This window comes from Mytilus trossulus, chromosome 3, assembly GCF_036588685.1.
Source record: "Mytilus trossulus isolate FHL-02 chromosome 3, PNRI_Mtr1.1.1.hap1, whole genome shotgun sequence".
NCBI classification, from domain to species: Eukaryota; Metazoa; Mollusca; class Bivalvia; order Mytilida; family Mytilidae; genus Mytilus; species Mytilus trossulus.
Window position 1 is genome coordinate 50,033,063 of NC_086375.1, and position 71,765 is coordinate 50,104,827.

The window sequence follows — 71,765 nt, forward strand, 5'->3', positions numbered from 1 at the left end:
TTAGCCATGGTGTTGTCAGTTTATTTTCTATCTATGAGTTTCATTCTCCCTCTGGTATATTTCGTCCCTCTTTTGAAACATTATATGTCGAAAGTAGTAAATAAAAAAGGGTAAACTCACCTTGAACTTACATATATTGCATTCAGTTAAGGATACAAGGCTTTAAACTTGTCAAAACGTGCATTTTGTCTATCTCAGACTCGTCAGGGGCCATAGAATCAACACAAATGGGTGACCAAATGAAATATTTAGAACCAAATAGGAAGCCAAATGCAACTTATATAAGCACCGGGTAGAAAAATACGTTTCCAGTTCTTCAATTTTTATAAACAGTTTATTTACAGAGGATTACTAGATATCTACCAAGAATATTTAATCTCTACAAAACAACACTATTGGGCCGTAAAACTATCAGGAATAACACAAGGAGAAGTTCAGCTTGCTAGGAAACCAAATTTAGTCAAATATTTTCTTTATAAGGATATGCCTTAATCAAGGAATATGACAGCATTTTTTTTCAAAATGTTTGATGTGTTTGACACTTTGATTTTGCCATTTCCTAAGGTACTTTCCGTTTTGACTTTTCCATGTTTTTTTTTTTATTTTACATGTTAAAAGGTAACACGATTGCACTTTATATATAACAAATGTAGTTGGTTTAAAACAATTGAAGGGATAACACGACTACATAACATATCAATGTAAATAGCTTGCGACATTGATAACTGACTTAATTAATAAAAACTTATTTTCAATTATACTTTGGAATTCTGATAAAATTAATAAACCCAGTAAATACTAAATGAATGTGGCAAAGAACTTTATTTTTAACAGTGTCGATTTCAGTTATAAGGTTGACCATCCTACTCTTTGTAAGTGTTTGTTTTGTTAATATAGACTATCTGGCTAGATATAAGACCGATGATTGTGTATCAAAGTTATCAAATTTAAAGTCTCAGCTATTTGTTTTAAGTCACTTTTATTTCATGTAGGGGATACCACAAAGTCGTGCCATGTCTGAGAGAACATACAAGGGACCAGTTCATATTTTTAACAGAACAGTTCCTTACTACAGCTGTAACTTTACGATAATTAAAATATTTTAGAAATTTTTGTATCAACGAAGGCTTAAGAACTTATAATTAATGTAGAAAGTTTGTAAAAAATATTTTGGAAAAAAGGAAAATAAAGAAGAAGGGCATATTTGCACTGTTATTCAAATCAAAAACACCTTTTATAACAATAAAAGCAATTTAAGGTATGTAAAATTTGTCAGCTCAGTTCAGAATGAGGTGTAGTTTGGACATAAAAAGAACGATATTCCATTTGAACCTAGGACAAAAGAACTACGAATTCTTTTAATTGCAAAATTTAATAAAACAAACACGGAGCCTATGATTTATGGGTTTTATCCCTCCAAATGTATTTCATAGTGGTTCTAAAACCAGATATATGAGTTTACTGCTTAAGAACGATAAATTATTTGAATCTTTGGGTTTTTGTTTTGTTTATGTACACTACTAATACAGATAGCTTTATAATCCATCGGACCTTTTAAATCAACATAAAGCCGTTCCAAGAATTGCTATTGTGTATGATATTTTTCAAAGTGTTTGTTTTACACATTCATTACAGGTTATCAACCACAAAATTGATATTAGACAAAATATTTTTGAAATGTTCATAGTCAGCTTGTTGTTTATCGTTAATAATCGAGTATTAGTCATTACTCAGTAAGTTGGTTTGATCAACATGCGTATTGAAAACTATTTTCTCAATTTGTTGACAGCTAAATGTTTAAGATAACCTTGAAGTGTGGTATTTGTCATGAAGCATGTTTATTTTTCATTAACATCTATACAGGAAGGACATTTAGTGTATTGTTAACTATTATTTGCGTGACAATAAGTGATAAAACGTCCCTTCGTTAATGAATGCTTCATGAGCATACGAGGTATGATTGCCTGTGAGATAACACTCCACTAGAGACTAAATGAAGTATAAGGTTACGAACTATAGGTCACAAACCGCTTAAAACAATGAGAAAACCACAGACCACGTCCATTTCAAATCAGGAAAAGTCGAAAATGGCATTTATCTGTACTCGACTGCACTAATTACTACTCGACCAGTCCGAATTAGTCTGCATTTTGCTTTGATATCACTCAACCCAAATCCTAAGCATACCCGACTGCACTGATTAGTACTTGAACCTTATTTTTGCCATTAAAGTCTGAACTAGTACTCGAACAGTCTGATACAGTCTTAACCCACTTACGACCAGTCCGAATTAGTCTGCATTTTGCTTTGATATCACTCAACCCAAATCCTAAGCATACCCGACTGCACTGATTAGTACTTGAACCTTATTTTTGCCATTAAAGTCTGAACTAGTACTCGAACAGTCTGATACAGTCTTAACCCACTTACTTACTGTACTCTTCAAGCCTGAACCATACTTGCCCAATATCTTCTACTTTTGTTTTTATTTTAACTGTCTGTATAAACATAGTTTCAACTGATATGACAATAGACACATTAAAGTAAAGATATAGTCATAGTTTTTTGCATCCTTACATGATTATTAGATTTATGAAGTATAGATTGGTAGATTATATTATTTTTATGTCTCAGGTTGCGTTATTATTTTTGAAATTTATAAACGGACAATTTTAGAAAAAATTGTTACTTATCATGTTTATACTGAAGTACTGACTTTTGAGCTGATGATACCCTCATAATAACGAAATGAAAAAATTATAAAATATATCATAATATTCTGATTGATATATTTGATATATATGATATTTTACAGTAGTAATAGGAATTTGTAAAAACCTGAATTTCTTTTAGTTTCCGATTTCGTGTTTAAACAAATTTAATTTATTGCTTATATCAGTTGTTTATATTGTTATTTGAAGTATAAAAATCGATTGAAAAGGCGAACAAATTGGAATTGATAAATACATCGAAAGTATTTCTGTGACAAACATCAGTTTCAAATACTGTATGTTTCGCTGTTTGCTTTATCTTAAATCATGATGTAAGTGCTGTTGTCCTTATTGTTATGAAAACTTTATGTAGGTTTAATTTTAGTTTTCAATTCAAAAATAACAGAATAATCTTATGAAATAAAACTGATTTAACTGGCAAAGTGTGGCTGTTTCATAATCGAAATATAATTGTGATGAAGGTACATTATATTCAGAACATTTTTATACATTCTTGAGATAAGATGATCAACTTAGAATACTCATATATTTGAAACTACGGGAAAACGAAATTAATAATTTGTTATACGCATTTACTATATGTGATTAGGGTTCAATGCCGCTGCTGATGGAATAATATTCACACAGCTTATCATCATTTAAGTAATAAGTGTTTCGCTCCTTTAAGGTTTTTTGAAAACTTTTCTGAAACTTATTGCTCATATATTTATAAATTATCAATAAACTATATAGTTCTAACTGCCTAAAACGAAATCGATCATAGATGCATTTGGTTATCTTTAAGTCTATTTTTATCATTTTCCTCGTCATATGTATATTTCTTAAAATTTTTGGCTTTCAATGTTTAGGATTGAGCGACAAAGGCTAATCGAAAAAGGTGTTGTATGTTACAAGGACTTAAATAGAGGGTTCAAAATCGTCTTTTTAAACACATATGAATGTTTAATTTCTACATATGTCCTGTATATGATTGCCCTAGCTGTCCAGGTTACTGTGTAAGGGTGAAAAATGAGCCATCTATCCAAGGACAATAGAAGGCTAGAAATGTTGTCCACTTTTCGATTACTTTGGATTAACAAGTAGTTCCATGATTTAAGACGCATCTAACAATGAACATTATCGATTTGCTTTGTCTGCAACACACATCATAATAGGCTAAAACTTTTATAAATTGAAATATAAAGTAATACTTTATAGCTACATGTAATCATATTAAATAAAATGTAAGAAAAAATTACTTCGTTTTAAGTTATATTTTAACTAAATTTTCATGATCACCAACTTCAATGTTATCTTAACAAAGATGTCTAGTATGTTTTTTATTTAAACAAATGTTATGTGAATTTTATAGTTATATTTCCAGATATCATAATAGTTTGTTATATCTAATACATATGATATATCTTCCAGTTGAAATTGTAGATCGCTTTTCTCAAAAACCTGAATTTCTTTAAAGTTGAAGATTTGTCTTTAACAAATTTAATTTATTGCTTATATTAGTTGTTTATATTGTTATTGAAAGTATAAAAAACATTTGGAAAGTTGAACAACCATAATTGATAAATACACCAACATTGTTTTTGTGATAAACAGATGCTTTAAATATTGTATGTTTCTCTGCTTGCTTCATCTTAAAGCATGATGTTAGTGCTGTTGTCCTTATTGTTATGAAAACTTTATGTATGTTTGATTTTAGTTTCCAATCAAAATATTACAAAATAAACTTATCAAACAAGCTAATTTTACGCCGAGCGTTTCGTTATCAACATATAATTGTGATAAAGACACAATTTATACATACCTGAATTCGTGATACCAAAAATCTAATCCCTAAAAATTTGATAAATGGACATTGTATCCAAACAATGTATGGATGCATTTTTTTAAACACAATATAACAATGCTGTTAATTGTTTTATACATTCTCGAAAAACTTTCAACCTAGAATACTCATCTATCTGATGCTTCAGAAGAACTATATCGATAGATTGTTATTTTCACTGATAATGGTTTGATGTTACTATCTGATGATGGTAACATAACTGAGTGGACAGTGCTTCGGTATTGGTATGATATTTGAAAAAAATCTTTAATTCATCATTGATTAATCGTTAAATTAACAATGAAAGGTTATTGTCAGCCTATAAGCGCAGGTAAACTTCAAAATATCGAGATACCGTTCCCCATTTTGAAAGTTCATTCTTTCATATAACTTCTGTGGACAGGGTACGAACAAAATTTAAATCTGAGCAATGGTGTACCAATATAATAATCTTCAAATTCGTATGGGACGTCTTTCAGGGAAATATGTTTTGTCCTACATCATAAAATTATATAAACTCTTACTTTTACACTATTTACTTCCAACATACCTTTGGAATCAAAATCTTTCAGAAACACAATTTTCTGTAAATTTTAAAGATATAACCTTCTTTAAACCAATTTGACTACTTAATTAAGTTAAAATGTTATGTTATCATTTTTATTCACGATGAAACGTTTGGTATAAAGAACGTATGGATAATTGTAACTTGATATATTTCAGTAAGTTTAACTCAGAATCTCAAATACGACACACAATCAATATCTAGTATGCCTATACTCCACAAAATATCCTTGGATTGTTCAACATCCAACACTTAGCATTTAAGTAAATTTCTGCTGCTAAAAAACCTCTCAGACCATTCATAAAGGGATATCACTCTTTTAATACCATTCCAAATGGATCTGTTAAGGGACGACATCAAAAGATCGATGTAGGATAAAAAAAACTTAAATCAAATAGTTTGGGGATTTGGTGTTGAACTGCTGCAATTTTACATTATCCTACATTGAGTTTTACATATATCCATATTGGACAATCAATTTTTCCAAAATTAAGTTAAGAAGGGGGTGGCGGGTCAGTGAAAAAACTATGTGAATAAAGTTTTTAATCCTTCATTGAACTTTTGATGTGGTCCCTAAGTTAAACGTAAATAATAATCGTCCCTGCAACAAAACAAAATCGGAACTGCATATATGATAACCGTGTTGTATTCCTTTTTAAAAAAAATCAAATATGTTTTGTATGAACAGAATTGTATTACAGCGATGTTACTACATTTACGATCAATCCTGCACTGAATTTGAAGAGACGTAATAAGAAATTTTATTTTCAAACTTGCAAACGTTATGTATTCGGGTTTAGTTTTCTGTAATTAGTTAATACTTCAGTTTCATTATGTATATCTCTTTCATATTCATTTGATAAAATTTACTGTTTGCAATAGCATAAATTGTTCTATATAATAAGAATATTTTTATCCCGGGCATAAAAACAATGCCGTATTTGGCATTGCCTTTTCAACTTTTGATCTTCAGTGCTGACTTTGTACTTTTTTCACTTTCGATCTTTTATATCTGGGCTTCACTGGTGAGTCTTGTGTGGTCAAGGCGCGTTTTTGGAGTATTAAATGTTAAACCTAATGCTTTTTGTTATCTATTTATCATGTTTTTCTTTGTCTAATATGTTCTCCTATTTATTTGTATTGTAGTCCTGTAATATTATGTTGTCATTTCAATGTTACATTTAACTTTGCCATTAAAGTGCGAGGTTTGGCATGCCACACAACCAGGTTCAATCCACCACTTTTATTCCCCTTTAAAAGTGTCCTGTACCAAGTCAGGAAGATGGCCATTGTTATATTATTGTTCGTTTCTGTGTGTGTTGCATTTTAACGTTGAGTCGTTTGTGTTTTCTCTTATTTTTGAGATATTGAGATAAGACGTGGCACGGTACCTGTCTATCCCAAATTCATGTATTTGGTTTTGATGTTGTATTTGTTATTCTCGTGATGTTTTGTCTGATGCTTGGTCCGTTTCTGTGTGTGTTGCGTTTCGGTGTTGTGTCGTTGTTCTCCTCTTATATTTAATGCGTTTCCCTCGGTTTTAGTTTGTTACCCCGATTTTGTTTTTTGTCCATGGATTTATGAGTTTTGAATAGCGGTATACTTCTGTTGCCTTTATTTGCATATAGTGGACAGTTTGTTTTGTACAATAATACAAAAGGGACGTTTTAAAAGGGCTGTGAACTCGATAGTATAATTTAGACTCATCACATATGTAAGGTTACTTTGGTACTTCAATGGCGCTCAAATGAAAACAGTTAAAGGGTAAAAGACAAAAAAATAAATCAAGCTAAATACGCAAGGGGCAAGATATATGGATGAGGAATAGAATACTTCTAGGGTCAACATGATATACAAAATAAATTTTTAGTATAACACAAAAACGCTCATGGTCCTCAGGGAAACCTCGGCTTTTATATTATTATAAAATACATAAATTCATCGGGCTTTAAAAAAATATTTCTTTTTATGACACTATCTCTTGTCATTTAACATTATTTTAACTTACACGTTTTTCATATTTGTTTGTAGCTATACATTTGAGTGTATTTGTTATTTTTGTTTTGGTAAATAATTCCATTCCATAATGCTATAGAACCATCGCACCTGTTTAAATAAACAAAATAACGCTTCGTTCGTACAAACAAATGCAATGCAATTGTATAGATAATTGTGAATGTCATTTTCACTTTGTTTGTTGGTTTTGCACATTGCACATTTCAAATTCTCTTACAATCCCATACGATACCATTGTTTTTTAATCATCATAGTCAGCAAGCTTTTGGTTTTAAGTAATCGTGCATTAATTATGGTTCATTTTTGATGTCTTAACGGCTCATTAGTAAAGAAGTTGGCAAAAAATCTCTTTTGATGAGGGGAAAGGGGGGGGGGGGCTTCATGCGTCTAAAATATTTGAAATCCAAAGCTTATATAAAAGATAAAGAGTTATAATCCAAAGGGGCCAAAAAGTAAAGCCAAATCCGTGAAAGGAATCAGAGCTTTGCACGAGGGAGATACATTCCTTATTTTATAATAATTTTTACATTTTGTAACGGCAAATTTTAATAACACAAAAACAAATCCGTATTTTCATGCCAATACCGAAGTAATAGCTACTGGGCTGGTGATACCCTCGGGTACTTACAGTCCACCAGCAGAGGCATCGACCCAGTGGTAGTAATAACATTAACGGTACCAATTTTCCTGCAGCAGATGCGCATTTCAACAATACATGTCTCTTCAGTGATGCTCGTGGCCAAAATATTTGAAATCCAAAGCTTATATAAAAGATAAAGAGCTATAATCCAAAGGGTCTAAAAAGTATAGCCAAATCCGTGAAAGGAATCAGAGCTTTGCATGAGGGAGATACATTCCTTATTTTATAATAATTTTTACATTTTGTAACAGCAAATTTTAATAACACAAAAAAAAATCAAGAGTGTTACGATTTTTTTAAGGTTTATGTTACTTTGGCATCATCTTACTGTATTTATGTTTCACGACTTGTTCTCCTTGACCGTGTCTTTCGTGACATTTTGGATTTCAATGAACGTAATCTATAATACAGGTAATTAGGAAGCAGGGATTTCTTAAACCCTTTACTAGATATTTCAATAAGTTCAAATATTGGGTTTGGAAGCTTGGTTGCAGCTGCAATAAATTATCTCAAACAGGATAGCACATTCTTATTTTTACCTAGACCAGAAATTATGAACTGATCCTGGTAAGCGTATAGATCATTTAGATAAACTTATTTTAAAAAATTCATCTCCGTAATTAAATCCTTGAATATTGATTTTATTTGTATACACATTGATTTTGTTTTCAGTTAATAAAAACCAAACTAAATATATATGTGTTATATAAATATGCAATTTGTCGATACATGCAGTTTGGCATTACTCAAGGTCATGTTTGTTTTTGACTATCTATCGTTTTACACTAAATCCATTGAATGTTAGACTGATCGACATTCAAGAATTAAATGCATGATTTCATTTGAGTTGTTATTGGCATTGAAACACCTGCCAGTAGTCCGAGTACTCTTAGACGTTTACTTAGTGTCTTATTTGATGTATAAATAACGTGCCATGTCCGGTTTGTGTTTGTTTCAGTTGGTTATCCTATTTGTAACAATGTGATGAGTTTATCTTTTTTGAACTGATTTTGATAGTTTGTTTTTTATCTTTTACATTTAAACCACTGTCAAAGGTTAGGGGATTGCTTTTGGTGCGCCACTAAACATGTATAACACAGCAACATTATGTATATGTCTGTCTCAAGTCAGTGCCTATAATTCGGTGGTTGCCGTTTGTTGTGGTGTTTCAAATTAGTTGACTATGCGATATTGATTTTGCTTATTATTGAAGGCTGTACGGTGACCTATAGCTGATGAGTCATATTTTATTTGGTCCCTTGTGGAAAGTTGACCATTGACAATCAACCATATTTGTGGATATAGGAAACAACTTTCATCATACGATTGTATGTGCTTGTATTGTAATGTGAAATTATAATTGTTTTAAATAGAGATTGAACAACAATATTTCTTTATATGTGACGTGTGACGTTTACATTTTTATGACGTCAGACACGCGAAGCAATGAATGTGTTTTTTTTAATTTGATAGATGCTTTTGTGTTGTTTGTTTTGGTAAATATCTGTTTGTTTTGAGATAGTAACACAGGGATGACTGCTGTACCCATATTTTGACTATTTTATCTATTGTGTTTGTTTTGTTCACGCATTGTTGTATATATTACGGAATTTGATGCGACTAGCATACGTGTGAAAAGATTAGCGTTACAAAACTAGTCTCAGTCCACCATTTTCTACATTTGAAAATACCTGTCAGGTTCGTATGCGCTTCGAAATTCTTCGGAGATCGGGAACTTAGATGGTGTTCATTCCGATATACACACGAAATGTTTTTACATTATCACAAGTTCATACATTGTAAATTGTTTCTTTTGTAATTTTTGTTATTAAGATTGACGTTTAAGTACTTGTTATAATTTAAATGTAAAATGTTGAGGAGTCGAATTGTAAAACCATATGCCCCTACTTTTCATCAACATTAGTATTAAAGGCTATATTCGCAATCTGTTGACAACATAGTATTGAAGATAACCTTGAATCAAGTTGTTTTGCAATATTTGAGTGTATATTTACCTTTAACATATGTACACGAAGGACACGCTGCACAACATATTACCATTATGTGTGAGAAACTTAGGTTATATCACTTTCGTTTCTTATGGTCGTAAAAATGTGTGTTTGTTTGATTGTTTTCAAATAAAATTCTGGAATATATACTAATGTAGGCCGAAGGTAGTATTATATCTTATAATATAGATTATTTTCTTTTAAACAACTCAAGAAAAACAAACCAACTTGTAAAACATTCAAAACATTTTGGACAGTACAATAAAACATATCAACCAATAACACTCAACTCCTCCAAATAAACGGACACACAAAGACAAACAACGATAACCAACACATTATAAAGAAGCTTGTTCAGGGACAAACAATGAAAAAATTGTGATTTAAACGATATTAAGTTAACCTGCTCTGAAAGTAAAATACACAAAAATAACTTGCAAATATCAACTACCAATAGGATGAACAGTTACTTTTTAAAAAAAGGAATTACAAAAATGAATTACCTGCGTAGCGGGTTATTTTAGTGTGTGCATTACATTTTTTTATGTTCTTTCGAATTGATAGAAAAATCATTATAGTTATTCCTTTTAAATCTAATTTTAAATTCCATTTAAAGCCGAAGTAAATCATGAAAAAAAGTTGATGACGTCACGCTCACATGGCAAAATTATGTATTTTAGGTTGTTAACAAACCTTGAAGTAACTTATGCGGTTTGTCTTCAATTTTATTTGCAATTGTTGAATACATGTAAAAGGAAATGATATCATTTATTCAATGTTATGATCCTACGTAGATCTGTTTATTGTTAGATTATCATTTTTTTTCTCAAACTGCTGGTGTCGTATTTACATTTATTGCGTAAGGAGTGAACAAAGAAGGAGGAATTAAGCATTCAAGAAAATACAGTATGGCAAATGCAATTATTAAAGTAAGCATTCGATATTGATTTTTGTGCGTAGCACCAATTACTCTTTCATTGATATTTTGATATTTGTTTTTGAGGACGTATTTTTTTAACAGACTGTCGGCATTCTAATGGGAAACAATTGATCCCTTCGTCTTACCGACTTGTGTCTTTATTATCATGAGGCTGACTTCATACAGTAACTTTTCAGAAAGAAAGATAAAAGTTAGCAATATCCTATAACTTTACTGTCCGCTATATAGATGATGGTTTCTCGATAAATAAAGAATGGTGACTATGTTGAACGCATATATCCCATCGAGTTACAAACAAAGAATACAAGTCTCATATCTTGACTTACATCTAAAAAGTGACAATGAGGGTGTGTGGAAAACAAAACTTTACGACAAAGGAGATGATTTCAACTTCCGAATTGTGAACTTTCCATTTCTATGAATCAATATTCTAGCAGTGCCTGCATACGAAGTATTTATTTCCCAATTGATACTGAAATTGCAATTATTACAATTTCCAATTCATATAATATTCCCGGGCTTGTATTTCCTTTTATTTTCTCCTTGATAGAGAGTTCCAAATGGCGAAGTTGAAATCATTCCTTCTTAAATTTTACGGACGCCATCACGAGTTGGTTAACCGTTTCACAGACAGATGATATCGGATATGTTCCTTATGTCGTAACTACAACCCCCTCCACATTTAACCACGAATGTGACCTACGGTATAAGACTATTTACCGGGTTTGTTATAACACGTGCATCACGACGGGCGCCACATGTAAAACATGATCTGCTTACCCTTCTGGAAATCCTGAGATCCCCCAGTTTTTTGTGGGGTTCGTGTTGCTTTGTCTTTAGTGATATATGTTGCGTGTTTCGTTTGATTATTTATGCGACTTTTTAAGTTTTAGGAATTTTTTTTAACAAACTGTTTTACTGTTTTCGATAAAAACATTTTCTGCAAATCTGATTGAGAACTCAAGATTTCTCTCAATTTATTCAATGAATGGTAATGAACTTTTTATAGGAATTTAAAAATGAGAGTAGGCAGTTTATTTTTTTCCCGTCAGTCAACAGTCTAGACATATCTCTTGCGTACACATTTTATTATGTGATACATTGAAGTCTTAGAACCTCCAATCAGAACTTATTATTTATTTTTCTATTTGTGAACTTAAGTGTGTCATAGAATTTGCATAAATAAAAATTGAGTGAATTTTTCTTGTATTTTATTAACGGAGTAGGCAATTTGTCAAGTCCTGCCTGCAGTGATATTAATGTAATGAGTTTATTTAACACTACTTTACGACAACAACAACTTAGTCATGGGAAAACATTACCATCGGCCTAATGTAAAAAAGTCTAATCTAGATCACCCTCTGGGAGCTTTGATTACCTTCTTTCACATCTTCATCATCCACTAGGGTTACATTACATAAGAACTGTTCTCTTTTCACTGCCAGTTAATTTTCTAAAACGTTTGAGAGATTATGCACCTGAAAAAGGAGACACTAATATATTTTCTGCAATATACAGACTAGTAAGTATTATTTGTGATGTAGCTCTTTTTCTTCTTTTCAAACCAGTAAGATCAGAACCTTTACATGAGAAAAAAAGGAAGTTCCTCCTGTTGATTTTGCCAATAGAGGAATTGATGCAATCAATATCTGCAACGTTCTTCATCACAAGGAGGTAACATCTTAAATTCCTATTTTTTTTCAAAATCAGTCTGTTCCTATTGTATCCTTCAGTTACACGAAGACCATTTCACCTAAAATATTTAACTATAAGCAAGCATTGCAGGACCTTGACTTAGAACAATACATAAAAAAAACCTCCGACATGTGAATAAACTCATCATAGATACCAGGACTAAATTTAGTATATACGCCAGACGCGCATTTCGTCTACTAAAGACTCATCAGTGACGCTCGAATCCCAAAAAGTTTAAAAGGCCAAATAAAGTACGAAGTTGAAGAGCATTGAGAACTGTTGACGGTTCCCACTCGCCTTATAATTACAGCTCTTTTAGTCATTTTATAACTGGGGATCTAAACATAATTCAACATGAAAATCTCCGAAAGGTGATTTCTCATGGTCCTAACCCCAACACATCAATTGGAACCATAACTTCACTATAATTATGGATTCCATTGATGACTACGCCAGAGCATGGGCTAAGCGAGAAGAAGTTGAACTGGACACTTTGTCAAAATGGGTTAAAACTATCAGCTTTGATAAAACGTCGCATTCACAAGTTGAAAAACTGTGTGATCGATCGAACAAAGTCCGTTTTCAGAAACTAAGAGACCATGAAATGTCTATCATCTCTTCATGATAAATATGCAGTTGTTCCTGCGGACAAAGCGTCAAATAATATTGTCTTTGTATGTAAATTGTATTACTACGAATGTCTTGTAAAAGAATTGGGTATAAAGGAGCACTCAGGTAATCCCACATACAAAGACATATCATTTGACAAGGATGAGATTTTAGAAAATCATTTATATAAGTCCTTCATGGCTTCAATAAATATTACATTGAACACCGAATCGGAGGACTTACCTTATATGTATTGGATACCAAAGCTTCATAAAATTCCGTACAAACAACGGTATATTGCTGGCTTGTCTTCATGTTCCACTAAAGAATTGTCCATTAGATTGAGTAAAATTCTGTCCGCAGTGAAAGAGGGTTTTCAGAAATACTGTGAAACTGTTTACTCGCGTAGTGGTATTAACTATATGTGGATTCTTAAAAATTCTAAAGAACTTCTAGACAATTTTACATTTCGGTCTTTTTCTGAAATTAGTTCTATCAAAATTTTTGATTTTTCAACCCTGTTCACCACCATTCCCCATATGAAATTGAAAAGTCGCCTAAAAGAAATACTCCACAACATAAAAATGGTAGCATACGCTATAAATTTATTACTTTGGGTTTTCATAAGGCATATTTCGTTAATAGTGACATACAAAAATGTAAAACATGCTACACAGAAGAACAAGTGGTCAGTATGCTGGAGTTTCTTATCGACAACATATTTGTTGAGTTTGGAGGCATTCTTATGGGAACAAACTGTACGCCTCTTCTTACCGACCTCTTCATATTTTCATATGAATCGGAGTTCCTTCAGACACTTGTCAAAAACAAGAGGATCAAAGAAGCCAGATTATTTAATTTCACTTTCAGATAAATTGATTATGTTCTTTCCATAAACAATCGGAACTTTTCTGATTGGGTTCCATTAATAAATCCCCCAGAACTAGAGATTAAAGAAACAACAGACACGACTTCCTCCGCCTCATTTTTAGACTTATATCTCAAATTTGACTTACACAGTCATCTCAGTACCAGAATCTATGACAAACGAAACGAATTTATTTTTGAAAATATAAACTACCCCCACCTTAGTAATAATATACCAACTTCACCTGCATATGGGATATATATTTCCCCAACTTATTCGATATTCAAGAGATTGCAGCTCCTACTCAAACTTTGTAAAACGTCATCAGTGTCTGAGTAGAAAGTTGATGAACCAGGGGTATGTCAAAGAACGTCTCGTCCTTTTTCTGAAAAAAAATCTTCGGAAGGTACCAAGACCTTGTTGATAAATATTCCGTACCAACCTCACAAATACACGATGGTCTTGATGTATAGGTTCTGCGTACTGATGTTGTTTATCATCTTAACAATTTGTTTTATAGTTCTTTCATTTGTCTTTGTTCTATTATTAATATTACACTCTGTTCGAATGGTTTTTTTGTGATATCCGTTTGACGTGGCTCGGTACTTATACATCTCGTCAATGTGTTTGTATTGTCTTTCATTTTTATGGTGGTGTGTTTTGTTTATGCGACTTTTTGTATTTCTTTAGTTCTTATAACGTGACTCTGTACTTTAAAAGATCCCGTCAGTATGATATTGTTCTATTTTATGTCATTATGATATATTTCTATTATGAATTACAAAATACGTTGAACCACACACGTCAAAATGATTCAATCGCGTAGTGGAATTAACTATTTGTGGATTCTTATAAAAAAATCATATAACTTTTGGACTATTTTAAATCTCGGTCTATTTCTGAAATTCATTCTTACATACTTTTGATTTTTAACCCTGTTTGCTTACATTGCCCATGTGAAATGTTAAAATTATTTTGTATGTACATTGAACGACAAATTTATGTGACGTATACAAAATTTCTGACGTCAGACACACAAATAAATGATTGTGTTTATAGATAGATGTTTTTTGTGTTCTGTTAAATTGTTCCTTTTAAAATTGTTATACGATGATGACTGCTGTACCCATATTTTGACTATTTTCTTTGTTGTGTCTATTAGTTAACGCATCAATGTAAATATAACGTTATTTGATGAAACTGTTTTCAAAGTGAGAGGGTTAGCGCTATAAAACCAGGTTTAATCCACCTTTTTCTACATTTGAAAATGCCTGTACCAAGTCAAGAATATGACAGTTCTTGTCCATTTGTTTTTGAATCGTTTTGTTATTTGATATTGCCATGTGATTATGGACTTTCCGAATTGATTTTCCTCTAAGTTCAGTATTTTTGTGATTTTACTTTTTTTTGTATCTACCCCTTATACTCAGTTGTATCTCTTTCACTGGAAACATTCATTAAAAAAAAAGATGTGGCTATCAATATGATTAAAAGATTGTACAAATACATGATACTTTCTGCGAATCCGGAAATACGACACCAATGACTATGCCTATGTATCCAGCTGACCTTCATGGGATGTGATACCCTACAGACCGTAGAACTCTTGTAACATTTTCTTAACTTTAAAGATGTATTAATGTAAGAATATATCATTTTAATGACTTAATGAGTCACCAAGTAACCTTTGCAATCTTTTGGAAAATGGTTGTTAATTTCTTCCATGCATGAAGTGCTGTTGATATATTTTCTTTTTGAAATATCTCAACAGATGACATAATCATTAACATTTCTACCTGTATAAACAAGTTTTTTATGCCTTGTTTATAAAGTTATTGAAAGTAAAGAGGTGTCGAACGAAAAGTGTGAACAACGATATAATAATATTGTTTGTGTTAGTAACATCGGTTGCATACATATTTTTTACAATGGAATTTTACCTAAAGGCACGATAAAGTGTTGTTTTTGTTTTTGTCAGTTTGATTTCCCGCCAAATAAATAGCAAAATAAGCTTGAAAATAACACTGATTTCAAAAACAAAGTGTTGCTGTTGCCCGAAAAAATGTAACTGTGATAGTGTTATTTTATTCTTAGATATTTTCTTTCTTCTTAAAACAAAACACGTTTTTTTATTTGCAATATGTACATAGTGTCACAATATTTGAAAATTAGTGTCAAGCACCCTCACATTGTAATGCTACCTGTCTACAGTGGTCAATGTTTCACATTTTCTGTGAATTATGCTTTGTTTTGTTGGTAAAACACGAACAGTGAGTTAGCAAAGGGTAAAAATTTGAAACAAAAACTTTAGAAACGATGTTTAACCTAGTAGTAACATCTATCTTATGCTTATATCACTAGGTCCATTTTGTAATGATAGGTCCTAATGCTATCATGAACTAGGAAGTCAACGCTTTGGTACTCACATGATTTTTTACAATATTTTATGTTGATAAACTTAGAAACAATCAATACACTGAGCAATATTATTAAAATAAGTTCTCATCACTTGCTCCTCGATTTTTCATATGTCGCCGTGTGCAACATATAAAACATCGAGGAGCAATTAAGTGATGAGAACTTATTTAAATATGATTGTACACTAAGTGTCCAACTCACTCATGCAGTTTTGACCTTATGCGAATTTAAGGAAATTGTATGTCCCTTCTGGTCATAGATTTTTTACAGCAAGGTGGACATACGATAGGACGGTAAAATCTTGTTTTACTTTCAAACTTTCCCGACATCTCTTCATGATTTATTTTAACCATTCAAAGAAAAAAACATTCTATATATTTACATAAATGTGTCTTATTTTCAGCTGTGACAATTTAATTAATGATCAGTACACTCCTAATTCGTCGCTATCTTATTGAAGAAAACAGCACGAATAAAAAGAGTATAGTTTTTGAGGGTTTGTCAGTGTTCATTTTTATGAAGTGAATAGTGATACAAATACTTGGTTCAGAGAAGATAAATTTCAAATTTGACCAATTATATAAACTCTTAAAAGTTCCAACCATAAATGATATAGATTAATCCTCAACAAAATTATATGTTTTTAATGTTTAATCCGTCCATGTATTTTACACTAAGGTACGTCATGTGTGGCTTTTTTTAAATTTTGGAATAATTTCAAGTTTAATTAAGCATCTATGAAACATTCAATTAGTAGAAGATTTTCTACCTACCACATTACATAGAGTGTTATGTAGGCCTTTATATTTCTATCATTCATAGAACTATTTAAACGCTATTTCATGAAATATAAAATACACAGTTGGCAAAATTTAAAATATCAGTGATAAAAATTTTAAAACCCCGATTGTATGATCGATTAAAATTAGATTAGAGAATGGCACGTTTAATAATAGTCGATATTGAATGGAGTTTTAAGAATATGTCAAATTGAACAGATTTGTCAGATTGACACATCTTGATTTAAAACGATCCAATGGTCTTTAAAGGTTTATCGACAATCAGACTCAAGACATTATGACAAGATTATTCAACAATATGCATTTGATAGATTGAATTTAAATCATCATAATGCAATATGTATTTACAAGGCAAACTGCATATTCTTGTGTATAAGCACATACACAAGTAAATATCCATAAATAAGAACGATCGTTCTCATCCAACTTAAACATTATTAACAGAAAGAAAACGCATCATAATTGATAAGTTTCAAATCTTAAAAGATTATGATAATGGAAATTGTTCTTTGTCAAGGTTTTACTTTAGCCGTATATGGCACATTTTTTTGAAATTTTGAATTCTCAATGCTCTTCAACTTTGTACTTGTTTGGCTTTATAAATGTTTTGTAATGAGCGTCATTGATAAGTCTTCTGTAGACGAAACGCGCGTCTGGCGTACAAAATTATAATCCTGGTACCTTTGATATCTATTTACAGGGTTTAATAATATCTTGCAAATCTCAGTTTACTTTTCATCCAATTCATATAAACCAATTTAGACGAAAAGGCGGACTTAAAAGCAGCATGCCACAAAACGAAAAAAATCTATATAAATTGAATGTCCCAAAAGCTAAACATGTGAACATCTTAATGACCAAAAGGGACTTAAACATAACAACCCAATTCATTAAAGGTCAACTTTACATGAGGACATTGGAACCTTTGTTTCATAATAATTTCTAAAATTTCAAACAACAAAATGACATCAGGTTCATGAATATTATAACTCATTTCAGTAATTCACAACTTGGTCAACGACCGAGTGCTAGAAAATGAAGTTTACACTTTTTAAAGTTCTGCATCATGAGCAGTTTATTGTAATTAAAAACCAGAACATCAAAAGTCTAATTAATGTATAAAAAATACACGACACAGTGGTACAATAGTTCTTAAGAAAAATATTATACGCCCTTTATGGACATAATAAATTTATGAATTTTCCAACAAAAAATGACATCAGGTTATAACTAACTTGATTACCTGACCGCGTTGTCAATGACCCAGTGTCAGAAATTAAATTAAAACTTTTAGAAATCTGCATCCTTAGCAGTTTATTTTAAAGAAAGCCCAGAACATCAAAGGTATACCTCATGTATAAAACAATAACTGAAAAAACACACGACAGACAGACAGACAGAAAACACTCAAAGTGTGGCCGGACCAAACATGACTACAAGTATTCAAAACCTCAGCAAATATTACACAGTGGTGCATCAGTCCTCTGGGAACAAATATAATACGACTTTTATGGAAAAGTGCACATGGAGAAATTACCAATGTTTATCTTTCTCGAGCTTATGTCCCATTTTGCATGTGCACTCATAAAGAACATCCTTCTTTTCCTATGCATCTGATTCCGCAATATCTGTAAAAGTTGGAAATTTTACTTTAACTTTTTTGTTTCTAATATTTGTTCGTAGTTCCTAATTTTCAAGTCTTGTATAAAATGTTATTTAAATCCGTAAGATCGAATCCTTTGTGTACCTTTAACATAAAAAATTTAAGAACACGCCTTATGGAATTGGTGCATATCTGTCAATTACAAGGAATAACAAATGCCAACCTCCGAAATAAGTGATTGATTGTTTCTGATTATTCTATTTATATATCTATAACAGGAATTAATTGCATCACCCTTGAGTGGTAACGTTGTATATTCCACTCCATCAAACAAGTACACATATACCTATGAAATTACATGCTTGATTACGTTATTTTTAAAATGCTTTGTTTATCTTATCTAAAATTTAAGACGAGCGATTGAGAACAATATGGCATTTCCGTGTATTGCATAAATTCAACTGAATCTCAAAAAATTATCGGTAATTGGGTTTTAAGAAAAATATAAGCATAAATAATCATTTTTTGAAATTTATTGCAATAAGACACATGGATGTTTTTCATTTTCACGTATTGATGTTTATCTTTTTCAATGTATTAATAGCAGTGCCTTGCAAGTGTAAGTTATTTATATATATCTTTTTAATTATTTTTGCACAATTTCAGTTATTGAAATATTTCACTTTTTTCTTTGCTGTCGAAAATTGATATTTTATTTGAAATTGTTTGAGGGGAATTAGGGTTATACTCCTTGAGTTTATCTTGCCTTACTTAATTAGTTTTAACTCATTGTTTTTTAATTGAAAATGGAAATCGGGAATATGTCAAAGAGACAACAATCTTTTTATTAACTTTCATGGGCCTTGGTGACCAAGTGGTCTAAGTAGTTTTACTACTGTAATTGACTAGCCCGAATTTTCATTTTCCTTTTCCACGTTGCTGGTCCTCTACATCTTCCTGCGCGAAAACAAAATGAAACGAAATAGCACAAAAGTGATAATGTGGTGTTAGAACACCAATCAATCACCTTTCATATTCATTTTATTTAACGTATCCTGACAGCATTTTGAAATAAAAGATCGGGAGATCAATGTGTGGATGTGCATGAAATAAATGAGATTGTTAGTTTGCACATTTTTTAGTTCGGTACACTTCACATTTTTCCACTTAAAGGACAAATATAAACACAAAGAAGAGCGAGATCATACGGTTTGTGCAACGATGATAATATAAAATGGTTAAATACGAAATTGATATATCAATTTTCAGGTGAACAAATAGCCTTTGACATTCTATTGTTTTTTTTCAAAAGCCTTTTTTTACAAATAAGGTGTTTATGTTTGACTAACAAAAACAACTATTCTATATATATATGATTGTAACACTGTTGGGTGTCATTTTCTTATGTGTATAAATAGATATAGGAAGATGTGGTGTGAGTGCCAATGAGACAACTCTCCATCCATAAATGTATATATACTTTTTCACTTTTTGTCTTTTGAAAAAAGTTCTTTGTGCTGTATTAAGTTCCATTTTCCTAGAGGTTTGTTTTGCATGCGAACATTAATTGCGGTTTTTATCCAACATAATCATAGATTTGAACGTTGTTTTCAATTTAGACTTGTTAACAATTTTTCGTTTTGGCTTACGTTTTATTTGCCTTCGGGTTTATATGATTCGTTCATCCTATTACGATTCTTTCAAAATTTAACAGTCTATCATTAATTGAAGTAAATTATGTATGGTCTTCCAAATGCCGTTTCGATTCCTAACTTCACTGAAGAAAAATTAATTGTTGAAATCCGGATACGGTGTACACATTTTTGCACCTAATGTTTTCCGTATACCATCTTTCTGTAAGTTTATTGTTTTCTGTTCGATTTTAAATTATAAATAAGATCCATATTATTACATCTGGTGCTCCGTTTATTTTGGCAATCGCCTATGGCAGTCATCAGGATTTAAGAGCATCAGTGTTCGACCTGCTAGTCAAATGCGATTTGTTAAAATATACTTTTTAACTTTTTCGGTCTTTTGAAAAATGTTGTTTGCTTTGTTTTAAGACCTTCTACCAAGACATTTGCTTTACATGCACACGTATTGAAATTGCGTTAATAGGTTTGAATGTTATTTTCAATTTAGATTTGTAAATATATGTCATATCCGTTGTTAATCTTTATAAACATAACTTGAAAAAATTATCGTCAGTGGTATACAATAGGCGACACTGTGGTAAGACAAACTCAAGACCCAGCACAGAAAACAAAATAAAAACTACAAATATATCCCGTAAAAGCCTGGAGGAAAGAGATGGTGATAACGCACCATTATTCTTTTAACTCCTACGACATGAGCAAAGTAACATGACGCCATTTTAAAACAAATTAAACTGATTGCATCCCAATCTGTAAATTGTCTGTCTGTTTCCGCACACAATTCGTTGATGTATTTAAGCTTTTCATTTGCCATTTGACGAAAGCCTTTCTGTTTTGAATTTCCATTGGAGTTCTGTATGTTTTGCTTCTTTTATTTTTAAATACACATCTAAGCAAAATATAAAGGTTTACGTTATTTTCATTCATTTATAAATGTGTTATTTTAGCTGAAGAAAAAGAATGCCCAGCAACTTATCATCAATGCACGGGACGTAATTGGTGTTGTCCGGAAGGTCTTTATTGCACAGGAACGTCTCTTTGTTTATCAATTAAGTAAGTAACATTTTCCCTCTTATGGGAGGGGGTGTATTTTATATCTTGTATTTGTGTAAATCTACTTTATTTTAATTATGAACTTGTTTTCCAATATTTAAAATAATCTAACCTTTATATCATAGAAATCCAAGGAAACCACGAAAAATCTTACAACATCTGTTTTAAGAGTATTTTTTTTTATTATTACTGTTCCTTCAATAACTACTACAGGAATTTTGTAAGTCATAATAAAATATTGAAATGTGGTATGTTTTCAGTGGATAACAATATTAAACTGAATTCATAGATAATAATAAGTAACTATTTCTAGTTTTGATTTCTTGTTATCGGATTATTTTAGGTTAGTGTCTTATTATAGGTTAGACAATACTTGGTCATGTTTTATGAAGATTTAAGTCCAAGGCGAAGCCGAGGGCTTAAATCTTCATAAAACATGACCAAGTATTGTCTGACCAATTTAGAACATATTCACACTTTCGAGTGACCTTACAAAATTAGCCTTTCCCATTGTAATATTCAAACCTTGAAAAGAGTTCACATTTTATAATGAACCAAATGTAAAAGATAGGTAATCATTTCAATGGATGGAATGAAATAGCACTGACATAGTTTGTGAGGACCGAATGGATAAATTGTGTTTCTTCTGCTTCAGGTAAAATTTAATACTAATAAAGTTTGAGATTTTTTTTATTTTAAAAAAGCCACACAATGTAAATCCCCTTTTTCAAATTTTTTTTTTATAATTATAAATCTCCGTATAAGCATTTAAATTCAGACCATTCAATGTTAAATGTTTACTCTTTTATTGATAACTTAATATGTATTGAGTTTCTCCTTAAAAAAATCCTTTGCTTTATATATCAGCAGTCTGAAATTGTTTTCTTGAAAGAAAAAAAATCCCTCAAATGCACGGTTTATAACAAATTAATATTATTTTACCTACATCCTTACTCCCATTGTTTTTGTTTATTCTATATTATGTTTACCATTAGAAAATTTATGAAAATTTGCAAAATTCAAAATAATTTGTTTTAGTGTTTGCTCTTTCATCTTTAATCAGTAGGCTGTTTTCCAAGGAAAATGCCTCAGGTGGATGTACACTTCATTAGTGCAGTTATTAAGAGTTCACTTTCATAATTAACTGACAATGAAAAGTCATTCATGTATAGCATTTCATAGTGCATGGAAAACCATGTACTATGAAAATTAGAGGGCAAAAAACTGACTTTTCATTGGACGAGAAGGGGTGAGTATGTTCTAAGAAATGTTTAGACTATAATTAATTAGGAGTAATGTGATAGTTGTTTCTTATATAATTAAAATACACAATCATAGGTTTGAACTTAGTTTTCAATTTATACTTGTTTATATTTTTTTCGTTTGGGCTTGTATCATATTTTCCCACCGGTTTATATGATCCGTTCATCCTATATTGACTCTTAAAATTCAAGAGTCTATCTAAAATTGAGAGTAAATTATATGGCCTTCCAAATTCCGTTTCGATCCCTATCATCATTGAAGAGACATTTTCTGTCGACATCCGGATCTGGTGTACTACAAAAATATTGACACCTTAAGTTTGTGGCATAACATCTTGGCCACAAGTTTATTGCTGTCTGTTTAGTATTAAAGTTAAATTGAGATCCATCTTGTTACATCTTGTGATCAATTTTTTTTGGCAATAGCCAGTGGAAGTCAGCAGGGTTAAAGAACATAAGTAGTTCGACCTGTTAGTCAAATGTGTTTTGTTGAAATATACTTTTTGACTTTTTTGTTCTTTTTGAAAATGTTGTTTGTGCTTTATTTAGATCCTTCTACGACGAAATTTGTTTTACAAGCAAACGTATAAAAATTGCGGTTTTTATATATATATTTCTTTTTTTTATCGAAAGGTGAAATGGATCAATGTTTTATGTTGAGCAGTAAATATTTTCTTTGTATTGCAGTGGTATTATAGTTTTGGTGATATTGTCTTCCGTTGGACTCGGGATATTACTTGCAATTTTGTGTGTCGTTTATTCAAAATGTACAAGTAAGTAAAAGTTGTGTATTGCCTAGAATTACTCTTCATGTTATAATACCAAGACTGTTCATTTTCCTTAGAAAAAAAATGAATTTAAGTAACTTAAAATACGTTACTGTCTCTTTGGAACAGGCATTATTTTATTCAAAGGATTTTGTAATAAGTTTTATTTAAGAAAACCAACCTAACTATGATTTTTATGCAAAAACATCAATAACTCTCAAATTCTTTTTCATGCATAGTAGAATAGAGCGCAAATGAAAAAAACAATTAAAGCTATATTAACACTAAATTTTATATCTTTACATTTATTTGTAACATTTAAACTCTTTATTGTAGATAATACGAACACAACAAATCCTGTGATACAAGCAAGACATCGTGTTTTCATTCCAATAAGTGATGATCATCATTTGCCACCATATTCTATTGTTTAACGTATATATTCATTGTTCCTTGCAACATTATGCAGATTCACAGAGGATTTTGATCCGAAATCGTCCGTAAATGTGGAATTTTGTTGTACAATTTAACGCTTATAAAGACGTTACCAACGATTATCTTCGTGAATACTAAGAATTGCAGTACCAGCTAGAAAATTGATTTACATACAACAAAAAGAATACAGCTTTGTGGATATACATGATTTCTTATGTGTATGTTAAAAGATGGTAATTGAACATATAAAAATATGTAAATACTCTTTGAGTAAGCTTTTTACAGAAATCCATCACTACATTCAATGAGTATTAAACCACAGGATGTTGTTCAGTACTGCACCTTTTTTTTCACAGCAATCTTTTATTCTAACTTTCATCCATATAACAGGCATTTCAATATTGTTATAATACCAAACATATAATATAAAAAACATACATTTCCGATTCATTGCTTGTTCAAATGAATAATGTGTTGTTCTTATAAATGTAATAAAGAGGTGGCACATATTCTATGGGTCAACATAATGTGTGTGTTGTTCTCGGCAGGGGACGGTTGCGCTTTTTCGTAGGACATTTGCGCTTTTATTTTTGGACACTTGCGCTTCAAATCATACGATATTTGGGTTTTAAAAAAAGGAGATTTGCGTTTTTGTTAAAAAGTACATTTGCGCTTTTGCAATATTTGTTTATATGACAATCCACCTCTTTTATCCGGGCTTGGGACAGGCAGAATTGACCTGGTAGAGTTAAAAGATTACAAAAAAATCATTGCATAGCACATTTTTTAAACAATGATATATGTTAAAAAGTTTAAATACAGCTAAAACTAGTAAAAGAAAATATTCTATAGACATGAAAACACATACAGTCATCACAGGTCAGTTTTTGCTTGATATCAAAGACTGAAAAAAAATAGCTCATGTTATCTGTTCTGACTTGTATTTCGCCCTTATTTCAAATAAATAATCATGTTTCTCAATTCTGCCATATAAAAAAGAAGATGCGGTATGATTGTCAATGAGACAACTATCCACAAAAGACCAAAATGACACAAACATTAACAATTATAGGTCATCGTACGGCCTTCAACAATGCCTATTCATACATACAATAGAATCGTAATATAATTCACCGACTGTTGTTATATGATACCCTTTAAAAAATAAAAAAAAACAATAATAGCAGAATGAGTGGGTAGCACTGTTCATAAATCTGGGCATGGACGGATTCTGGACCATTTGTCACAATAATGACAAATATAAGTTAAATTCATCTATGTCCGGTCATTTTACGATCATTTAATTCAGGTGAATCAAAATTTAAAGCGCAAATGTATGGTGGCATACAGCTGCCATCGAAATTACCAGTTTCCCAGGTAATTATTTCGGCAAATTGATATATTATTACAACAAGTCGACATATCATCTCGATATGTCGACTTTATTTTCTCATCAAGTCGACATTATGGAAGTATTAAATCGACTTGTCTAGATAGATAACACAACATGTCGACGCGACAAGTCGACAAAAGATATCTAGGCAACTCGTCTTGAGGTCGAGATGAATGCCCGTAACTGCCCTTGTCTTGTTGAGTTGTCGAATTAATAATCACAAAATATGGAAGACCTATTCCTTCTAGTTCTGAGGTATGGACGTAACCGTGTTCACAGGTCTATGAAATCAGGTCGAGGTCAAGTGAAAACATATCGAGCTAACATGTCGACTTATCGTGATAATATATAAATTTGCCGGAATAAATATATGGGCAACTGGTCATTTCGATGGCAGCCGTACCCACCATACAAATGTCCATAGTATTTGAAGCGCAAATGTCCTACCGATTTACAGGTAAAAAAGAGCAAACGTCCGTTATTCTTTATCGGAAACAAATCGATATAATTGAGGCTGTTAACAATTCATTCCACTAGTTTAATTTATCTCTATTTATAAATCCCTTTTAATATTCGAATCGTTTGCTGTGTGTTATCATTTGATTAGGAACTTTCCGTTTTTAATTATCCTCGGAGCTAATTTTTTTGTAATTTTTCTTTTACAGTCCAAACTTACTCTTTAGTGTATTGATTGATTAAAATGATTGTGTATGTAAGATTTGTTTACCATAGTATTTGTGTTTTAACAGTCAGGAACATAGCCATTGTAATATTATAGTTATATCTGTGTGTTTTTAAAGTGTTTATTTGAAGTCGTTGTTCTCCTCTTAAATTTGATGTGTTTCTCTCAGTTTTAGTTTGTTTCCGGTTTTGTTTTTTTCTCAATCGATTTATGAATTTCGAACAGCGGTATACTGCTGTTGCCTTTATTTGCAAAGAAGTGCAATACAGTAAAGCAAACTGTTCTTTGAATTCACGCTTCTTTTGCATTTAAAAATCCATAAAACATGTCAAACACAACAAATATTTAGCTAGAAGAAACTTTTAAGGACACCACATCACTTTTATATCTTTCTCAGTTACGTTATCGTTAAAAAAAAATTGATGCTAATTTCACACAGTTGGATTCAATGTTTTTTTTTTTAATATAATCGGTATTTGTAATTTAATAATGCAATTTATGTAATTCATTTATTATATTTGTATATATGATGTAAGGTTGAATGACGTCCCTTCAAGTACGTGTATATTTAACAAAGTCATGATGAAATAGTCAACAGAAAGTCACATTAAAAAAAGAAACAATGAAAGTATGAACGGAAAAGTTATTGTGCCTATGGTTCATTGGATATGAAGATTACCATGAATCATTCTATAATAGATTAAATACAAAACAGGACTAAGCTTAAAATGAATGCAGCAAACCAGATGTAAAACAATATACAAAACAATATACAGGCAACTACAGAGAACAGAATGAAGTATATGTAAAACATGGAATACTAAAATTTTAAATCGGATGTAAATAGAATAATTATCTATATGAAAAGCAAGGTGTAACGTGAATATATTTCTTAAAACATCAAAGCTGACAAAAAAAATACATCAAGCCAGAAGATATATTCTTCTGTTTCCACAAACCAGTATTTTCATTTTCATGTGAATATGGGAACGGAGAATGTGTCTAACAACATGTTGCCGAATACGTCTTTTTTTTTTAAATCAACGTTTAAGCTCAAACGTTATTAGTCCAGGTAACACACAGACATTAAAGGTATACAAAAACTACAAAATGAGCAAGACCGATTATGTCGACAAGGTAAGCACCTCCTTATATGCATGCATCATCGCATACGAATTCACAATCAGTAAAAATTGTGGTTCGGGAAGAGTCCAGACGAATATACTGCTATCTTGATATCTAATATCGCAAAACAAATGTAACTAGTGACTTAAGAAACTGATACATAGTATTGGACATCTTATTCGAGATGGCATAACATCTCAATTGAGACATGTTAGCATAATTCAATAGAAGGTGTTTTACTAATACTATTGAGAAATGGATAAATGGGACAATTCTAATAAGACGTCCTTATAACGCTTGGTAAACAAAGCTGTGTTCTAATGAGCACAAAATATGTTTGACACCTGTGCAAGTGTATCAGTGTCAATATTAACGTTATTTCCATCGTTTTCTTTTAAAATTTATACATTTATGCAGCTAACATCAACTTTTATTACATATTTTTTTCAAACTACATATACTTATTTACCCTGCTCGTAGTTTTTAAACTTATCAAATATGAAGTGTAATGTACAGACTCCTCGGGGAGGAAACGGAACAGCAAATAATATATACGGTATTTTCGTACGCTTCGACCCACAAAAATACTGAATTAGTCCCATTAGAATCGAAATAATTCCTTCATGTCATGTTCTATGCTCATTTTAACATAGGTTGGCATTATATTTGACCACATTGTACACCTCGCTAACGCTCAGTGTAAAATATCGACAAATATAATGCCTACCCATGTTAAAATGAGAATAGAGCATGTCATGAAGGGATTATTTCTTACTTAGAAAGTAACATCTGCCGTCAATCTGTATTGTTATAAGGTGAAAAGATCCAGCTGCAAAGCCGACCTTCTACTTTCGGTAGTAATCTCAATTTCTTGTTTAGTTGAAATTATGAGATTAAGATACTCTTTAAATGTGTAAAACAAATGTTATCCAACTTCTTTTGAATGATGGGATTAAGACTAATGCAGGAAATTATCCTATTCCATACTAAATCTGAATACGTCAACCCTGGAATGCCTCATTTCACAACTCGGTGGGTTTCTGGTTTTTGGGGGGTTTTTTTTGGTCCCCAAACAATAAACTATTTCAAAAGACACTAAATGCCATTAAGTTAAACTGGACTTTTGTCCTAGATACTACTAACTTCAGGCGAACAGGAAATAAGCAGGCAGTATATAAGATGGAATTAACCCGAATATATACACGTTTACTGGCATTTTTGTATTTATCAACAACAGGCGTCGCTGTGAAAACTTCATTAGAAATTTCAATCCGATCAGATTCATCAACTGTGTAGGCTAATTTTGACATTTGATATTTCTAAAAATAAGTATTTGATTTTAATTATACTTATCATATATACATTACTGTTTTTGCAGCACTCATGTCGAAAAATATTTCTGACTCTTTCAAAAGTAATCATTATTTATTTAAATAGATTGTACTTTCAATAAAAGATATATTGCTTACGTCAGAACCAACACTTGTAAACTAAAATAAAAACGACACTCTTTATATCTGTCAGTGATAAAAATATTCACATTTATAAGTTGTTTGCGTTTCAAAATAAAACACCTCATTTCAAATTATTCGAAGGTAAATTTACGTTAATCTTTAAATAGAGAAAAGAACAAGTACCACTACCGGACTTACATACACGATAAAGACCATAACAGATCTTTAAATGTTAGTGTCAGAGATTAAGGTAATAGAAAAATAAATTTGTATAAAGGTCCAATTCAGGACTATAATTTACCAACTTGTTAGATAAGGAATAATAATATATTTATCTAGTATATCTAAATATTTACGGAGGTATTTCTATATTATTGTTTCTGGCGCACTGATACTGCCATGGCAAAATTATAACTGAAAAATATGAAAAGAAAAACAAAAGAGTACACAACGCAACATACAAAAACAAAGACTGATTAAAAAAAAAACTAGAGGCTCTAAAGAGCCTGTGTCGCTCACCTTGGTCTATGTGCATATTAAACAAAGGACACAAATGGATTCAGGACAAAATTGTATTTTGGTGATGGTGATGTGTTTGAAGTTCTTACTTTACTGAACGATTTTGCTTCTTACAATTATATCTATCATGAACTTTGCCCATTAGTAACAGAGAACTATATTTGGTAAAAATTTACATAAATTTACCAAATTAATGAAAATTGTTAAAAATTGACTATAAAGGGCAATAACTCCTTAAGGGGTCAATTGACCATTTAGGTCATGTTGACTTATTTGTAGATCTTACTTTGCTGAACATTATTGCTGTTTACAGTTTATCGCTATCTATAATAGTATTCAAGATAACCAAAAACGGCAAAATTTCTTTAAAATTACCAATTGGAGGGCAGCAACCCAACAACCAGTTGTCCAATTGATCTGAAAAATTCAGGGCAGATAGATATTGACTTGATTAACAATTTAACTTCTTGTCAGATTTGCTCTAGATGCTTTGGTTTCATAGTTATAAGCAAAAAACTGCATTTTACCCCTATGTTCTATTTTTAGCCGTGGCGGCCATCTTGGTTGAATGGCCAGGTCATTGGACACATTTTTCAAACTAGATACCCCAAAGATGATTGTGGCCTAGTAGTTTCAGTGGAGATTTTGTAAAAGATTACTTAGATTTATGAAAAATGGTTAAAGATTGACTATAAAGGGCAATAACTCCTAAAGGGGTCAACTGACCATTTTGGTCATGTTGACTTATTTGTAGATCTTACTTTGCTGAACATTATTGCTGTTTACAATTTATCTCTATCTATAATAATATTCAAGATAATAACCAAAAACAGCAAAATTTTCTCAAAATTACCAATTCAGGGGCAGCAACCCAACAACCAATTGACCGATTCATCTGAAAATTTCAGGGCAGATAGTTCTTGACCTGATAAACATTTTTATCTCATGTCAGATTTCCTCAAAATGCTTTGGTTTTTGAGTTATAAGCCAAAAACTGCATTTTACCCCTATGTTCTATTTTTAGCGGTGGCGGCCATCTTGGTTGGTTGACCAGGTCACGCCACACATTTTTTAAACTAGATACCCCAAAGATGATTGTGGCCAAGTTTGGATTAATTTGGCCAAGCAGTTTCAGAGGAGAAGATTTTTGTAAAAGATTACTTTAATTTACGAAAAATGGTTAAAAATTGACTATAAAGGGCAATAACTCCTAAACGGGTCAACTGACCATTTTAGTCATGTTGACTTATTTGTAGATCTTACTTTGTTGAACATTATTGCTGTTTACAGTTTATCTCTATCTATAATAATATTCAAGATAATAACCAAAAACGGCAAAATTTCCTCAAAATTACCAATTCAGGGGCAGCAACCCAACAACCGATTGACCGATTCATCTGAAAATTTTAGGGCAGATAGATCTTGACCTGATAAACATTTTTATCCCATGTCAGATTTCCTCAAAATGCTTTGGTTTTTGAGTTATAAGCCAAAAACTGCATTTTACCCCTTTGTTCTATTTTTAGCCGTGGCGGCCATCTTGGTTGGTTGACCAGGTCACGCCACACATTTTTTAAACTAGATACCCCAAAGATGATTGTGGCCAAGTTTGGATTAATTTGGCCAAGTAGTTTCAGAGGAGAAGATTTTTGTAAAAGATTACTTTAATTAACGAAAAATGGTTAAAAATTGACTATAAAGGGCAATAACTCCTAAACGGGTCAACTGACCATTTTGGTTATGTTGACTTATTTGTAGATCTTACTTTGCTGAACATTATTGCTGTTTACAGTTTATCTCTAACTATAATAATATTCAAGATAATAACCAAAAACAGCAAAATTTCTTCAAAATTACCAATTCAGGGGCAGCAACCCAACAACCGATTGACCGATTCATCTGAAAATTTCAGGGCAGATAGATCTTGACCTGATAAACATGTTTACCCCATGTCAGATTTGCTCTAAATGCTTTGGTTTTTGAGTTATAAGCCAAAAACTGCATTTTACCCCTATGTTCTATTTTTAGCCGTGGCGGCCATCTTGTTTGGTTGACCGGGTCACGCCACACATTTTTTAAACTAGATACCCCAATGATGATTGTGGCCAAGTTTGGTTTGATTTGGCCCAGTAGTTTCAGAGGAGAAGATTTTTGTAAAAGCTAACGCCGGACGACGGACGACGGACGACGGACGCCAAGTGATGAGACAAGCTCACTTGGCCCTTTGGGCCAGGTGAGCTAAAAACGAATATTAAAATGTATGCATTATCAACGTAATTTAGTTTAGATGACAAATAAAAAAAAGAAGATAAAGTTAGCAATAACTTGACATAAAAATTCTAGTAAAGATGATAGTTCAAATTTTGGCATTGAAAACGTTTCAAGGATGTAATCCACTATCATTGTGAAAATAGTTGCTATTTGAATACAACGCACAGCTTATTTTACCTTTGGGAGAAGCCACTAATCTTTAAGGAATACCACATTTTGTAACAAAAGTCATAATTATGTGATACAGTTAGCTCTCGTGCACATGCTTAGGTAAAGGCAGCTCGACGCCCGCTTACGAGTGCGGAATTTCATCGATGTCTGGAAGACCCATAGGTGCATAGGTGGCCTTATAATCTTTTAGCTTTATGGTATGGTTGTCAGGTTAATATCTCTTTGACACATTTCTGATTTCTGTTTTAAAGTTTACCTGTAGCATACTGATGTGCTAAACTCAAAATACATTTTTTTTAAAGAAAAAAACCCTTATCGAATATAAAGAACCATAAAGCGCTTTTCTTGACTAACTTTTGCATCCTAATATTCTGAAAAGAGACACAATATCGGTAATTTCATTGTTGACATATGATTACAAACCAATTATTTATTATCAGTGAAGGACATAAGGCCAAATGAGGCGATACTAAAAAGTCACTCAATATTAAAAAAACGGGGAGGAAAGATACCAAAGGGACAGTCAAACTCGTAAATCTAAAACAAACTGACAACGTCATGGCTAAAAATGAAAAAGACAAACAGAAAAACAATAGTACACATGACACATAGAAAACTAAAGAATAAACAACACGAACCCCACCAAAAACTAGGGGTGATCTGAGGTGCTCCGGAAGGGTAAGCAGATCCTGCTCCACATGCGGCACCCATTGTGTTGCTTATGTGATAACAAATCCGGTAAATAGTCTAATTCGGTAGGTCAAATTCATGAAAGGGAAGGGGATTGTATTTACGACATAAGGAACATATCCGATTTCATTTGTGAAACGGTTATTCCATAAAAAAGTATCTTGCATATATTTTCACAAGACATGTGTCATCAAGCTTTAGGTAATAATATATGTTGGTCCTGATTCCGAGCAACTTAAACATATGAATAATATTGAATAACAAAAATATATTTTAATAATAATAATGCAAATAATAATTTAACCAAAAAGTATCTTTAATTCTCCCATGCAATCACTTTAGAGAATTTTTTTCCTCTCTGTAATAACATTTTTTTTCTTCACTAAAATGACCATGCTTTATTTCGTTTTTGATGCGTTTTGCTATTTGAATTTGCCATGTGATTATGGACTTTCAGAATTGATTTTCCTCTAAGTTCAGTATTTTTGCGATTTTACTTTTCTTTATTCGTCTACAGGTACATAAACTTCCTGTAAGTGAATAATCTGTCTATCTTTACAACGTAAGGGGATACAACACAACGAAGTGAATCAACTCAAAAATCAGCTGTAAATTTTTTTTTTTATTCATTCTTTTGGCAAACATGAAAAGATCAAATTTACTTAAAAAGAGATTTGTAAGAGGTTTCCGTCTCTTATTGTTTTCTTAACCTTACAAGTCATTAACAACTATGCTGTATATAACACTTTGTAACAACCTATTATATTACAGCGAAGTTTGTTTTGCATCATTTTGGTCACTATATTAAAGAAAACAGGATATGAAAAGAATAACTTAATTTTTCAATTTCATATTTATATCTTCAGCTGAGTAATTTTTGGTCTTTCTCTTCCTTGACAGCATAACAGATACAACTAACACAACAATAGCTAAGGCCGACACTCCCCCTCCAATAACACCAATAACCACGTTTTTGTTTGAAGTCATGTGCGGACTTCTTTGCTGCAAAAATCGAAATAAAATGAATATTGATTATAATTGTGTATTACTGTACTATTCCAATATATGAAATTCCCAACGATTGAATAAAATCAAACCCATAAATATGAAATCGATAATTGATTTTTCTGTACAGTAGCATATTATATATTTGTGATTTATTTAAAATTCCATGGTCACACTGAATCTTTTGCTATTAATCTGATAATTATCGATAAAAGTTCTTTTTGCAAATCAAGGGCGAGTATATGTGTGATGACAAATGGAACACTTCAAACCTTAATGTAGCTTAAAGTGTGTCAATGAAATGCAAAAGATACTAAGGGGAAAATCAATCTTATAAGTAAAAAAAACAAACAACGCCATCTTTCAAACAAAAGATTGAGAGATGAAAAAAACATTAAACACATCATAAAAAGATTGAGTATCACGAAGCAAATCAAAATTGGGATAGATATTAGATGCTCCGAACATTTGGTACCTGCAATGTTGCTCATGTAAATTCAAATCTTATATCAAGATGCACAGTTAAAAAATGTGAGCCTGGTATCTATGATGAGCTAATATATTTAAAAAGTATAATTTAAATACCGAACACCAAGTCGAATTTAAATGGGGAAGTTCAAATAAACTGTCAAAATCAAATGCTAGCAATCAACGAAACAAGTAAAAAAATAACTGGCATATTCAATACTTGTACAGACAATTTCCGGTTAGATTGTAGGTTAAACCTGTTTTTGTATATTGCTTGACCTCTTTCTCGTTAACAATTGTTTATAGTTCCGTTTTGTTAAACGAATAAGTAGAACAACGCAAACAGACAAAATAAAACTAGGTGACAGTAAGGACCCAGTTGTCAAAACTGAGGAAACTTACAACACAGGAATACAACACAACTAAAACAATTGAAACAATTGAAACATAGATGCCGAACAATAAAGATTTAGTTAATAGTAAATTTGACATAATGATTACAAAACAATTTTGTGTCGTTGGTAGTATATAGTTTAAAATTTCTCGATTAAGTTAACATTAGTATTTTATGAATAGACGGGTATTCAATATATATAGAAACAACGAAAATCTACAACCCATTAGTGGGATGAGAAAATAAAAAAAGTAAATGTCTAAAGTCATTTGGTATAGGTATTAAGACTAGACGATCTTTGGTAATTATTTGGCTGCTCAAACATCGGTGAGGTTTACATAGCCTGAGTAGCAGCTTTACGCGCTTGACCTTTGTATGAGGTGTATCTTTGATATTCTTAATTTCTAGTTCAAGTAGATATATTATTTGATTCCTACCAGAACAGTTTGGATGGTTTATTAATGAGTTTCATCAATACACTTGTATGTGAAATTAAATAATCGAATTTCAATTTCTTTGATTTTCCCTTTTTTTCAATGGTCTGAAAGAACGTCGACTCATATGAATTTTACTCCTACTTTTTATTATGTTTTTGGTGATGTTCATTAGACGTGTCTCTGTACTTATTTGTCCTTCCTTGATTTACTGTTCTATGATATTGTTTGTCTTTCTTTTTTACTGAATTTGTCTATATGTCTTTTTGAGTTTCTTTGATCCATATAACATGGTTCTGTACTTGAACATTTCGTCATGAAATCCGTTTTGAATTTTCATAGGAGTTCAATATTTTTGTGATCTAATTGAACACGTTTAGTCCCGTAGAAACATTTTCAACTAGGAAGACTTTTGTTACACGAGCTTCGTCTTTCATTTTCTAATATCCGTGATGTGAGTTATGTTTCATAAACACATTTGGCCATGTTAAATGTGTTTACGCCTACATATTTTCATAAAAAAGATATATTCATAAGGGTTTTATCCTATATACTATTTGGTATGGTATTTTGTCATTTTTCTTACTTTGACAATAATTTGAAACAGATTATTCGCAGCCTGTCGCAGGCAAAACAGGTAGATGCTCAGCATGCCGACACGACGTTTCTTATTCCGTTTGAAGTCCTTACGACTCGGATTTATCTATATGTGTTTTGTGTACTATTGCTAGTCTGGTTTTTTTTTAGCACTGACGTTGACAGTTTACTTCTTTGTATGAGCTTGAACGTCTCTCTGGTATTTTTCTTGATTATACCTCAAAATATCGGTAGGTAAATTTCATAATATTATTTACTGTGAATTTTGCTGATCTGCCCGCTTGTTTTTATGCTAAAATTAAACATACTGGAATTGTAGTAGTCTGGATGATTCGTTTTGTAGGTAAGACCTTAGAAAATGTGTTCCCATCAGTGAAGTCAAAGAATTTCTGGACAAGATTTCCTTTGGTGTCTTTTATAAATACTCTAAATTTTGGCATGCAGCAATCACCACTATAAAAACATACATAATTTTTTTAATTTTCAAAAATTCTCATAGAAGTCAATTTCAATCTTAGAAAGTATTAGTTGTAGCGTAATATTTCATTCCCGTATCGATGTCAAATTTTCTGAGTGCACACTTGACCCAATTGCAATATGATACTAAAATTGAGATCCAAACGCATACTTCTAAATAGGTGTTTGGTTGATAACGTCGTAACTATAGTAGAACATGTATACTTGGTGTCTTTTGATATCTCACTGCATTTTTACCTTGGAATTAAACTCAAGGTCAATGATCAATGTTCTAGATTTTTTATCTTCGTATTTGACTATATTTTGCTTTCGTATTACAATATGTGACCTTGATACGGGTCATCTAAGTTACCTGGTGTAAACCAAAATAAGCTATTGTTGCTTTAATTTCATGTAGAATGACATTACATCGAAATAACATAAAAAAAATGCACGCGCGTTATTCAATGTGCACCAATTTTTTTATGTTATTTCTTCATAGACAGAAAAAATATTACAGTCATTCCTTAATTAAAGATTAGACGTCGCGAGTCCAGATCTCTAATTATTTAAGTTTTACAATTCTAAATTTAGTTTCCTAAATATACCTGATGACAATGTTATTTAAAAAAGTCTCCGTTCCATTCGTAACTTCTACATCTATTGAATTTGGCTTGCAGTAGACAGTTTGAAGTCCTAATGTAGCTTGTACGCTGACATTCAGACCTATATTTTGGTAGGAACAATTTTCGAAATTCATCGTTTCTAATATACACATGGAGCTCATGCTGATATCGTTCAACGTTGGTGGAACAAATTCCGAAACCTTAAATAGATAGTGAATGCAGGTAATGAAAAAATACCTTCGCTTTGATCTTCGTTGATCAATTATTCATTATATGAATACACAAAACTTAATTTATAATATATGTTTGACTCGAATCGATCTGCGTTCTATAATCGACGTGCGTTACTCAGATCGGTGTCCAATGTGACGCCATGTTCTTCAACCAGCGTCAATTATTTTGAAAAATTATTACACCAGGGTTTTCGATATCACAAACTAGTCAAAACATTTACTAAATTTTATCATCGATATAAGGACATCATTCGTAAATATAACTCAACATGCAGACTTCTTATACGTTCAGTTATTTCACATCCAATTTTTTTATGGAAATATTCTTTATAAAGCACAAAGGTGTCAGTATTCACATTAGAAACTAGCAAAAACTTTGAATAGACTTAATAAGAAGGGATATAGTTACGATACTGTTGTCAAGTCATTAAAGAGTGCATATTTTGGCGTTAATATTGAGTCACTGATAAGGTCTTTGCATCGGAACTAAACACATTTATTCTTGAAACAGTTGTTGGCATGACACGGGTTGTGTTCTTCTAATATATGTTATGATGGTATGATATTAAACCCCTAACGGGAAGGATTGTACCTGATGTTCATTTGATGAAATCATAATCTTTCAGACAGTTTAATTGAAGTCTGGGGCTGGCATGTCAGTTAACTGCTAGTAGTCTGTTGTTATTTATGTATTATTGTCATTTTGTTTATTTTCTTTGCTTACATCTTCTGACATCAGACTCGGACTTCTCTTTAACTGAATTTTAATGTGCGTATTGTTATGCGTTTACTTTTCTACATTGGCTAGAGGTATAGGGGATGGTTGAGATCTCACAAAAGTGTTTAACCCCGCCGCATTTTTGCGCCTGTCCCAAGTCAGGAGCCTCTGGCCTTTGTTAGTCTTGTATTATTTTAATTTTAGTTTCTTGTGTACAATTTGGAAATTAGTATGGCGTTCATTATCACTGAACTAGTATATATTTGTTTAGGGGCCAGCTGAAGTACGCCTCCGGGTGCGGGAATTTCTCGCTACATTAAAGACCTGTTGATGACCTTCTGCTGCTGTTTTTTTTATTTGGTCGGGTTGTTGTTTCTTTGACACATTTACCATTTCCATTCTCAATTTTATTGTCCGCAATTCGACGTATAATGTAATTATATTATTGCGTCAAGTCCGTTAAACGGACGTCGACCGAATACGGAAGCCAAACATTTGACGTCTATTTGAGAACAATTACAGACGTCAATTAGATTGACACCCACATGGTCGTCGATTTGTGAATCTTTTTTATTACGTTAGATTTGAAAACTCTTTTAAGGAACGGACGTATATTAGAGACAGGACGTCGATCTTAGTCTTACATAAATAAATGTACTATCATATCTCTAATCTGATAATGTATTCCACATTTTCTATTTCTGATCATGATTTCTTTGAAACATGGTTTCTTCTTACAAGTAAGCTATTAAACCAAGAGTTCTATGTGATGAAGTTTAAATCGTAACTATGAAAACTTCAAAAAAGACAACACGATTTTATTGACCACTTTAAAATACCTATTTTATAGATGATGATTGATATAGTTCAATTGTCGTATCACAATCCAACTTGACCTACCGAATTAGACTTATCACCGGATTTATTTTTACATGAACAAAACACCGGGTTCCCCATTAGGAAAGGGTCTGCTTACCCGTCCGCAGCATATGCGATTCCCTTCGGGTTTTGTTTGTGTTATTTTTGCCCTTAGTTTTCTGCGTAGTGTTTTCTATGATGTTGTTTGTCTTTTAATCGGTTTTCGTTTTTTAACATATACGTTGGAATATCACTTAGTTTTCTTTTAAATGCTTCCAAAATATTAGTTTTTCACATCTATGTTAATATTTAGTTACTCCCGGTCAGGTTTAATTCTTGACCCAATACACTTTTATCGCAATAAAGCAGACTAAATATAGGCCTTTCGGTAAACAAGTAAATTTACATCGATTCAAAATGTATTGAAATCATAACTTAATTTTTATCTTGTATATGTATTTTATCCCCCATTATTGATTGTGTTCCTTTTATTTATTTCAATGCATGAATGTTACGAACTTACCATATATTTCAACACCTTTTGTTGCAGAACTCGATTATCAGTGGTATTTACTGATATTTTAACCGTCCTGAAACATTAAGCCTTGTAGTCATAAAACATTGGAGTCATGTTTTGTACTCGTACTCCAAAATCAACCAATCAAAATGTTGGATTTCATGTTTCGAGCATGATTTTTGTGTTCCGAGCACTGAGCAAAGTTTTATGACTTCAACCGAAGATCATATTATTGAGGTTTAATTATTAATTGGTCAAAATCATTACATATTATGCAGAACCATTACTAAATACAGTGTATTATGTCATATGAGAGCGTATCAAATGTATAGCATTCTTGCATAAGCTAATTCGCTCGGGAATAATTGTGCTTCCGGCAATTTGAATCTTTTTATCAGGGTACTACGTTTTTTCTATTTCTCATCTTGTATTACACTTTTAATATACAAATATTAATAAAGAGAATTGGAAAATTAACTGAAATTGTCGAGGCAACAAATATTAAAAAAGACAAAAAGCCAATTATAGTACACAAAACACAACATAGAAAAATTAACACTGAACAACTCAAACCCTTTTTCAAAAACAAAACAAAACAAAACAATTAAACATACATAAAGCTCAACAGTATTATTACATTTTCTCTCTTTACAAGTTTACGTTAACAATGGTCAATTTGTGTAAAATTTGGAAACGAAGTGCTTTATCAATATATGGTTTATCTATTGTTGCATTAAGTTTTAGTGTTGTTTATATGTGGATATATTTAATGCATAGCTATGTTTCGAGTTAACCAAGAATATATTTTTATTGGTTATGGATATCATACTGAATCGTGTTTAATTGACACATTAGTACTTTTTAGTTGCATGGAGGTTAGAACATATTAAGCTACATATAATTAATGTCAGCAAGATAACTTATTAGGTAAACTGTCGACGCATGACAAACAAATGCAAATATAGAAAAATTAAAAGTAAAAATTAAAGCTAAAGAAATCGATATGAATTGCATGTACCAACGAGCTACATTATTATTGAAATCTTAATGAAAAAAATATAAGCTTTCATTAACACTTACGTAACAGATTTGATATTTCCACCTCTTATTGTAAATGTTATTATTTCAGAGTCTCCACTTGGAATAAACACACGTTGGGTTTTTTGAGACGTTAGGTATGACAAATCATCGACAGCCGTTACGATGAAAGTTTCATTTTTAGTTCCAAAATTTGTCACATTGCAGCTAATGTTTGATATCATTCCAGAATACAATTCGCCTAAAAAACATTATATGCAACCACTTGAAATATGCAATACAATTTAAACAGTGTACGTTTACGTAAAGCTGTAAAGTTCCATAAGCTACGCGATACATCAAATTTAGTATGTGAGAATAAATTGAACGCATGTGATAGCTAGAACAATTTGTTTGATCTTAAAATATGTTTTCTAATTTGGATCAAATTATTAGAACGAAATATTCATACTCAGCACACTTCGCTCGAAGCAAGTATCAAGGCAGTAAATGCTACAGCAGCTATTTTTTATCGAGAATTTCCCGACTTGCACAACATTAACAAGAACAACTTAAATACCGGGTCTTAACCTGCGTTGCTGTATGCAATCGTTTTAGGTGATTTGTGTCCAGAGAGTTGTCAAATTTCAAAATATCGACAAAATTGAAATGGCTGTAAGGCGATCAAGCTATCGACCGAATTAGATATTGATAGAAAAAATGGACTAACACTTTTCTGGTACAATGATCGAAAATCAAACTTATACATGAAATGGATGAACGACAGCTGAAATATTCATACACAGAGCAACTGAGCAAAAATAAGAACCAGACAAAGTAAAATCTATTCGCTTCGATGGAATCCTAGAAATGTTTGACTTTAACTTGTTTTGTGTCAACTTTCCAACTTATTCAAAAAGGAAATGATGTTTGGTAGATCAACAAATTGCTTAAATGATACAACTAAACATTATCAATCTGCAGAACAATTGCAATAATTTCCTTACTCAGAATTCCCTAATGTTTCGACGGAAGTTTTCTTCTTATGTTCTTATGGTCAGGCATACGAACGCAAGGAATGACGAACGCAATTGAGTGGTTTATAACACTGCTATAAACGTTAGCTACGCAGGTAAAAAGGGAAACAAAACTTTCAATAAAACGTAAAACATCTGAAGGATAGTTAACAGGTCAATAGAATGTACTGTTTCAGATTAATATTCATTTTGAATACTAGTGGTTCTTTCAATGTTTCGCATTATATCCAGTGATACGATAATATCATACTTTATAGATGCATTTGAAAAGTATAAATGACGGTAACAGTACAATACCGCTGTGCGAAAGTAATCAATCGATTGAGATAAAAACAAATCCGGGTTACAAACCAAAACTAAGGGAAACAAATCAGGTATAAGAGGAAAACAACAAAACAGCAGAAACACTAAGGAGCAACAAAAAACAAAAGGACAATGCAACACACACCGAAACGAACTATAAGATAATAATTGACTTGATACAGGACCTGTTGGTGTGGCGTGTCAAACCTCTCGCGTTTAAGGTTTAATTGTTAATCAATATATTCATACATATATAATCAACTCAATTAAGATTTCAACTTCGTACACAAAAAAACACTCCAGCACTTGGTGCTAATTTGAGGTTTGATTTCAAATTAACGTACTAACGATTATCTACTAGCATATGTTGTTCAAACTGAAAGTGATGCTATATGTTTAGTACATTTTCAATACACATGCACTATTCACATATACTATGGTATAAATACTTTTTATGTATTACCTGTGTCCGAAAGAATTTCAATATCAGCAACTGAAGGTTGAAATGGGTTTTCTGTAGTTCTTTGAAATATGTTAGAGTCATCATGACCTTCAACTGTCACCCAAAAATCCTGGATTTTAGACAAAATGTATTTATGGAAAATGTCTGTGGTTCAGATAAACATTTACATATTTAGGAAAAGGTAACACACACATCTGTATGTTATACTTTGCCTTTTTGAGGAAAGATTTAAACTATTTTATTACATCACTAGACTAATATTATACGTATATTATAGATTTATGTCTGCACTAAAATTAGTTTTTAATCCAAGCTATACAGTGCCTTAGCCTGAAAATACACAGGCTTTATGTATTCGGTTTTCAGTTGTCTTCAAATTCTTACATTGTGTTTGAATTGACCACTTTGAAACTACTACATATGCATATGTATTACTTTCAAAGGACTGTCACTCGTGTAATATAAAACGCGTCTTGTTCAACAAATAATATATCTGATATCTTAGATGTTGATTGTAATTTACCTGAAATGGAACTTTGAAATCGGCGACTGCAATATTTTCCTTGAAATCAGAATACACTTCCACAGGTTGACGTTGGAGCTCAGTCTGATTTTCGCTGTAAATAATTACTGATTCTAGGTTTGTTGTTTCATTTAGTCCTGCGACTGATACTGCTATCGTTATGTTATGACCTAAAATTTGCAAAAGCATTCACATTTTGTAATATATTTATTCAAAAATAAATTGCCATTCAATTTATGTATGACTAATTCAAATTGTAACTACTTTAGAAGACAATTAGTGCACATAAACGCTTGAATATAATTAATAATGACGCGGCCATGTATACACATCTCAAATGCGATTTTTGTTGCAGATGTTATTGAGTTATATATATAGTTTCATGATCTTTAGGGATATGGTACTTTTTATGGGTTTTTTCCCTATTTTTTTTTAACAATCTTGAAAATACCCCGCTTCAAGTCTAAACTGCCCTTGTTATCGTCAAATCCGTCAAATCAAAAACCGTACAATTAGGACTGTTTATCATTTTACACAATTTTAAGAATCAGCTATACTAGTATCATGCATAGCGCTAACAGTTTTGTAAATAACACCATTGGAGCAATTAAGCAGTTTAAATTTCAAGGATGAATTTCTTTCTTTAAAGACATTCTGATACCAGAATGGTACTCACAATTAGATCTTTTTTTAAATTTTTCACCATCCGGTTTCGGAATATTATTTTTGGGGTTTCCAAAAAGTCAAACTTAAGGCTTTTTACATGGTATGTCTTTGTAATATTTATTACATGTAACGCAGAAAATGCATTTTCGTTATGGTTTTATTGCATATTTGTATCGTATTTTAAATGTACCTGACAATGGTTTCCCAGAAATATCAAGTAGAGAACCTTCAAAACGTTCCAGTAGTTTAACTTTTATCTCCAAATCCCCTTGTCCTTTAACTTGAACAAACCAAGTACTTCGTCGATCATTTTCCAACGTCCACATGCCTTCTTGAGGATTCTAAAAAATATTTCAAATTGTACAATATTAAACAGTTAATTGAAATTGCATGTTTAAAATCAGTTAACATAAATAAATTAAAACGACTCGCACACATATAAAGTTTATTCTTATATTCGCCTGTTGTTTATTCTTTATTTTTCTTTCTCAAGTGAACGAAAAGTAAATGTACAAAAATACTGAACTCCGCGGAAAATTCAAAACGTAACGTCCCTTATCAAATGACAAAACCGAAAGCTCAGACACTTCAAACGAATGAATAACAACTGTCACAGTCCTGCCATGTACAGATAAAACCTGTGTCCAAACCCTAATGCTCGGAAGATCGTCTCGACAGGTTTACATTAGACAATACTGAAAGTAAGCTTATGTTTACATACACAATATATTACCAATATGTGAAATAGTAAACATAATACCATTATATAGTACAAAGACAAGATAAAAAATATAACGTGTCCATACATATATTTGACAGAACCGTTAGTACAATAATTTTCCTCTATACTTCAAAACGCGAATAATTATAATAATGCATTGTAAAGGCAGATGTTATACGTAAAAAAACAAGTATTTTGTTCATATAAATTTATTACATTGAAAAAAGAACATACCATAATACTAGCGATGAATGTGTTTCGTCCAATGTAATCCAAAGTATCACGTCCCTTAAATATTTTTTTTATATCTGAAAATACAAATATCCATGTAGGTATGTTTTAAATAAATGTTTAATGTTCTTTAATTTGTTTGTATTGTATGGTATTGCTATCATTTCCTATGTTATCTTTTAGTTTCCTTCTGTGTGTGTTGTATTGTCGTTTAATTTTTGTTGCACTTCAGTGTTTCTGTTGTTTCGATGTTTACCTCTTATAGTTTATGTGTTTCCCTCAGTTTTAGTTTGTAACCCGGATTTGTTTTCTCTCAACCGATTGACGACTTTCGAACAGCGGTATACGACTGTTGCATTTATTCAACAATAAACAAGCGATGGATCGTTAAAAAGGGATCATTTGCTGGTCGTTTTGTTTAAATGACCACCTAATTATAACTTAGATTAGGTTTTATTTTTAAAAACGACAAACAACCAATTACAGCAAAACAGAACATTCTCATGGTAAAAGTATCCACAATTACAATCCACACAGAATAATTGATTGATTGTTGGTTGCTTAACGTCCAGTGGCAAATATTTCATGCATATTCAGGACGACACACAGAATAAAAGAACGTATAAAACAAAAGAGAAAGTGACAAAAGAGGGTGGATAGAAACTACAAATCAATGCAACGTCAATGTGATAAAATATTTATGAGTAAGTTAGAAAAACTTCAATTGAAAACCTGTTTTATATTCATAAATTAAATGAATATAAAATGAAATAAAAGTGACAATGATTTAAAACATCGTATGCTTATGTTGACTGTGTTCATTTAGCCACATACATCAATCATGCCAACAACATACATCTTAGCATCAAATTTAATCATTATATATCTTAATCCAAAGCGAAATTTATTAGTGCTTTTAACTGGTTGATATATAACATGATAGAAAAGGATCATAAACACACATTTATAAACGTAAACCATTCAATATAGGTCAAATTACGGTCTTCAACACCGATCCTAGGCTCACACCGAACAGCAAGTTGTAAAGGGCACCAATATTAACTATAAAACCATCAAAACGGGAAAAAATAATTGCGCTCTTGTAACCTTATCTGATATAACAACTCTGTTTAATTGTTATCTTTCTGTGGGATTACTTTACAATAACATTAGTTTGAAACAATCACAATCAATATAATTAACTACAGAACCTCATTAGTATCGTATGCTTTCTTTGTTTTAGCTGATAATGCTTTGTGTTTCTAGTACATTAAGTATCGCACATTAAAAGATTAATTAAAAACAAAATTAATACACAATATAACAAATACATTATGAGCTTTTATTAAATTAGCACCAAAATAATAAGACAATGAAGTACAAAAGAAAGTAGACACCAAGGAGACAAAACATAACATGGTCCTTTACGAGACATCAACATGAGACGGAGAAAGCCATGTCTGTTGTTTCTTCAATTTCTAGTTGTGGGGAAATTCTCATTGTGTACATATTTATTTTTTAACTATGAATGATTTAGATACTGTTACAGTGGTACATAACAATAAAAGACGATATCTCTGTAAAAATCCGCTGATCGTTTTAATCAATTTCTATTTCTATTGTTTAGGAAAAATAGGCTTCACATGGATCAAAATTAGTATTTGTCAAACTGCTATTTGTTCAATAATTTTTTTCCGATAAAGCGTGTGATTCATAAAAAAGCAAACGTATAATACATACTACTTGGACCAACCAGTCGTATATCTCTTTTGCTGCTGGTACCATTAATCTCTATTACAAGAACAGACAGATATGCGTCAACTGGAAACGAAAACTCGTTTGATTCCATCTTATTCTTGGCAATAAAGACATATTTAATATCCATGTTTTTCTGAAACCAAATTTTTAAATTGTCGATAATGAAATAAAATTACATATTCGTACTCCAAATATTGATTTCGAAACAGAACGCGCGTCTGGTGTACACAATTTTAAGTATGATATCTATGATGAGCTTATATGCAAATACAACCTGGTCTCTCCTCCTGCAATGCACTGCAAAAAAGTTAAAGATTAAGCAACACAAACCCAACAAAACGGTTAACTTAATACGTGGTATGCAGGTTTCGACCTTTTGTTTTATAGCTTTTCATCTTTTATATAAGCTTTGGATTTCAAATATTTTGGCCACGAACATCACTTGTGTGACATGTTTTGTCGAAATGCGCATCTTGTGCAGGAAAGTTGGTACCGATAATGTTATAAAGCAGTCCAAACTTAAGTGGAACAAGTCTTTTTGGTGTAAAAGAAGTAATAATCGTGTATAAGTATCACAAGGTTGTAATTTCATGCATGTATCAACAATTGAAAAAAGAGGCGAGACTGTGCCTTTGGCAAATGGGAAGTATCTGTCGTAGATGTTCGTAATTTTTACAAAATTTCATTTATATGGAACAACATTATTTTCTCAAAGGAAATAAAACAATAACTACCTCCAGCAATGTTTTCAATGGTTGTGTTATTTCTCGGTCTGGTGCAGCTATTATAGTTCCTCCAAGACCAGCAAAGAAACCACCAAATGTAGGTGATCTCTTTCTTCTGTCTACAATATAACAATCGTTTGAACATTAAAACTCATTTTCCGTCATTAGGAATCTTATAATTAATGCTTAAAACTGTCTGTGTGTAAGATTTTTGTAGCTTACCAAGCGGTATGGATTTTGTTCATATAAGAATTATTGCTAAAGGTCGTATTGTGACTTATAGTTGTTAGCGTCTACGTTATTTGGTGTTTAGTGAAGAGTTGTCTTATAGGCAATCATACTATATAGTCTTATTTTACACTCCTGAATTTTTTTTTAGATAGTAGTCTACATTGTGTAATATTGAAACATGATATGGCAATAAAAACATATGGTCTTATTGACAAAAAGACAACTATCCACCAAAAACTAATTATGTGAATATGACGTTATTGCGTAACCTTTAAAAATGAAAAAAATGTACCGTAATGTACGTTATAAAAGGCAACGACGTACTAAAATGTGTAACAATCACCAAAAAAAAACCCGAAAGCCACTGGATAACAGATTATTGGCTTTTGACAGACACATAAATAGTATTGTGTTTTAACCAACACATACTATTTTACAGTTGTGTAACAAAACAGCATAAAACAAACGTTTATAATGAGTTGAAAAGGGCTCGATCATATAAGATCAATGATCGTAAGAACAAAAACCAAATAGAAAAAAGACACAAAGTATCAATGTAGCAGTAATCACATTCACTGAAGGGAAGTTCAAAGCCCAATTTCAACTAATGAATAAACCTTTTGTGTATATACTTAAATATCAGAGAAGCGATTGGAGAATTATTTAGTTTATTGCATTCTGGCAAATGAGTAGTGTTCATTCTTTACGCTTAATAATGAATACATAGCAAAAGATGTTTAACATGTGAACGCAAATTGGTTTGAAATTTGCGATCTTTCAAAACTTTGATACAATTCGATTATAATAAGTGTATACATTAAATGCTTCTTTAAGTTCAGTAGAAGGATATTTTACATTGATGAATCTGATTTCCATTCAAAGCATTATAAGAAGATGTTACTCCTCTAATTCCATCCATCGTGATGTTCCCGGCAAATAAAACTACTTCTTTAAAACTTTGATAAGTCGAATTTGATGATGTCCAAAACGCGGATAAGATGACGACATTAAGGCAGTATTAGTAGTAAATACTAGTAATACTAGTAAACGCAAGCTTATGAATAGCGTATTAAGTGGGATATATATATACTCCAAACACAGGCATTGTTACAAAGTAGAAAGTAGAATAGAAAATAGAACCGGGAAGTGTGTCAAACAGACAACAATCCGACTAAAGAGTAGAAAAACAGCATATCCACCAATGAGTCTTCAAAGAAGCGAGAAAATCCCATGACAGCAGGCCGTCTTCAGCTGCACAAAAACAGGAAGGATTGAGGCCATAAAGGTTTACATGTTTTGGACCTAAATATAAAAGTGGTGTTACTACATATAAATTCTTTTATTGGGAATCGTAAATATATTTAGATAAACTTGACAGTTTTGTTCATTGCTGCTTGTTTAAACACTGTGTCAGCTTCAAACGTTAAATATTTTATTATTTGTAAGATGTATTTACGTCTGAAAAAAAAACATTGGTCGTATCATTCGACATAAATTGAATCATAATGAAAAGATGTATACCGGTCAGATACATATCCTGATGTGGTCAACATCATTTAAAACAAAATCATTGCCACCTATGATCGGTAACCCCGAGGACTGACCCTCTAGAATAGCTATATGTTTTGCTGTTAATTATACATACGCGAGGAACAACTAATAGGTTGTTGTTTGGTCTGGATACAGTCACTTGATTTTCCTTTTTTCAGATCCCCCGAGCAAACTCCCGTCAGAAATGTAACCAGATGTATATTTTTCTGTTCAATCAAACGACCGACTGACTCGCATAGAAAATGGTCTTTCGGGTCAGCATCAGTGAACAAAAAGGCACAAGACCCATTATTTGCATGTGTAATGGCTACAACGATAGAATATATTAATGTTTCTATATAAAATAGATTAAATTTTGTAATAATTACAAATTTATCTTAAAATCATACACTTGTATGAACATTTAAACTTAGAAATGTGTTAGGGGAAAGTTATTTTTTCGAAGATCATAAATGTAATTTTAAAAGGAGTGTAAGCAGAAAGCTATAAATATTTTCCGGCAATGAATTATCTGTAAAAAAAGTAATGCCTATCTTTAAAGTAAATGATTATTTGATACATCAGTATGTTTTCGATTAGTAACATTCCACTTTAGAAATATATCAAAATAATATGAAACATCATCCAACGATACAATGACCAACCCGTTTGTAGTCCAGTGAATGCGTATTCTGGACAATCATCTCCCCCATCTACTGTTAACTGATTTAATCTGTTGAGTATTTGCTGTCCATCTGATGTTTGGTAAAACGTATTTTTGTTTACTGTAATTAAACAAATTCCTATTATATATTACATAAAAATATGTTTAATAGATGGTGTTTAAGCATAAACCCATTTTTAGATTCACTAAGTAAAATAGAAACTAACACCACGGGGGTGTCCAATTCGAATTAGTGACGCTTTTTTCTTTTATCATTAGAATTTTGTAGAGATGTCTATTTTAGTGCTTTTGCCGGGTGTTTTACGCAAAAAAATATTTGGGGAATGCGTTCATAGCTCATACGTGATTGATCTTCATATTTTAACACAAAACGTCCTTGAGATATTCGTTTGCATGCGTTAACACAAATTTTCGGTGTTTTCGATTTGTTCTTGATATATTGTTATATATTAATCACGACAAAACATTTTCATCATGACATGTCATTTATATCTGTGCTTAAAAAGTATGTCATGATGAAATTGATATACAACAAGCGATAAAGAATTATATTTTGCGTTCGTTTAGCAGTCAAAGACGAAAGTCACGTAGGTACAAATGTCAGAGGCAACAATACACCAGCATGCTCTCACGCTCATCCGATGTAAAATTGAAGTCAATACTATATTTATAATTGCGAAAAAGGGAGTTCATTTTTGTGGACTAAAATCTTTATAATTTTGCTTACCAGGATCATTAAATGTTACCAAGATATAGTTGTAGAGTTGTGAACTGTATGCCTTCTTCACTATATCTATAGCTTGACCCCTTACTTGGAAGATATCGTCACTCATAGAACCAGTATTATCGATTACCAGTATAAGTGATAACGATTGTTGAAAACAATTGTAACAAGCTGGTTGATAGACGAAGTTTGCTACACTAATAGGCTTTCTGGTGGACGTCTTGATGGTACTTGGAGATACTGTATTTCCATTTGATTTGGTTGTAGATATTGTGCGACGATTTGAAACCCACGAATGAGTTGACATTGTTGAGAATGCAACTGTGGTGTTCTTCTCCTTCACTACCGGAGGGAGATATCGTATATGGAATATTCCTTCAAAGGCTTTTGTTCCTATCGACGATACTAGTCCATTTTCTAAGAAAAATATACTTTAAGTTTAATAGCTTATAATTGAATGTACATTGGACAGTTCAGCCTTCCTACGACAGTAAGGCGTCATAGAAAAAAATATAATAGCCCTTCAAGAATCGTAATTATCTGGACTACTAGTCATGGTACAGTAATAAATTCCCTATCTAATCAACCAATAATATTTAATAATGCATATACCAATCAAGGTAAATTTCTGCATTAAATAATGTGATAAAATGTTTAAAACGGGGAACATCAAATACACCAACAATGTGTCACATAGGGGAAATCTAAGTAAATATGCATTAAAAGCGGATATGGACATGCAATTCAGTTTGATTTAGTTGCAACGGATAATGATTAACAAAATATACATCAGATATGTGTATGCGTGACTGTAACATTTACCTCTTTGACAAATTTAGATGAAGCCTACGAAAAGTTAGTGAACATTTGCAAAATAATACACTCTAGAAATAGAGATATACGTGAGAAAGTAGAACGTTTAAAATGTCGAATCAATTGCGATTATCATTATATGAGTTTGTATATTTTCTAACACATTGATAATTGTAAAATGTTATCATTTTCATTTTGTGTACAGATTCAAACCTTTATCAACGAGGAAATGTACTGAAGCTGTAATGGCGGCATTCCCACTGTTATTGTGTAAGAAATAATGAGGCGATAAAAGATATTCTGGAGTTTCTTTGTTTATACCACCACGTGCTGGAATGTCAGTTGAAACGTCCAATGTACCACCATGACTGCATTTTCCAACGTCCCGCCAGTTGTTATCTTGTGTACAAAAATTAGAAACATTTGGATTATTCACTGTTTTCCACTTATATAATCTTAGCAAATAAAGCATTCCATGTTTTGAAAATAGATAGAATTGAGAGTGGAAATGAGAAATGTGTCAGAGAGACTACAACCCGACTTAAGACCTTACAGAGCCAAAAAAGCATCGATGCTTTTTGGCTCTGTATCGCTGTTTTACCATTGGTCGATCAATGGGTATTTAAAACAGCGAGAGAAATCCTGCACTCGGAGGCGGGCTTCAGCTTGCTCCTAAACAAAAATGTGAACTTGTTCAGTGAATTTGGACGTCACACTAAACTTCGAAAATATATAAATGAACTAAGATTATAAAAGTAGACAGTACTTATATAGGGAAGAGGCTCTTGATTTGGGACAAGCGCAAAAATGAACCGGGATTAAACATGTTTTGTGCAATCCTAACCCTCCAATAAGTCAGATGTCAGAATGGTTAACAGGAGAAACTAAGCAAAAATGATAATGACACACGTATACATTTACAAAAGCTACTAGGAGATACTGACATGCCAGCTTCACACCTCAATAAAACTAGTTGAATATAAAAAATCGAGCACAATTCCTCCCTTTAAGGGTTTAACTATCATACCATCATAAAATATAAGAGAAGACTATTACCCATTTCATGCCGAAAACTTGTTTTAGAATAAACCTGTTGGTTTTTTTTTCGATGCAATAACGCTATGAGTGAATCAATATTAATTCCAAAATATTCCATTTCAATAACATGACTAAAGTATCGTAACTATAATATTCCTTCTGAATAAGTATGTTAAAAGTTTTGATTAGCTTTTGAGGTGAATGACGAGATTGTAAAGCTTTGCATATTAGAATATCACCATGTACTGTTATAAATGGAAAAGACTAAATGATATACTAATTGATCCTCTTTTAATTATATTGCAGTTTATTGATACATACTCCATGGTTTGTTGCCTCCCTTCCCGCCTCTTGTTTTAAGTTCAAGATAGCCACTGGTCAGTTTTTTTGTTATCAGGTTATATTTGCAATCACCCTCTCTGTAATTATAAGACAAATGACCTAAAAGTTTTCTTAAAATTTGCTAATAGAGATATATAGTTACATGTATAAACGGGTCTCCAAAAGTTCATTCGATCATAAAAACTGTTTTTATCTTTGGTACAAATATTATTGTAATCTACTCATATCTTCAAAATATCAGGGTTTTTTTTACAGATAAAGTACTATAAATATATATGTATGATACTATGATATCTAGTCTAATACATGCAGATTAATTTTCTTTTTCTTCTTTCCATGTGTCATTAGACATGTTACGAAAAGGTATATTCTCGACGCTGAGGTTGACAAATTAGACTTTAAATTTGAGGACGGTGTCAAAACATTGATTATAGATTTAAATAGGTAAAATTTAAATCCTGTGCGTCTTGGTTAATTCAAATTACATTTACCTAGAACAGCATTATGTATTTAACATCTTATGTACGACAACTGCTTTTGTGATATCATTGCTGGCTAAAACCTGTCATCAGACATAAAAGGTGCTACTGTACGCGCGTAGGAGTGGGTGGTCTCGAAAAAGGGGGCCGAGGGTTATACAAATTCATTCAATTCTAGATTGATAATATTATACATAGTAAGCAAGTTATATTTAAGGTTTTTTTTGGCCAAGTTACTCATTGCGCCTTTTCTGAACTCAAAACTTCTGTCCTGCCTTTTTCAAATTTAATCCTAGTCCCCGGCCTCTCCCTGAAAATAACAACTGGTACCTCCGTAGGGTAGTAATCATAGGTACCCATTCAACAGATTCAATTTGAAAAAAAACCATATTTGTTGAAGAGAAACTCCTAGCAGGAAAGACCCATCGGTCATCGGTGTCACTTTTTTTCATATTCTCATTTTCTTATGAAACAGTTGGCGAATTTCCAAAAATGTTTTAGGAATTTATTACTGAATACAAAATATCTGCATAAGGTGGTTTTAAGATATAAATGCACACTTAAGTCATTATGCGATGCTTTTGAAACTCTGTAGGGTTGTTCAACCGACGAGTAGCGAGTCATATTTTACACAAACGCCGTCTTGTTCTAAACATACATGAAATATTTGCCACTGAACGTTAAGCAACCAACAATCACAAACTATTATACAGAAAATACAAAATGAGCTGAAACTTTTGAAATTGAGACAAAGTTGGAAGGAAATAAAGAGAGAAAATACATGCCTTCGAAGCTATATGACCGGGCGAAATTTTTATATTTAGTGCAACATGCCTTAAATTGAAATTGTGTTTTAGTTGTTTAAAACAGACCCCGTTAGATAACAATTGACGTGATAAACAACTGGATCAAAATACATATTTTTTTTTTTTTAAACTATATGAAAACGATCGTTTATACAAATATATATTCACGAGAAGGTATGCAACTGATTAAAATACTTAAGACTATTTGCAAGATATATTAAGGGCTCGCCAAAGAATTCACACATGTATGTACCCCGTATCTCCATTGACCCGCACATCTACTGCATTACCCCCCCCCCCCCCCCCCCCCCCCCCCCCCTCCAACACACATACAAACATTTTTTGCAGTATTATTATAGTTACTTAAAAGTATAATGGAAAATATTAATATCTATTTCTTATATTTCTAATCGCATAAATGTAATTGAATATTCGTTCCATACGGAAATACCTGCGAAAGGATCAATGCAGTTTTTAAATAAAATACAACGTATACACAGGTAATCTCTTTAGTGTTGTGACACAGTCCCCACATTTAAAGTGTAAATTGTCAACCTCAGCGTCGTGAATATACGTTTTCGTAACATGTCTATTTAAATGTCTCAATACATAGTATGAGTAAAACAAACTAATAGTTTAACCAACAGGCTAGCAAAAAAGAGATTTTTGTTTATATCAAATCATTTGACTCACTTCTCATCATTGCAATTACGACAACTAGCTTCATCAGCGTCTGACAAGGGAACGTCAAATTTGTCTGTCATACCTAAAAGAAAAAGTTTTTTTTTATCATTTTTAAAAGTGTTTGCATCTTGATTGGCATGCGCACCATTTTTTTATACATTCAATTAGTTACTGTAATGTTATGACAATTCGCCGTTTCAGAATCTAATGCATCCTGGGTAATATTTTCAAAAGCGTACACCAAAGCGTTTTGATTGGTTTAAAACGTTATAAACAATGGAAATTCAACCAATGACGTAACGTTATTTTCTCTTTGGGGTACGAACAATGAAATTACCCATGATGCTTTTGATTCTGAAACGGCGAATTTAATTGAACAGACGAACTTTTGTATTCCTGGTAAATAGTTGGTACAGGAAGTCATGGTTTCACTAGTTTGTAAATTTTCATACGTTAATTTAATTCCCGCTGCAAATGTTTACACCTGTCCAAGTCAGGAATCTAATGTACAGTAACTGTCGTTTGTTTATGTAATTTAATTTTATACATGTTTCTCGTTTCTTGTTTTTTATATAGATTAGACCGTTGGTTTTCCCATTTGAATGGTTTTACACTAGTTATTTGGGGGACTTTTTTAGCTTTTTGTTCGGTGTACGCCAAAGCTCCGTGTTGAAGGTCGTATATTGACCTACAATGGTTTACTTTAAAAATCGTTATTTGGATGGAGAGTTGTCTCATTGGCACTCACACCACATCTTCCTATAACTATGGGTTGATGTAAGGTTACATATTAGTCAAAACCTAAATATGAAAAGAAACATTAAAAGTCAAAACAATCATTTAAAAGCAAGGGATGTTAAAATGCGCTGAAACTTCAGAAGCTTAATGGCAGAAAGGGACCTAAATTGAAGTCAAATTCATATAAGGTCTACTTCCTGACCGCTTGAGTGAGTTGAAACCTTGGTTCCTGCTAGAGCCTTAATTTATGATTTTTTTAAATACTTTTCGTTCTCTGCACTTTACGGTAGTTCATTTTTGCCATAATAACTGTATGTTGAAATGTCCATGGAAGAACCTTTAATGAAGGATCATATTGCGTGTACAGGCATTGAATCATGTACTTACCGAGATTTTCACAGATTTTGTTGTGTTCAATTTCTACCCAGTTTGTGTTACAATAAAACATTTGAAGGGTCAGTAGATAACGTCCAATTAAATCCGTAATGAAATTTATATCTAGTTTGTCTTTTGTTGATAGTTCTATAATTGTCTGTCTCGTTTTTATCAAATAGGTATTGCCTAAAAATATATTGTCACATACTAGTAACAAATCAAACATTTGCAGGAAAATATAATGCAAAGTGGAGGTAAAGCACGAAAATGTCGCAAATGAACATTTAAAATAGTAACGTGAAAATGAATCTTATATTTGTTATAATTATGAGCGGAACATTTGGTCGGGAGAAGCCTTCCTATTTTTATAGTTCTGTAGATGGCTTTAATAGGAAACTTACTCCCCACTCCCCTATTTTTTGCAATCAAAGAAAACCATAAAAAAAAAGAATAAGCAATTTGAAGTTTATATCTAGTTTGTCTTTTGTTGATAGTTCAATAATTGTCTGTCTCGTTTTTATCAAATAGGTATTGCCTACAAATATATTGTCACATAACAAATCAAACATTTGCAGGAAAATATAATGCAAAGTGGAGGTAAAGCACGAAAATGTCGCAAATGAACATTTAAAATAGTAACGTGAAAATGAATCTTATATTTGTTATAATTATGAGCAGAACATTTGGTCGGGAGAAGCCTTCCTATTTTTATAGTTCTGTAGATGGCTTTAATAGGAAACTTACTCCCCACTCCCCTATTTTTTGCAATCAAAGAAAACCATAAAAAAAAAAAGAATAAGCAATACTAAAGAATATTGCGCAATATCAAAGAATATTGTGAATGCCAATTGAAGTTTGGCTGTTGAATATACATTGACGTTCGACTAGGACAATATTTGTACATCTATATAACTAACCGCGCTGAAGTACGTCCATTACTCATAGTTCATTATTCTAAAAGTAGGAATGTTCGTTTTCTCAGGAAATGCGTTTATTTTCATCCAAGATAGAATTTATTACTTGTGAGTCTCCATGCGCGATATGCATATAGAAAACGATTATGTTTGGGTTGTGATTCTGGCTTTATTGATGTACATATTAGGTGAGTCTGAATGGTACTTGGCTATGGTATGTTTACTTTCGCTTTCGTGTACTTTTAAGGTCATGTAATTCATTTTTAACCAGTACCACGAATATCAAATGTTGTAGTCCCACGTTGATTCCTTATAGCTCACATCGTTGTACTATCATGGTCTACGGATTTTTGAAACCATGACAAATATTTCTTCACGAAAGCACTCTTGCGGTTGGGTGAAAACAAATCACATTTGTTTTTAATGAAAGGGAACGTATAACCTTGCGCAATGCACTCGGGCGTGTCTAATTTTCGGCTCTCCCTTGACACCATTTGCGAGTATGGTCTTGAGGAAACGATGATAGTCTGTCGGAAGGGGACGATAAATGGCTGACCCGTGTTAAGAGAGAGCCATATCTCTTGCACGTTAAAGACACCCTTGTAGATTTCGAAAAAGAGTAGGCTAATGCCGCTACAAGGCAGCACTCGCACAGGCAAAGTGGAAAGGGATTAATATAAGTTGCAAAACTTGTTTCCCAATCCACCATAAATAAATATGTTTAAACTAAACTATTTTTAACCAGGCAAAATTTTTGTTATCACGATCAGTCCAGTAATGCTGACTTTTGAATTGTTTTACATTGTCATTTCGGGGCCTTAATCTGTTAATAGCTGATTATGCGGGTGCTCATTGTTGAAGGCCGTACGGTGACCTATAGTTGTTAATTTCTGTGTCATTTGGTCCCTTGTGGAGGGTTGTCTCATACCACATCTTCTTTTTTATATACACAGCAAAGAAAGTTTACAAAAAAAATATGTTTTACATGTATGAGTAAACCATTATAGGTCGAGATACGGCATTCAATGCATATGCTGATAAAACTTGAGTCAGAACCGATTTGTATCGTCTATGAAGTTTTATAATTATAGACTTATTTATTTTAAAATTAATGTTCAAACTGACCTTCAGCTATCAATTCATCAGCCATGATATGTGTTGGATTGTTATAAACTTCTTTAAACCTTTCACTCATACTTGAGATAATTAGATCCACTACTTCTCCGTAGTTTTCTCTTGCAGTTTCATCTACAAATGAAAATTTAATTGAAGCGTGTGTCTTGTCATGCGAATAAAAAGATACTGATCATATTTTATTTAAAGTCATATGTAACGAGTGGCTGATGAAAAATATTGTTAATCTAATTCTTGAACCAATGTATGTATCATAAAGTTAGTTTTCAGTGCATGATTTTGCCATTTTTTACGCATCCATTTCGTGATATTGTCCAAACATTACGATTTCACTGGGTCTGGGTTTTTGTGAAAATAAGGCAGCTAATTAACGGTCGTGTTTTGAAGCCGAAGTTTACCTATTGTCAACTTAGTTAACAATCAATAAATAAACATGGAAATTCATGTGAGCACGTGTATGACATGTACAATAAGATAATACTTTATTTCGATGATAGAGAGATGTTTTCGTTTGATCATTTTCTTTGCCAGTTTTAGTTCCCCTTCGCACTTGCGTCTTCCGATCACCGGATGTTTACGAGAAGGTCACGCTGAGGTAACTGCTTACGGAAAACATGTTGGCTAATTGTTGTCTGGAAGCTAGTTAATTTCGGCAGCCAACAATCAAAACAAAAAATAATTTCTTTAAATTTTGACAAATTTTAGGATTTTCATCAGAAAAATTATATGAACATAAGTTCCGGATAAAAACTAGCCATTTAGTTATGAAAAAATCAAATGCATCATTTTTTTTATATGAAGTTCCCTATGACTTAAATAATTAAACAAAAAGATCTGTTGAACGCGTCAATGAGGTAGCAAACTGAATTGAAGACAAAGAAAACAAAAATAAATCAATGAGGTCATCATAAAAAGAAGAGTTTTACTTTATATAACATAACAAGCTCTAACTATATTACCGCTAGTCAAGAACAGTTGTAAATCACTTAACAAACTTCGAGACTTAATCAATGGTAAGTTTTTTCTGTATTGTTTGGTAGACTTTGGTAGACTTGTTCGACTTTTCGTCCACTTTCATTAGTGCAATGGCGTTGTCAGATTCTCTCCGTCGAGTATGAGTGCACGAATGTCCCAATGGTATATTATCCCGAATATTTTTTTATCTAGTCATTGATTTATATAATGTAACGAAAAGGATAAAACTGAAAGATCATTTTTAATCAATGCCATATGGCAAAATCAAGGGTTCTTTATTCAAATGATTTGCACCACGTGAATTTGTCCTTTTTGATCAAATTACCTCCCTTAGCTTAAAATTGAAAATATAATTTATTTTAGCTTTGTGGATAATTCAGTCCTTTTCCGTCATGTATCTAAAACCAAAAATTCAACCTACAAGGTGTTTCCCTGTATGCGAACAAATCATGAACAATATCTTCTTGCATAAAATTATGTATTTCTGTTTTGAATCTTGCTTTTTTTTAACGATTTTCCGTAATTTTATATGATCTTATACAGCAATTATACTAGTATGGTTACGTTTCCGATTTTTTAACTAAAAAGGAGTAAAGATTTCAGAGTAGACAATGTCCATTTGTACATGGACAGAAGCCTTTAATAAAACATGCACAATTTACCTATATGCGAACAAATTGTTCATTCGACAAAGGTATTGGCATATTGGCATTTTTGTTTAAGGGGATTATATAAACCTATTGTAATGGCTGCCGTCATGATAAGGCAAAATGGCCGCTATGCAAATTAACAAATTACCCCAAGTTTTGCCATAAACTAACGACATGTCAAGTATATTATGATTTCCTCTGAATTCTAAAGAACAAATCAGGCCCTATGTCTGAGCATGTAAGCCATGCTGTCTTCAAAACATCAATAATGAAATTCATGTATTTAACATATCTATCAAATTCGGTTATTTAAGTGAAAGTATAAATCTCGACCATTGCAGTGCTCCATTTGTGTTTTTATTTATAGTTGTTAGGATGTATAGTTATTTTTAACTTTGAACAGCGGAGAGAGAAGACCTAGAATATTTAGAGATAAGTATTTTGAAAATACCCACCCTCCCTCCACTATGCTAATATAGTTGAACCATGTATTTCGTTTTTGGTACTTCTCTTTTGTTCTTTATATTTTCAGGTACATGTGTATACTAGTAAGTGAGCTCCAGTTTAAAAAAAAAAAGTCTACTCCACTGATGAGGAACCATTTGATGCCAAATTGCAGAAGTCAGACAGTTAGACGTTGGATTTATAAACATATTTGTTTGTGCGAAATTAAAAAAAAAATGTGTTTGGCAACTTCGCTGCGTGTGATGAACTACAGTTGCAGTCAATTATACTGCCAACAAATCTTAGTTGTACAAGCCATCTCGAATAGACACTAATGTTTTAAACGTAATTTTTTTTATGTTCAGGGGACCGTGAAAATAGGAATAAATCTCTAATTTTGCATTAAAATTAGAAAGATCATATCATAGGGAATATGTTTGCTAAGTTAAAAGTTGATCGGACTTCAACTTCATCAAAAACTACCTCGACCAAAAACTTTAACCAGAACGTTAACCTGAATTAAACGGGACAAACGGACGGACGAACTGACGGACAAACAGACGGACGCACAGACCAGAAAACATAGTACTAATAAATGGGAAATTAAAAGGGGACGAATGATGAAAGGACAACCATAGAGAACGGAACATGCCCCGATTAATAAGTGACGGGTGCATATTTATATAAATTTATGAAATTCACTAAACGTTCATAAAAAAAACTCCACCCTCCCGAACTTAATCAAACAAATAAAGCAGTTAGAGGGAATATTAAACCATATTACAAAGAAATTAAAAAAATACATCATGGTCAAAAGACAAAGGATGACAATTTACGAAACTGCCATGCTAACACCGGGGGTATGGTGTAAAAATTTAAATATTTCATGAATATTTAGAGAATATCATATGTGACGAGATTTTTTTAACGCCTTTAAATCATTTAGTACCTACAATTTCTTTTGAGTTTTTGATCTTAGTTATTCCACAACTTAAACCAGTTTTCTGTTACTAGTAGATCCTAATAAGAGGATGCAGTTAACATCGAATCTTTTGTGTTGATCCTAACTTTTGGGATTCCTTAACATGTTTTAATAGTATTTGAAGACAGCTTTTTCTTTGACTGAAGAAAAGACTCAATTGTACATAATAATTTAGACGAATTGGTGCTCAAAGAGTGAACGTGTATCTTGAAAAAAAAACCAAGATAAAAGTAGAACATTTTGATACATATTCAGTTTTTTTTTTTTTATTATAGACACTTTTACAAATCTTAATTGAATACAAAAATACGTTCTTTATAATCAAGTAAATGATTTTATGTTGCCTTTCAAATTGCAAACCAGACTCAATAAAGTTTACTTTTTTAACGTAACTATATTAAAAAAAAAGATTTTACACGCAGGTCCCCTGAGGTTGTAAAACTCAATGTGAAAAACACTAAAAACTAACAAAAAAAGTACAAAACAATGCTCTCCTGGAGATGTAAACTAGTGAATGACGACGCAGAAGTCATTCCAATTTTGGTACAACGCCAGTCGTGATTTGTCTATGTATGGTAAAGTTATTTCCCACGAACTTACCTTTTCCGAATATTGTGTCGAGTACAGCAACAGCACTTTTTTCAGCATCTGGTGGATTGCCAGTTATGTAGCTAACAGCAGCCCGGGCTATAGCCTCCTTTGTTATAGCAGAATGTGTATGATAGGTTGGATATTTAAATTCCATAAATAAGAACTGAACAGATGGACATATCAATGATATTCCTAACACCACGTTAATTATGGGGACATGCATTTTCATACTGACCAGGAAGAATATGCAATAGATTACGTAACTTGTATATCTCTTGCTATCTTATCGTTACTAAGATACATGTGTACATGTATATCAAAGAGTCAATAGTACAGTAATTAATTTTCTGTCTGTATGTTTTTTCTTGTATTCAATTTGGCTGTGGTAAATAACATTTAATATATCTCAAACAACACAAATATGCAAAAGCCTCTGATTTATAATGTAGTTTAATCATACAAATCATCAAGTACAAATAAAATTTTGTGTGAATGGCTGTTGGTCTGTTTTATTTATAATGCCTGCAACAGTTATATGCATGACTTGATATTTATTTTGCTACTACATTGTGCATCGTCTATGATACTTCAGACTATGTTGATGTGTTCTTAATATACTGCTTCAGATATGTTCTCACTATATTTCTACATGTATAGGTATGATTTCGTTGATATGTTCTTATAATACTGTTACAGATACACATATGCCTCTGTTGATGTGTTCTAGTTATAACACAGCTACAGATACACATATGCCTCTGTTAATGTTTTCTAGTTATAACACAGCTACAGATCTACATATGACTCTGTTAATGTTTTCTAGTTATAACACAGCTACAGATCTACATATGACTCTGTTGATGTGTTCTAGTTATAACAGAGCTACAGATCTACATATGACTCTGTTGATGTGTTCTAGTTATAACACAGCTACAGATCTACATATGACTCTGTTAATGTTTTCTTCTTATAACAGAGCTACAGATCTACATATGACTCTGTTAATGTTTTCTAGTTATAACACAGCTACAGATCTACATATGACTCTGTTAATGTTTTCTAGTTATAACAGAGCTACAGATCTACATATGACTCTGTTAATGTGTTCTAGTTATAACACAGCTACAGATACACATATGACTCTGTTAATGTGTTCTAGTTATAACACAGCTACAGATCTACATATGACTCTGTTGATGTGTTCTAGTTATAACACAGCTACAGATCTACATATGACTCTGTTAATGTTTTCTAGTTATAACACAGCTACAGATCTACATATGACTCTGTTAATGTTTTCTAGTTATAACAGAGCTACAGATACACATATGACTCTGTTGATGTGTTCTAGTTATAACACAGCTACAGATCTACATATGACTCTGTTGATGTGTTCTAGTTATAACAGAGCTACAGATCTACATATGACTCTGTTGATGTGTTCTAGTTATAACACAGCTACAGATCTACATATGACTCTGTTGATGTGTTCTAGTTATAACACAGCTACAGATCTACATATGACTCTGTTAATGTTTTCTAGTTATAACAGAGCTACAGATCTACATATGACTCTGTTGATGTGTTCTAGTTATAACACAGCTACAGATCTACATATGACTCTGTTAATGTTTTCTAGTTATAACAGAGCTACATATCTACATATGACTCTGTTGATATGTTCTAGTTATAACACAGCTACAGATACACATATGACTCTGTTGGTGTGTTCTAGTTATAACACAGCTACAGATCTACATATGACTCTGTTGATGTGTTCTAGTTATAACAGAGCTACAGATCTACATATGACTCTGTTGATGTGTTCTAGTTATAACAGAGCTACAGATCTACATATGACTCTGTTAATGTTTTCTAGTTATAACAGAGCTACAGATCTACATATGACTCTGTTGATGTGTTCTATTTATAACAGAGCTACATATCTACATATGACTCTGTTGATGTGTTCTAGTTATAACACAGCTACAGATCTACATATGACTCTGTTAATGTTTTCTAGTTATAACAGAGCTACAGATCTACATATGACTCTGTTGATGTGTTCTAGTTATAACACAGCTACAGATCTATATATGACTCTGTTGATGTGTTCTAGTTATAACACAGCTACAGATCTACATATGACTCTGTTGATGTGTGCTAGTTATAACACAGCTACAGATCTACATACGACTCTGTTGATGTGTTCTAGTTATAACACAGCTACAGATCTACATATGACTCTGTTAATGTTTTCTAGTTATAACAGAGCTACAGATCTACATATGACTCTGTTGATATGTTCTAGTTATAACACAGCTACAGATCTACATATGACTCTGTTAATGTTTTCTAGTTATAACACAGCTACAGATCTATATATGACTCTGTTGATGTGTTCTAGTTATAACACAGCTACAGATCTACATATGACTCTGTTGATGTGTTCTATTTATAACACAGCTACAGATCTATATATGACTCTGTTGATGTGTTCTAGTTATAACACAGCTACAGATCTACATATGACTCTGTTGATGTGTGCTAGTTATAACACAGCTACAGATCTACATATGACTCTGTTGATGTGTTCTAGTTATAACACAGCTACAGATCTACATATGACTCTGTTAATGTTTTCTAGTTATAACAGAGCTACAGATCTACATATGACTCTGTTAATGTTTTCTAGTTATAACACAGCTACAGATCTACATATGACTCTGTTAATGTTTTCTAGTTATAACAGAGCTACAGATCTACATATGACTCTGTTGATGTGTTCTAGTTATAACACAGCTACAGATACACATATGACTCTGTTGGTGTGTTCTAGTTATAACACAGCTACAGATCTACATATGACTCTGTTGATGTGTTCTAGTTATAACAGAGCTACAGATCTACATATGACTCTGTTGATGTGTTCTAGTTATAACAGAGCTACAGATCTACATATGACTCTGTTAATGTTTTCTAGTTATAACAGAGCTACAGATCTACATATGACTCTGTTGATGTGTTCTAGTTATAACAGAGCTACAGATCTACATATGACTCTGTTGATGTGTTCTAGTTATAACAGAGCTACAGATACACATATGACTCTGTTGATGTGTTCTAGTTATAACACAGCTACAGATCTACATATGACTCTGTTGATGTGTTCTACATGTAAATATTCTTCAACGTATAATATTTACGTAAACGGTATGATTTTGTTGATATGTTCTCATAATACTTCTGCAGATATACATTTTTACATGACTCTTTTTGGTGTGTTCAAGTTATTATCATCAACAAATACTTAGATGACTCTTTTGGTGTGTTCTAGTTACACTTTTGCACATAAACTTATAACTCTCTTGGTGTGTTCTTAATATAACGTTACAGATATACATATAACTCTGTGGATGTGTTCTTATTATACTGCAACATATAAACATTGTTTATATAGATTGGACCGTTGGTTTTCCCGTTTGAATGGTAATATATCAGTAATTTTGGGGCCCTTTATAGCTTGTTGTTCGGTGTGAGCCAATGTCCCATGTTTTTGAAGGCCTTACATTAACCTATAATGGTTTACTTTTATAAATTGTTATTTGGATGGAGAGTTGTCTCATGGGCATTCACACCACATTTTCCTATATCCATTAATGACTCTATTGATATGTTCTTATTACAATGTTATAGATAAACATATGACTTCGTTGATGTGTTTTAGTTTTACTCCTACAAATTAACATACGACTCTTGTAATGTGTTTTACATGTAGTTGTACTGCTACACATAAACATATGACCCTGTTGCTTTGTTCTAATTATTGTAAGGGACCTTGGGTAGGCTTCAATATAATTACATCATTTGGATAAGTCTCCGTAAAGGTTGCAGCATTAACCAATTTTAAACGTGTATATATTTGTGTCTGTATGGTCAGCCATTATGGACAAATTGTGCCTGCCTGTAACAGAGAAATATCTGTCCAGCCACAAGACAACTGCCCAAAACGTATAATCTTACTCTAATGAAGTTTAGTGCACCAACACTTAAATGAGTAATGAACAGAAGGATCCAATTCTAGTTAAGAAACCAGTCTTTGCTCATTTGGAAATTGTAAGTTGATCTACCATTTACTGGAAATTTCAATTTCACTAACAATATTGCATAATCCATAGGACTAAATATTTATTAGCACATAAGTATAAAAATATGGTAAAATACAGGAATACTATATATTCATTTAATATTTTTTAAATAACTAAGTCAGTCACCCTTGACTAATTAAGCCTGGTGATGAAGCATGTATGACCCGACAATTGTTCGTTCAAAGTTCACATTTAGGATTTTGTATATTTTTATAATATTTGCTTTTGATCAATTATTCCGAGTCCTCATTGCGTTTTAATAATTTATTAGTTTATTGTATTTTACGCTATTCAAAAGTTACGTGTATTTTGCACTTAACTATAATCCTTTCATTCAGATTAATTATCAAAGATTTATATCCGTCTTTATGATAAAAGGTTCTGTAACAAAGAATATAGATAAATTGACACTAAGTGATAACTGCCGAAAGCTATTCTTGACGAAGCATGTTTTTAATCTGTAATCCCCGCTTTCGGCAAAACGCAAATTAATTATTTAATAAAAAGATATTTGATTGGTTCCTTTTCCGTATGTCTATAAGTCTTTTGTATTTGTATTTTATATTTGTTTTTATGTTGTTATTCAGTTATGTTTTGATATTTGAAATATATGGATGTGAAATAAATATGTAAACTTTCCAGCGACTTGGACTTTATCTAAACTACCGCTAGTTTCCCCCGAAACTAATGAACATGACAGAGGTGACCAACAACCTGGTCATAAGTGGTGGAATAGTACCCGTGATCTCAGAAGTGTACCTCAAAAGCCAAGCGAGTGACAAAATGTACTTTTAAAATTAACAATATTTCGTTATCCATAAGTGCTATTGACAAAGTTTTTACGAGGAAATGAAACGGCGAAAGAAGAGAAAAATGTGTTTTCCGTTCCCATTGGACATATTCCTATCGCAACTATGATGAACTTTTAACATAAATATAGATCTGTACAACCGATTCCAAAATGGACCCTACTAAATTATTAGCTAAATTCAAAGGTGACTTTACCGAAAACCCAAGTCGTTGGTGGAAATTATTTGAAAATTTCGTTTCGTTATATTACGATGAATCTAAATTTTGTAATGCATTTCCACTATTTCTAGAAGAAAACGCACAAATATGGTTTAATGGACTACCAGAAGATTTAACAAACACTCGTGAAAATTTAAAATGCGAATTTCTGAAGAAGTATCAAATTTCCTACGGACAGAACTTTCAAAAATTTTCTGACTTTATAGATTTAAAACAACAAGAAACAGAATCTGTTGCAGAATTTATTAACCGAGTTAACGCTTTGTCTGAAGACCAAGATGTGGGACAACAATTCAAATTGACGAAACTGCAGTATAAATGTAAACCAGAACTTGTTAGACTAATGGCCCTAGGTAAATGGCCGGAAACAGTCGAAGAGGCAGAAGTGCGCTTGCGGTCAGTGGAAGCAAACTCTCACTATTTAGAAAAATGCGAGAAGAAGGAAACTGAAGACAAAATTATGTCAGAACTGAAACCTAAAATCGATATGATGTTTCAACAAATCAGTGCCGTTAACAGCAATACAATACAACAGCTTACAACCAGACCTACAATGGTGGAAACACTTCTTAATGCGGATGCTGATCGCAAGACCAAAATTCAACAACGTACAAGAACGCCAAGACGACAACGCAGACGTAACCCATGCCACAGATGCGGTGATTGTGACCATATACCATCTCAATGTCGCTTTATTAGAATAAAATGTAATAAATGCAAATCCATAGGCCACAAAGCAAAAATGTGTAGATCAAAACCAAAACATTTTTCGGCGCAACCAACAAAATTCATTTCGGCAACAGGTTTAAATAACACAAAAGCATCAAATTTAATTAAAATTCGGGTTGCAAATCATTCTGGTATGGCTATGGTTGATTCTGGAGCTACTATTAGCGCAATTTCGGCAGATTTTTATTATGCAAATTTGCATAAGAAGGTTACACTTGAAAAGGCATCTCTTCTTGCAACCGGAGCAAGTGGAGCATCTTTAAGAGGAATAGGAACAATTAAAGTCCCTATAGAAATAGGTCGTTTAACTATGCAACAAACTTTTCATATTTTTGAAAATTTTACACATTCTATAATTCTTGGTTTAGATTTCTTAGATCAACAAAAAGCTAGGCTTAATTTTGATGACAAAACACTTGTTCTGCAGTCTGGTATTACTGAAGTTCCCCTTACTAATGGTGATAATAATGACAATAGTATATGCTTTATTTCTTTAGTTAACGATGAAGTAATTCCAAGTAGGTCCGAAGTCATTATCCCCGTTCAAACTGTTGACAAAAGTATAAAATCTAAATTAGGTATTATTGAACCGAACCCAGCCTTGGTTGGTAAACAGAATATTGTAGGTGCCACATGTCTTGTACAAATAAGAAACAATAAAACATTTTTACAAGTCCTTAATCCTACAAATGCAAAAGTACGGTTATCAAAACATACAAAAATAGGCAAGTTCAGTGACATTATAGAGAACTCGATTTCAAGTGAAATCACCGATGACACAGTAGAAATAAATTCAATAGATAAGGGCACATACAATAAAAATAATGAAGCAAAGTACATCGAAATAGCTAAAAGTTTAAATTTCAATTTTTCTGACTCTGATTTAACAAAAGAACAAAAACAAAAAACTAATGGTTATGTTAGGTATAAATAGGGACGTTTTTGCAATAAATCTATCCGAACTTGGTTGTACAGATCTCCATCCCCACCGTATCGAAACAGGCGATGCGCAACCTGTAAGACAAAGGTTCTACAGGCAATCACCAGTCGTCAAAGGAGAAGCCAGCAAACATGTCGAAGAGATGTTAAAGTACAATATTATAGAACCGTCACAAAGTGAATGGGCCAGTCCCATTTGTTTAGTCCAAAAGAAGAGTCCAAAGTCAGCATCGTCAACACCCTGCACACCCCAGTATAGGTTTTGCGTTGATTTTCGTCTCCTGAATTCTTTAACAACTAAAAAGGTGCACCCGATTGTACAAATGGACGATATTGTTGATATGTTAGGCGAGGCGAAGGCGAAATACTATAGTACCGTCGATATGTTTAATGGATTTCATCAAATAAAGCTTGATCCGGCAACGAAACATAAAACCGCATTCACATGTCACGAAGGAGTCTTCGAATTTAACCGACTACCATTCGGCCTTTCTAACAGTCCTCACACTTTTCAATTAGTCATGTCCGAAGCCTTACGTGGTATAAACTGGAAGAGTGCACTAGTCTACATGGATGATGTACTCGTTTTTTCAAGAACATTTGAAGAGCATCTGCAACACCTTACGACTCTATTTCAAAAACTACGAGAAACCAATCTAAAACTTAAACCTACAAAATGCACTTTCGCTGCAAAAGAAGTTAAATTTTTAGGCCATGTTTTGTCCAAAGATGGAATAGCTGTTGACACAACCAAGACAGACGCAGTTAAGACATTTCCTGTCCCCCAAAATACAACAGATGTCAGAGCATTTTTAGGACTGGCAAATTACTACAGGAAGTTCGTAAAAGGTTTTTCTGAAATTGCTAACCCGTTACACAGACAGCTTGTGAAAGGAGCTAAATTTATTTGGGACAAGAGCTGCCAACAGTCATTCGAAGAGATAAAGAAACTTTTAATCTCATCTCCAATACTCGCGTTTCCAGACTTTTCAAAAGATTTTATACTCTACACGGACGCTTCACAGATCGCTATTGGTTACATTCTTGGACAAAAAGATCATAAAGGCAGAGAACAAGTCATTGCTTATGGTGGACGATCATTAAGAGGAGCCGAAAAGAACTACTGTATCAGGGATCTTGAATATTTAGCTTTGGTTGAAGGAGTTAAACAATATCATGTTTATTTGGCTAGCCGAAAATTCACAATATTTACAGATCATGAAGCACTACTACACACCCAGAAGCTTACGAAGGAGAAAATTACAGGCCGACTTGCAAGATGGGCTATGTTTCTACAAAGCTATGATTATGAAATAATCTACAAAAAGGGAACGGCTAATGGTAATGCTGATGCATTAAGTAGAAGACCATATGATACCGAAATAGCTACTATTACAACGACTACAGCCGAATCCTCTACACAGACAGACGCCTCATTCATCGAGTTAGACCCGTATGCGTCCATTTGTGAAATAACCACAAGTCCAAAAGAAAAAGTAGTAAATGATCAACGGACAGATGAAAATTTTAAAGATGTCATTAAATATATATTGGATAAAGAACTACCCGACAAGACCAGACAAGCTAGAAAAACGGTTATTGAATCACAAGATTATATTATAGACGAGGATGTTTTATTTCATTTATACTACCCGAAAGGAAAAGGCCACAGAGCGGATAGGATAGTTAAACGATTGGCAGTACCATTAACCCTAAGAGACGATATCCTGAAGTCATACCATGACAGCTTACTCGGTGGACACAATGGCATTGAACGTACTTACCATACAATACGATATAAATACTATTGGCCTGGTATGTACAATGACATTCAACAGTACGTACAGACGTGTATGCAGTGTCAAAAAGCTAAACCTGACGCCCATAAGCGCCCGACACCACTACAACCACTTCCTGTGCTGGACGTATTTAGAAGAGTACACATGGACATCTTAGGACCATTTAGAAAAAGTTCCGGCGACTACACACACGTTTTACTAATAGTCGATTCATTTACAAAATTTATGGAAATACTTCCTATGAAAAATACAAGCGCGAAAGATGTAGCTGACTTATTTTATAACCAGTGGATATGCCGTTATTCAGCGCCTGATGCAATCCTGACAGACAAAGGACAAAACTTTATGTCGAATATATTGAAAGAGGTTTGCAATATCTTCGAAATCGAAAAGATAAATACCAGTAGTTACAGACCACAAACAAACAGTACATGCGAACGAAATAACAAGACAATAGCTGAAAAACTTCGCACATGCATTGATGCCAACCAGTTAAATTGGTCAGACAAATTACCAAGTATTGCTCATGCTATGAACACGTCAGTATGCACGGAATCGACACAGTACACTCCGTATTTCCTCGTATTTGGAAGAGAATGCAGAACGCCTATTGACACAGTTTTAACAGAACCCTCCAAAATCGGACCAGTCGCTAAGCAGTATATAGACAAGTTACATGAACACTTAGTTTTAGCTAGAGCAATAGCGCGAGAAAATGCACTCGATGCACAAAAGAAGTACAAAGCACAGCACGATAAAAGAGCAAGAGAAATTTCTTACAACATTCGTGATAAAGTATGGCTAGATACTAGGAAAACGGAAGTTGGGTTATCCCGAAAACTTTGTAATAAATGGCAAGGCCCGTATTACATAACCGAAGTTAAGGGTAAAAGCACGTATAGACTCCGGCGCTGCTCTGACGATGTACCAATTAAAGGACTTATCAACGTCAACAGACTAAAGAAGTTTTACGACCCACAAGACAGGCCTACAAACAATGTAGATGTTCCAACTGACGACGAAATGTCAGACGATGATGAAAATGAAGAGGAAATTGCTGATGATGACGATGAAATTGTTCAAACGGATACACAGCCAGACTCCAATGACCCTTCACAAGACGATAATCAGGTTCAACGGCACACAAATGATGACCGAAATAACGATGATTCAGATCTGTATCTAGTAGAACGGATAGTAAAAGCAAAACGTATAAACAATAAAATGCATTATTACATAAAATGGTTAGGGTTCGGTAGCACAAGCAATTCATGGGAACCGGAAGAAAATATTCCTCCAGAATTAAGACACGAATTTAAAGTCCGTATGGATCAGACTAAACGTATAAAAGCACGTAAAACAAAGAGATAGAAATTACCCCCTTTTTTTATTCATCTGTAGAATTGCACATTACAATTACACATATTTTTTCAAACTAAATAGCAAAAGTTAACTTACACTCAATGTACAAGCCCGTGTTTTTCTTACATCACAATTTGCAAGATTGACATAATCAAGTACTTCAGATTTTCATATTTTTTACTTTCAAAGATCTTAAAACAGTATTGTTAAGAGTATAGCAATACTAGTATTTAAATTTATATTGGGTTGTCATAGTATGTTTGTCGTTAATTTGGACCTAGTGTTTTTTTTTACACAAGTTAATGGTCGTATTATCAGACAAACATCAGTGACAGTTCATACATCAAGTAACTGCAATTTTTTCACAAAATTGGTGTTATTTTCATGTTCTAACAATGGTATAACGGGTACAGTCGTACCAAACTTTTGGCATTTATTTCGACCCCTTTCGATCATGACTTGGACTCGTCACCCAATTCGTGTTCAAAGGAGTTTCAATATAGGAGTGACGATCCTATGCTGAAACGATCAAACCTTGAAAAATCATTTTAACTGCTTTTTGCATTTATAGAAACTATTGTTAAACTTTTATATTATTTCAAAACTTACATATTTTCCAAACAACATCACAACACAAGTTCATTTGCATATTTCAAAGTATAAAAAAGGTACTTCAGATCTTTATTCAGACAAAATAGTGTCTTAAAATTTCTATCAGAACCTGTTTAGTTTTAAAATACACAGCATGTTTACAATCAGACAGAATTTTACACCTGAGGTTTATATATCCTATTTTCTATTTTTCTCAATTTGAAGTTCAACAGTTTGACCCCCCTCCCTTTTTTTTTACCAACATTTTATATCCGTACCCAAGTTATCATAATATTTTAAGAGAAATATGTTGAGATTTTATTCACTGCAAATAAATATATTTAGCTTTACAATCAGTATTGCGATATTTCATACAATGCCTTTTCAAGTATCGAAATGATCTACACTTTGCGTTTTTATTGAAAAGAGATATCAGATATAAGCGACATTTTGATAAATGGTTACATTCACATAGATGTATTCAATGTATTAGTACAAAAATGTGTACATAAATATATATAGTGCTACAGAACTAGTTCGGACAAATGTTCCTGAAACTTAAAATATGTAGTAACAAAGTTCAGATTGAAGAGAATCTGCGTGATATTCTTAGTGTTCATTCCAGATGGAAATAGAGTTGGTGATGAAAACAGATTTATTTCACAAAACAATGACTTTTAATACAATGACAATGTTTATATATATATATTACTGATTTATTTTATATTCCCATATAGATTCAAGTATCGAATTTATGAAAAAGAGAGACACAGTGTTCATTTGTTATTTGCATGGTGGCAAATATTACAGACTATTCGTTTTATACTTATTGATTCGTGTTGGTATTTAGACACACTTAGATTTTATTACATGTACTTTCAAGAAAATTTGAGAGAGAAAATTTTAGACGACAAATGTTCGTAATAGCGCGCTTGTAAATAATGTAAATACAATGTTGCTCTTTTTAATTTTTCCTGTATGCATTTTGAAATATTATTCGATCACAATTTACACGCTGATACGGGAGTATCAGATAAGGAGCGACGGGGTAATATGACCCGACAATTGTTCGTTCAAAGTTCACATTTA

The 71,765-nt window shown here is 32.3% G+C and overlaps 1 protein-coding gene across 1 annotated transcript; it reads right to left on the bottom strand.

Annotated features, from left to right (window-relative positions):
• Positions 1 to 32,796: 32,796 nt before the first annotated feature.
• LOC134711748 (von Willebrand factor A domain-containing protein 7-like) lies at positions 32,797 to 60,319 on the bottom strand. Its single transcript, XM_063572585.1, has 20 exons — positions 60,089 to 60,319; positions 56,429 to 56,551; positions 54,402 to 54,575; positions 53,286 to 53,358; positions 51,287 to 51,384; positions 50,141 to 50,326; positions 49,118 to 49,531; positions 48,371 to 48,490; positions 47,821 to 48,033; positions 45,954 to 46,063; positions 45,202 to 45,352; positions 43,465 to 43,538; positions 42,700 to 42,850; positions 41,844 to 42,013; positions 41,321 to 41,429; positions 39,581 to 39,779; positions 38,507 to 38,573; positions 36,157 to 36,374; positions 35,401 to 35,545; positions 32,797 to 33,196 (listed from the first exon to the last, which is right to left on the bottom strand). The coding sequence occupies exons 1-20, from the start codon at positions 60,306 to 60,308 to the stop codon at positions 33,029 to 33,031; spliced, it is 3,183 nt and encodes a 1,060-aa protein (XP_063428655.1). The 5' UTR covers positions 60,309 to 60,319; the 3' UTR covers positions 32,797 to 33,028.
• Between the last annotated feature and the right edge of the window lie 11,446 nt (positions 60,320 to 71,765).

Bases quoted from the DNA above. Each gene is read 5' to 3' on its own strand.
- LOC134711748 (XM_063572585.1), bottom strand. From the start codon at position 60,308: ATGAAAATGCATGTCCCCATAATTAACGTGGTGTTAGGAATATCATTG. The intron at 45,353-45,953 runs GTAGTTATTGTT...ATTTGGTTTCAG, and splicing joins CATTGAAAACATTGCTGGAG to AAAAACATGGATATTAAATA. The intron at 38,574-39,580 runs GTAAGTGTTAAT...TTAATGTTTCAG, and splicing joins GGAAATATCAAATCTGTTAC to GACGGTTAAAATATCAGTAA.